Genomic DNA, 66,815 nt, shown 5'->3' with positions numbered 1-66,815 from the left:
GAGGGGAGGGGAGGGGTGGGGAGAGTGTGGTGGGGAGGGCAGGGCAGGACCTTGGTGGCTAAATCTCTGGATGTCTGAATATGTCAGCACAAGCAGACAGGGTGGGGGAAGACACCTGAACTGAGAGCAGGAGGGGGACCCATATCCTGGTGGGGAGAGTTGCTGGAGCTGCTCGAGAGGATTTAAACTCATCTGGCAGGGGTGTGGGACCCCAAACAGTCGTAAGGTCAGAAAGAAATTTGAGGTTGGTACAGATGTTCAAGAGAGCAATATAAATAGACAAGGCAGGCAAGAACATAGCAGACAATGAGGGAAAATTGATGGATTAAACTGTATTTATTTCAATGAAAAGTCCCGGACAGATAAGGCAGCTGAACCAAGAGCATGGATGGGAACATGGGACTGGGATGTTGTAGGTATTACAGAAACACAGCTGAGGGAGCGACAGGACCAACAGCTCAATGTTCCAGGGGACAGATGCTGCAGGAAGGATAGAACAGGAGGCAGAACAGGAGGAGAGCTGGTGGTTTTGATTGGGGGGAAAATCCCCGCAGTACCTAGAGGGAGTATTCATGCAGGATCGCCCAGTTAAGCGATATTAGTGAAACTGAGAAATAGAAATTGGTCATCAGTTTGCTACGGTCGTACTACAGCAATAGGCAATGGGAGATGAAGGAGCAAATATGTCAGGAGATCTCAGATACCTGTTAGAATAATAGGGTTGTAATGATAGGGGACCTTAACCTTTCCAAACCTGGACTGGGATTGCTACTGCATTAAGCATTTGGATGGAAGGAATTTGTTAAGTGTGTTCCAGAAACTCCCAGTCATTATGTAAATGGCCCAACTGGAGAATGGGGCTAAACCTGACCTCCCCTTGGGAAACAAGGTCGGGAACGGGACTGAGCTGTTAGTGGGGGAGCACTTTGGAAAGTTACCACAATTGTATTAGTTGAAAATAGCGATGGAAAAGGACAGGCCTGGTTCACAAGTTCAAGTTATACAATTGAGCAAGATAGGATTAGACAGGAATATTTAAAGTAGATCTGGGGAGGCTATTTGCAGGTAAAATGAAGTCTGGCAAGTAGGAATATCTTAAAACCGAGATAAAAGGAGCGTTCGGCGACAGCATGTTCCTGTTAGTGTGCAGCTCAATGCTGACAGAATTAGGTAACTCTGGCTGAGTTTCGAGGCTCTGGTCAGGAAAAAGGGGGCACATGTCAGATATAACTGGCTGACTCGAGGGAATCTCTTCAGGAGCATCGGGGCTGTAGAAATACACTTAGGATGGAAATCAGGAATGCAAAAATGCGACATGAGATAACTTTTTCTGCCAAAGTTAAGGAGAATTGAAAGAGATTCTACAAGTGTATTAAGAGCAAAAGAAGAGCAAGGGACAAAATCAGTATCCTCAATGATCAATGAAGCCAACGATGTGTGAAATTATAAGATTCTAAACAAATATTTCACTTTGGAACTTACTTTGGATAAATACTGGGGAGCTCAGGGAACTAAACAGTGTTTGGTCCGATTACTATTGGAATACTGTGTGCAATTCTGGTCTCAATGCCACAGGAAGGATGTTGTGGAACATGAGAGGGATCAGAAAAAATGACCAAGGATGTTGCCAGGGTTGGAGGGTTTGCGCTACAGGGAAATGCTGAATAAGCTGGGACTGAATTCACTTGAAGGTGGGAGGCTGAGAAGTTAACTGATAAAGGTTTTAAAATCATGATGATCATTGATAGGGTCAACATCAAGATCTTTTCCCCAGGCTGAGGGTTTCCCAACCGACAGGATATAGCTTTAAAATGCGAGAGGAACTTTTTAAAGGGACCTAAAGGACAACTGGTTCCTGCAGAGTGTATGGAATAAGCTGCCCGAGGAAATAGTGGAGGGTGACAGAAATACATTTAAAAGGCATGTGGGTGGGTGTATGAATAGGAAGGGTTTAGAGGGATATTGGCAAAGTTCTGGCAAATATGACTCATGCAGGAGTTGGTCCGAAGGATCTATTTCCATGCTATACATCTCTATGAGCCAATGTCTTGAAATGAGTCCACATTATCGAAGAGGAGGTGCTGGAAGTTTTAAAACACAAAGGTAAATAAATCCCCAGGACCTGATCAAATGTAGCTCAGGACATTGTGGGAAGCTGGTGAAGACATTGTCGGGCCCCTAGCAGAGATATTTGGACCATGTGTGATAGGCAGGTAGACTGGAAGGTGGAATTGTGGACAGTGAAGAAGGTTTTCTGAGATTACAAAGGGATGCTGATGAAATGTGTGAATGGCTGAAAAACTGTAGATGGAGTTCAATCTGAATAAATGTGAGGGAATGCATTTGGTACAACAAACACGGGCAGGGCTTATACAATTAATGGTAGGACCTTCGGTAGTGTGTTGTAGAACTCAGGGTTCAGGTACATAATTCTTTGAAGTTTGCAACATGGAGAGACAGGGTGGTTAATAAAAAAACTTGCTTACCACACTTGCCACACGCTTTCATTGCTCAATCCTTTGGTCCTCTTCTGGAATGCTGTGTCCAGTTCGGGTCGCCCAGTTATAGGAAGGATGTTATTAAGCTGGAGAGGGTTCAGATGAGATTTACTGGGATGTGGCTGGTTATGGAAGGTTTCAGTTATAAAGAAAGGCTGGATAGGTTGGTATTTTTTCATTGAAACCTGAATGTTGACAGATGACCTCAAAGAAGTTTATAAAATAATGAGGGGGATAGATAGAGTTAATGGGAGTTGTCTTTTCCCATGGACAGGGGAGTTTCAAGACAAGGCACTACATTCTTATGTTTAGAGGAGAGACATTTTTAAAAAAATGTACATGGGGACACATTGTCACACAGAGGGTGGGACGCGTGTGGAATGAACTTTCCAAGGAAGGGATGAATGTGTGGACAATTACAATGTTTCAACATATTTGGATTAGTACAGGAATAGGAAAGGTTTGAAGGGATATGATCCAGGAACAGGCAGGTGGGATGAGATCAGTTTTAGAGTATGGTTAGTGTTAACCAAACAGTGCGGTCTGACTCTCTGACTAGGATTATAATGTTGTCTCATTAATTAAGAAAGGCTGCAAGAGGAAGCCAGGGAACTACAGACTGATGACCAGGCATCAGGGTGGGTCAGTTGTTGGAGGTCATTTTGCGAGGTAGGACTTGCATGCATTTGGAAAGATATGGACTTATTACGGACAGCCAGCATGGCTTTGTGCGTGGGAAATATGTCCCACAAACTTGACTGGAGTTTATTCAAGATGTGACTAAGAAGATAGATGAAGGCAGAGCAACAGATGTTGTTTCTGTCTTCAGTAACCCTTGATTAGGGTGTAGCATGATACATTGGTTAGTAAGGGTAGATCACAAGGGGTCAGGGAGAGCTAGCCAGCAATGGGATATCCAATGGGATGACAGTGGGAGACAGAGGGTGGTGGGAGAGGGTTGTTGTTTAGACTGGAGGCCTCTGACCAGCGATGTGCTGTGAGGATTGGTGCTGGGACCACTGTTGTTCATCATTTACATCAACATTTTGAGCTAAAATATAAGAGTCCCTGTTATAATGTTTGTGGATACAAAGTTAAGTAGAAGAGTGGGCAGGGAATATAGTTCTCGAAGGGGATGGTAATCAACTGGGCCAATGGGTCAAGGAATGAAAGATGGAGTTTAATTCAGGTGTTGAATTTAGTTCAGTCAAACCAGGAGGACTAATGCAGTTAATGGTAGGGATTTGGGCAGTGTTATTGAACAGAGAGAGACCAAGGGGTGAAATTACATTGTTCCTTGGAAGTGGCATCACAGGGGGACAGGGTGGGAAAAGCAGCATTTGGCACACTTGTCTTCATTGGTCAGAGCATTGAACACGAGTTGGAGATATTGGTAACATTGTCGTCATTATTTCTCCTGAGCAGAGGCGGCCACGGGGTGACCTTATAAAGGTTTATGAAACAATGTAGGGCCTAAGTAAAGTGAATTTCCAAGGGTAGGTGAGTCCAAAGCTAGAGGCATAAACGTGGGGTGAGAGAGCAAGGATTTAAAGAGGGAGCTGAGGGGCAACATTTTCCATGAAGGATAGTGCATAGACGGAATGGATTTCCAGAGGAAATGGTAGAAACAAATACAATTACAACATGGAAAAGGCACTTGGGCAGGTACATGGAGAGGGGAAGGTTTGAAGGGATTTGGAGAGAAAGTGAGGTCTGCAGATGCTGGAGATCAGAGCTGAAAATGTGTTGCTGGAAAAGCGCAGCAGGTCAGGCAACATCCAAGGAACAGGAAATTCGACGTTTCGGGCATAAGTCCTTCATTCCTGATGAAGGACTTATGCCCGAAACGTTGAATTTCCTGTTCCTTGGATGCTGCCTGACTTGAAGGGATTTGAGCCAAACACAACTCATTCCATTTCGGAAACCTCGGCCGAAAGGTCATGCCGCACAGAAACAGACCCGATGTTTCTAGTTATTAGAGGAGGAGACTACCGAGACAAGGCATGTTGTAGAGACTGACGCAAGTTACAGCGATATGGATGGTCATCTGGACTGGAGGTTTCAAATATGTGAAGTAATTGGTGAGAGGGAAGGAGGTGACAGAGATAGGAACTGTTATTGGTGTTAGAATGATTGAAGACACTGGTCCACAAGACAAGCCATCGATACAGTGTTGGAGAGGGAATAGGGAACAGAAAGACCCAGGAAGCATTACTACCCTCTCATGGGAGGCCTGCTTTCCCCTCTGTTGTCCTGATGTTCACCATGACAGCACAGGCCTGGATTGAAAAACTGGGAACTCCCGATGCTGTCCCAATACAACAAAACTTAAAGTAAAGGTGGTACCTGAGCCTGGGGTGTGTCAGTACTGTGCTCCTTTCCAGCATTATATCTATCTCATGTCCTGTTAGCTGATGTATCGAGCCCTCTCACTGCTCTCTGCTCTGTGCGCTGAGTGATCTTATCTGGCGGCAGAATTTATTCAAGGCTCCCGACCTCCCTGACCTTTGTTTCTCTGACTGACCAACCATCTTCCCAACCAGCAGTTGTCAAGTCTATTGAGTCAGGAACTCCCTGGGTACCTGTAGAAGACACAGAAATAGGCAGAATGGGAAATTAGACTGATGCTGTGAGGGTTACACATGTAGAATGGCACTGAGCCCACAGAGATCTGGAAAATCCCAGTCTCCAATCCTGGCCTGTGCTGCCTCATCTCTCTAGAGTGGAGAATTCTGTTGGCTCAGGATTTGGAGTAGCTACAAGAGTGAGAGATGGTGACAGGGGCAGCAATTAGAACCATACAATGAGGGATACCACATAGAGTCATAGAGATGTACAGCATGGAAACTGACCCTTCCAACCCGTCCATGCCGACCAGATATCCCAACCCAATCTAGTGCCACCTGCCAGCACCCGCCCCATATCCCTCCAATACCTTCTTATTCATATATCCATCCAAATGCCTCTTAAATGTTGCAATTGTACCAGCCTCCACCACATCATCTGGCAGCTTATTCCATACACATACCACTCTCTGTGTGAAAATGTTGCCCCTTGGGTCTCTTTTATACCTTTCCCCTCTCACCCTAAACCTATGCCCTCTAGTTCTGGACTCCCCAACCCCAGGGAAAAGACTTTGCCTATTTATCCTATCCATGCCCATGGAGCGACACGGAATGATATCACCAGAGTACAGGATCAAACACTTGTGCTGGGATGCCCAACCTGTGAGAAGGCAAAGTGATGGCCTAGTGACATTATTGTGAAACAATTTATCCAGAAACTCAGCAAATGTTCTCTGGACACAGGTTCAAATCTCACCATTGTAAATGATTGAATGTGAATTAAATGTTTCATGATTTAGTGAAGTAATCTAAGGTGGGACTGGGATATCACAGGTATTACAGAACAACAGCTGAGGGAGGGACAGGACAGGCAGCTCAATGCCCCAGGGGACAGATGCTGCAGGAAGGACAGAAGGGGAGCTGAGAGAGGAGGAGAGCTGCTGGTTCTGATTGGGTGAAACATCACAGCAGGACTGAGAGAGGAGATTCCTGCGGGACCGCCCAGTGACGCTGTGTTCATGGAATTCATCAATAACAATGGGGCTTCCCTTTCCTCTGATTGGTCTACAGGCCCCGATAGCCCCGCCCTCCTGCACCTTGACCTTCTCAAAATGGCGGCCCAGAGCGCTCCCTCTTCCCTCAAACTAATGGCGGCCGTGACCCTGGGCCGCTTCCCTGACCAGAGACCGCCACCTCCTTCCCCGGGCCTGGAGGGGCTTTTTTTACTTGTATCCTGGACTTGTGAATTCTCTCCGCTCCTTTGACCCAGCGAGGCTCCCACACCCCGGCTCTGAGCGCCGCTCTCTGAAGCCGATCGCAGCCGCTGCCGGAGAAAGCAGCTCCATGTCTCTCTCTCTCTCTCTCTCGATCAATGTGACACTGCGCATGCTCCACATAGAAACCAAACTGCGCATGCGTCTGAGGTTTATAGACAATGCCCAGCCTGGTACTTTTGTTCTTACCCAGAATAATTTTGCTAATCCTCTCTTCCACTTCCCTAGAACTCTGTGGAGGCCTATACAAAAACTCCAAGCAGTGTCACCTCTCCCCTTCTGTTTCTAACCTCAGCCCACACTACCTCAGGAGACGAGTCCTCATGAAAAGCTATCTCAGCCACCATTATACTATCCTCGACTAATATGACTTGCATGCACCCATTGCAGAGCTTCAAACTCCATGAGGCAGCTATACTCTCTATCACAGACAGACTCAGTCTGGAACCTCCTCTGTCCTTAAGACCTTATACACTGCCTGCACTCCTCCATTTCCCCTTTGCATGTTCCCTTTCCAACCTGCCCCATCTGCATCACTCCACAATTGGAAGTGTCAAGGGCAGAAGTCTGTCAAATCGTCTCCGTAACCTATTCTATCCTCCTTTAAGATTTTTTTTGAAATTTTTCTGCTTAATCAATGTTTTGATCATCCATGAAGTACCTTAGGAGATTTGCCATTGTGAAAGATTCCATACAATACGAGTAGTTGTTGTTTTTGCCATACATTAGGAGAAACAGGAATGATGCATTCAAAATTCTACCAAGAAAGTCACTGATAGGTGCAGTGTATAGGCCACCAAATAATAACATCATATTGGGATGGGCAATAAACAAAGAAATAATTAATGCCTGTAAAAATGGTACGGTTATTATCATGGGTGATTTTAATGTACATGTATTTTGGTCAAACCAGCTTAGTCAGGATAGCTATGAGGAGTTCATTAAGTGTATCTGTGATATTTTACTTGAACAGTATGAAGTGGATCTACAAGGAAGCAAGCTATCCAAGATCTGACCCTCTGCAATGAGACAAGAATAATTAGTGACCTCAGAGTTAGGGATCCTCTCGGAAGAAGTGATCATCGTATGGTTGAATTTAATACATATGGAGAGTGTGAAGATAAAATATAATTTCTGGGTCCTGTGCTTGGACATGAGGAACTACAATAGAATGAGGGAGAACCTTGATAACGTAGACTGGAAACAAAGATTTTATGGTGGGACAGTTGATGAGCAGTGGAAGATTTTCAAAGACATTTTCCAAAGTCCTCAGCAAAGGTATATTCCAATTGATATGGTTAATGTAATTTCTGCAGTTTCACACACACACACATATTTCTTTATTCACACATATACACACACACACACCCAATTCACGCACACACACACACACACACAAAGACACACTAAGACCCACACACACATGCACACTAGACCCACACTACCTTCACACACACACACATATACATTCACACACCACACACATATTACACACACACACACACACACTCTTGGTATAAGTGGGGTAATTTCTATACTAAAACAGAAATTTAATGAATAAAAGTTGAAATTGTAAGACTAATAATTTACTAAGGCCACAAAGAAGCATGAACTGTAAGTCACCTCTGTAAAGCCAGGAACATGGTAACCTTGGGCAAGAAACCAAGGAATGCTTCAGTTAGACACAGAGGGCAAAATACAATGAAAGCTCTTTTCATGACATACACAAAAATCAATAAATGTTATAACTAGTAGAACATGAAGATAAGGGAATGTGCCAAATAGCAGAAATTGTAAAATAATATAACATTTTAATTAAAGAAATTGGCAGAGAAAAGCGTGAAATGCTTTAATCAATGGAATTGTCATTAATGATTTTTAATGTAAGAAAATCCATAGCGTGAGATGTTTAAACCAATGAAATTATCACCAATGTATTTGAATGGAAAAATAATGTATAAGTATTAGTGCTGTAAAATCTCCCGTTGCGATTTCCGAAGTCTTTTTTGGAAACTCGCCCAATCTTCAAAGATTGAATAAACATCTGTTGCTCCGTTTGTGTGTGTCTCGCATTATTTCGATTTGCCACGGGAGAAGTGATAGCCGGTGGGTATAAGGACTGATACCAGTCAACTTGGAGTTCGCCTTTTTGAACTTAACCTTGCGGACAGTCTCCCTTGATACAAGGGTTAAAGGACAGTCCGCGGTTGGCAGAGTTCGGAGGCAGGACCCGGTTGTTCTGAATCAGATCCCTAGAGTTAGAATAGTTAGCCAAGTGTCAGGAACTATTCTCCGGAGATTCAGAAAGCATAGACAGAAATCACTTATAACAAATTTGGGGGCTCGTGTCCGGGATCCTAAACAGAACTCCCACGGGAGGCTCTAAATGATTCTGGGACACTGTGACACACACAGATGTTTGAGCAAACGATGTGAATAGGTGGCGCTCGCAATAAAGTAAAAAGGTTGAAGCTTCGAAAAAGTAAAAAGGTGATTTTTTACTTTGAGTCGGACAACTCCGTGCACATGATCAAGGTAAGAACCTTCTCTGGTATTTGGGGTTTTCGCAGAATTGAGAAGGGTACACTGCCTTGTCGACTCGGTGGTTGTGACAGGTAACCGGGATACAAGGGCTAATTGAGTAACCAGAGTGTAGGTTAGCCTGAAGACCAACCATGGGTGGCCGAGGTTCCAGGTCTAAAAAGGAACGGGAAGACGAAACCCCAAAAATTCCCCTTGATAGTCCGCTGGGACGAAAATTGGGGAATTGGAGTCCCTATGAAAGTCGGGGCTTAAAGAAAAAGGAAATGATAAAATACTGTTGTTTTGTTTGGGCAAAAGAACCCATCCGTCCGCCATCAGTGATCTGGCCAAAATTTGGCTCAGACGAGGATTGGGTTTGTCAAATTTTAAATGATTATGTAAAGAATAAACAGTATCCAGGTTTAAAGGAGAGCGAGTATGCTGCATGTTGGGTAGGGAACCTGACAGCAACTGCTCCAACCCCAGTACCCTTATATCCTTTAACCACTGAATGAGAGTAAGTGGGAAGTGTTAGAGAACTTACCCCCGCCTGTGGCACCCCCGCCATATGCTCTTCAGGAGGAACAACGGCAGCGGCCGTTGGAGAATCGGGAGCGGGATCCAGGGGATCTGGCGAAGGGGACGTGGAAGCCACAGCAGCAGGGGCTGAGGGGGTAAGGAGATCTGCACGACTAAAGGAGAGAGAGATGAGGAGAAAAGGTGATAAAGAAGTAGTGAGACTGTGTCCCCTACGGGAGGTCCCGTTTGGGGAACGGACCACAGGATTTGTTGTAGCCCCATTAAACTCAAATGATATAAGACAACTGAAGTTTATTTTTTTTTTACCAGCAGCTTGCAGTAAGACCGACAGAGAGGGAGAGAGTGCGAGAACTGCTCGCAAAACATTTAACCCTCTGTGATTCGGTTTGAATGCACATTTGTTTGTTGGTGATTGAATGAGGAAGTTTTATTCACTGGAGCTTGAGTTCCAGGATTGTTTTAAATGTGATTTTTATGTAAACTTAACATGATTTATTTTCAATATGTGAAGGACAGTTGTAGTTTCAGTTCAACAGTAGACTGTCGGGAAAAAAGACGATAACTTCCATGGTTATTATCTGAGACCTTGGATTCGGCCATTAGAATTTTTTTAAACTTGAATTGACAAATTATTGTAAGACAGCTCTGATTATTTTATGACCTAAAGTATTGTAATTGAGAAATAATTGGTCAGGAGTACATAAGAAAACTAATTTTGGATCTAAATTAGGGTACTAAATCTGGGTGATTACAGTGGATTTTAAAATTGGGAACTGTATGCATTTTACATTTTAAATATTAAATACTGAATAAATGAACGTAAATATATAAATATGTTTACAAGTTAGGAACAGGCTTTAAAGTTAGTCAAGCATGAATTAATAAATTGGGGTTTGAGGATATGAGAAGCTAGGAACATTGCAATATTTCTTAAAAAAAGGAAGAACGTATCGACTAAAGTGCCGATAGGGGACAAGGAGATTGGGTTTGTGTGTGACCCCCTCACCAGTGGGGAGGTCGGAACATTTAAAAGGAAATGACGATCCTGGTTGAGAATCCGATAGGATTGTCAGAACAAATTAATTTATTTTTGAGGCCCAGTCTGTATATGTGGGCTGAGTTAATGTCTATTTTTGAATATACTATTTACTGGGGGAGAAAGGAGACTTATATGGGGATACTGGATAGGGAAAGTGTTAATTGAGATTAAAAAAAACTAGTAGCAGTGCCGGTATTAAGCTTGCCGGACAATTTGGCATGAGAGGGGGATGGTTAGGGGTGAAGACAAATATCCCCTTCAGAACCCTAACTGGGACCACCACAATATAGAAGGGTGGAATAATATGTTAGACATGCAAAATTTGATAATCCAAGGGATACAAACTTGCATCCCCAAACAACAAAATTTAGCCAAGGTTTTCGACCTGAGGCAGGGAAAGGACGAGTCTCCCTGTGCATTCTTACACAGATTAAGGGAGTCGGTTAGGAAATGTTCGGGTATAGACCCAGATGGGGAAATAGGATGACGGATGGTAAAGGTTCACTTTGTGACAAAGGCATGGCCTGATATCCAGAAGAAGTTACAGAAGATAGAGGATGGGAACGGTAGAAATGAGTCGGAGTTGTTACAGGAGGTTCAGAAAGTATTTGTATAGAGAGACATAATGGCGGAGGAACGGAAGGCTAAGATAATGGTAGCAGTAGTAAGGGAGGACTGTATGAAAGACAAAAGGAGTCGGATAAATAAGGTGGTTATCTAAATCTGAATATTTATGTCTTTGTGGGCCGGCCCCCAATAGGAATTTTGTGTTGGTGAAGATTTATGTGTGTCTTTGTGTGTGTAAATTTGATTGTAAAAAAAAGTCTCTGTGGATGTGAGAATTTGTGTTTGTGTATGGATTTTTTTTAAAAAAGGCTTCTCAGCTAACAAGCAGTTTAACACTTTGTGCTCTGGCTTGAATTCATCTGTTTGTTAATGGTTTTATGTGTGAAACTTGTTGTTTGTCATTTGATTCAGTGTGCTATTTTTGATTGTAATTTTATGAATGCTCAACGTTATTTTTTTTTCTCTCATGATATGATTTTATTAGAACTTAAGGAGGACCCTGATACTGGGAGAAAACAGCAGTATAGGTGGACTGTCTTAGCTGAAGGTTTTACCAAGTCACCAAACTTGTTTGGACAGATCCTAGAACAAGTTCTTGAGGGCTTGACTTTAAGGCCAACTTTAAAGTTAATTCAGTATGTGGACGACCTCCTGTTGTCTGGTCCCACCCAAACTGACACACAGCAGGGAACCAATGATTTATTAAACTACCTTGCAGTGAAGGGATTGTGAGTTAGTCAGAACAAACTACAGTATGTGGAACGGGAAGTAAGATATTTAGGATATCTAATCAGTCAGGGACAGAAGAGAATAAGCCCTGAAAGAGTAAAGGGAATTGTAGAATTAGGACTACCCCGAACTAAGAGGGAACTCCGAAAGTCCCTGGGTTTGCTGGGTTATTGCAGACTCTGGATAGATAATTATGCTACTCTTACGAAAAGGCTATACCTGCAGCTAACAGAGGAGGCTCCGGACAGGGTTAATGGGACCCAGAAGGAAAAATGCTGATTGAAGCTTTAAAAGAAAAAAAAATTAGTTACAGCACCGGTTTTGAGCTTGCCAGATTTTAATAAAGATTTTAGACTCTTTGTTAATGCCAAACACGGGACAGCTTTTGGGGTCTTGACTCAGGAATGGGGTGGACATAGAAAACCTGTAGCTTTCCTCTCCAGAATACTAGACCCCGTTTCACGGGGTTGGCCCGAATGTGTACCAGCAGTAGCAGCCACTGCTAAGCTAGTGGAAGAAAGCCAGAAACTGACGTTTGGAGCACCACTGACTGTGGTTACTCCTCACCAAGTCCACACTATTCTGAATCAAAAAGCGGGACGATGGCTCACAGACTCCCGAATCCTGAAATATGAGGCAGTGCTCTTAGATAGAGAGGACCTTAAGATAGAGGTGGGTGCATGTTCAAATCCGGCTGACTTCTTATGGAAAGGAGGACCATTCATGAGATTGAGTGCAAGGTAGTAATAAGTCAGAACAATTCCAAATTCACACGACATGAGGGGTGGTATCCACCTTCAGGAAAATGAGGCAGGGGAGCAGTGGCTCCGGAATAGATGTACAAAGAAATAGGCTGCTGATAAGGCAGGGGAGAACAGAAACTCTGAGGGGAGATGCGAATTAATATGGGTAACTTGAGAGTGAGTTTCAGGACGTTGAGACAGTAAGTAGACTGTATTGCGCTGAGATTGTTCGTGGGGGCTATACGGCGCGTAGGGCTGCATTGAAAAACGGTAGGTAGGGAGCGGGAGCTCCGGGAGCGGATGCGCCCAGACACAGGGAAAACATTACATTTGACAACTGCGATGTGCTTGAAAGAATTAAAATGTTACTGACAACCGACCCTGAACAGTTCCATATGTAGAGCAGTGACCTCCGGGAAAAAGGGGGGGAAGATCTGCCACATGAGGACTGCCCAGCAGTACTGGAGACTGCGAGTGGAGATAGTTGGGGAAAAGAATTAGCACCTGAAGACCTGGTGGTCGAGGGGAGGTCGCTATGAGCTCCGATGCGCAGACACAGGAGACAGTGGCAGGCAGACATAGACAGAGAGACCAACACCGTATGAGAGAGACAGAGAGAGAGAGAGACAGAGAGAGAGAGATTGGCTGTGTGTGAGGACCTACAGAGAGAGAACGGAAGCTATTACATTTTGTTGTGTTTCTGGCTGAAAGTCATCTGTTCGTTAGTGCATGAATGTTTGAGTGTTTATCACCTAGAGCTTGAGTCATGAGATATGTGTATCTGTAAATATGTTGAGACCCTGGGCTTCGCTGTTTCTTGTTTACTCCACCAGGGATTCCTGACTCAGACACCACCTCTGGATTTCGCTGTGCACACTATTGAACCCGGTGAAGGGGTTTTGATCAAACATTGACAACAGCAAACTGTCAAACTTGTGTGGGACGGCCCGTTCCTAGTACTCCTCACCATTGAACGGCGGAGAAAGGCTGGCAAATGGCCAGTCACCTCTCCAGTTAAGAAAGGAGTCTGGACAGCTGAATCAACACGTGACCCACTATAACTCAGACTGAACAGACTTTGATTAACTGACTATACTATGGCGACGTGAGTGCGGGGACTGTTTCCTCAGAATTGTATGTTAACCTTGTTTTGTGCTTTGATATATTGTTTAAGTTCTTAGCACTAGTCAGAATTATGCTGCTATTCCTGTTACTTCTGAGTTTTGCTCATATATCTTTTTCAGATGTTGTGTTAATGATTTCTGTTTCGGAATTTCCACAAGTTATAAAAATTGATGCTTGCAGCCTAAGTAGAATGCCCAGATGTAGAGTTTCAAAGGGAATATCTTTCCTCCAAGATATTTCTTCACACCCTACCGAACCGCAAAAGCCACCGCCTAGCATCACTATCCATAGAGCCCCCTTTAGCCCAGCCCTAAACTGTTTTGACAGGAAGTGTCATCCTATATATCTCACCATTAAAAATGCTTCCTCTGAAGACTCATTTCCCCATAAAAATGTGTCCCAACTCCTTAGTAAGGATTTAAAGATAGAGATGACAGTGTATGGGAAGCGTTTTGTGGACTGCTGTTTTTGAATTGGCGTCGGATGGGGACAGCCTTTGGGATTCCTTGATTCTAAACTGCAACCTTTAACCCCTTACACTGATCCAAAGTCACTGCAGATTATAGAGGTTAAAGACCTGAGACAGACTCTTGAAATAGAAACAGGATATGGATAAACAAATGCCTGGATTGAATGGGTTAAATATACTGTAAAAAGCCTGAACAAAAGCAATTGCTATGCATGTGCCTCCGGTAGGACAGTGTCTCAGGTAGTTCCTTTTCCGCTCGGGTGAGAGCGAAACAAACAGGGCATGGAATGCATGATAGCCCTATATCAAGATGAGACTGCATGGAAAAATCCGAATTGTGCCTCTTTGTCTTTGATGTTCTCTTCCTTAAAAGGACATAAGAGGCAAGCTCCCCCTGTGTTTTCTGCCGCTGTTGGGAATCATACATCGTGTGTTTATAGACAGGGTGGATCTATTGATTTGGGGGAGCTGAGATTGTGTTCGGTGATTAAAAATGTTACTGAAGCAGTGGAAGGAAGAAATTACTCATCTTTAAACGTTCCCCGAGCGGATCTGTGGTGGTATTGTGGAGGGAATATACTGAGACCCACCCTGCCCCCTGATTGGAAGGGGATATGTGCAATTGTACAATTGGCAATACCATTCACCCTGGCATTTGAAAGAGAACAGTTAGTTGGGAAAAAAGGAAGAGATAAGAGATCACTGCTATCCACTTCTTTTGATAAAGGGATTTATCTTGATTCAATAGGGGTCCCTAGGGGAGTGCCTGATGAGTTTAAAGCTCGTAACCAGATTTCAGCAGGCTTTGAATCATCCCTATTCTGGTGGGTAACGATTAATAAGAATGTGGATTGGATAAATTACATTTATTATAACCAGGCACGATTTATTAACCACACTAAAGAGGCAGTAAAGGGTTTGGCTGAACAAATGGATGCAACCAGTCGTATGGCTTGGGAAAATAGGCTAGCCTTGGACATGCTCTTAGCTGAAAAAGGGGGCGTTTGTACTATGATAGGTCCTCAATGTTGTACTTTCATTCCAAATAATACGGCCCCTGATGGCTCAGTGACCCGTGCCCTGGAGGGTCTCCAGGCTCTGGCTGATGAAATTGCTGAGAATTCAGGTGTAAATACTAATTGGACTGGCTGGCTAGAGCAGTGGTTCGGTAAATGGAAGGGTGTGATGGTTTCAGTGGTGATTACGCTTCTGTTAGTAATCGGTGTTTTAATTGCTTTGGGCTGTTGTATTATTCCCTGTCTGCGTGGTCTAATTACCCGCCTTGTTGAGACTGCATTGATGAAAAGTGACCCTAATTCAGTAGTGGGCATTCACCTACAAGCAGATGCAAACGATACTGAAGCTGATTGGAATAGACAAGCTATTATCATGTTGCAAAAATTACAGACTGAATAAAAAGACAGGGGGAATTGATATGGTTAATGTAATTTCTGCAGTTTCACACACACACACATATTTCTTTATTCACACATATACACACACATACACCCAATTCACGCGCATACACACACACACACACACACACACATACACAGATACACACTAGACCCACACACACACAAAGACACACTAAGACCCACACACATATACACACTAGACCCACACTACCTTCACACACACACACACACATATACATTCACACACCACACACATATTACACACACACACACACCCAATTCACACACACACACACACACACACACACACTCTTGGTATAAGTGGGGTAATTTCTATACTAAAACAGAAATTTAATGAATAAAAGTTGAAATTGTAAGACTAATAATTTACTAAGGCCATAAAGAAGCATGAACTGTAAGTCACCTCTGTAAAGCCAGGAACGTGGTAACCTTGGGCAAGAAACCAAGGAATGCTTCAGTTAGACACAGAGGGCAAAATACAATGAAAGCTCTTTTCATGACATACACAAAAATCAATAAATGTTATAACTAGTAGAACATGAAGATAAGGGAATGTGCCAAATAGCAGAAATTGTAAAATAATATAACATTTTAATTAAAGAAATTGGCAGAGAAAAGCATGAAATGCTTTAACCAATGGAATTGTCATTAATGATTTTTAATGTAAGAAAATCCATAGCGTGAGATGTTTAAACCAATGAAATTATCACCAATGTATTTGAATGGAAAAATAATGTATAAGTATTAGTGCTGTAAAATCTCCCGTTGCGATTTCCGAAGTCTTTTTTGGAAACTCGCCCAATCTTCGAAGATTGAATAAACATCTGTTGCTCCGTTTGTGTGTGTCTCGCAGTATTTTGATTTGCCACGGGAGAAGTGATAGCCGGTGGGTATAAGGACTGATACCAGTCAACTTGGAGTTCGCCTTTTTGAACTTAACCTTGCGGACAGTCTCCCTTGATATAAGGGTTAAAGGACAGTCCGCGGTTGGCAGAGTTCGGATGCAGGACCCGGTTGTTCTGAATCAGATCCCTAGAGTTAGAATAGTTAGCCAAGTGTCAGGAACTATTCTCCGGAGATTCAGAAAGCCTAGACAGAAATCACTTATAACACAGTGAAATGGAAGGACTGTAAGAAAAGGTGTTCTCTACGATGGGTATCTAAGGAAAGTGATCAAATTGAAAGGCATACAAAGTGGCCAAAACCAGCATGAAAGTAGAACTGGGAAAACTTTAAAGGTCAACAGAAAGCCACAGAAGAGCTACAAAGAAATGTAAGCTCGAACATGAGAAAAATAAACTAGCACAGACTATAAAGACAGATAGCAAATGTTTCTATAAACATAAATAATGAGAAAAGAGTGGCAAAAGTAAACGTTGGTCTTTTGGAAAAAGAGAAGGAGCATTTAGTTACGGGACATCACAGTGGAGGATACTAATATCTTGCCAGTAATTAACAAAGACACAAAGGTAGGTGAGGATATGGAAGCTATCATTATTACAGAACAGCTAGTTTTGGACTGTTGGAGGTAATTGAGCTAATAATAGAAAATTCTCTTTTCCCTGACAGAATGTATCCCAGGAGAAATAGCAAATGCACTGACAGTAATTTTCCAAAATTCACTGGACTTCATGGCAGTCTCAGCAGTTTGGAAAGCAGCAAAAGTGACGCCACTGTTTTAAAAAGGAGGTGGACAAAAGATGGGTAATTATACCCCAGACAGCTTCTTCTCTATAGTGGGAATGATGCTTTGATCTAGTATCAAGGAAGAAATAGCAGGGACTTGATAGAAATTGTCCCATTGGACAGATACAGCATGGGTTCATGAAGGGCAGGTCATGCTTGAAAAATCTTTTGGAATTCTATGAAGACATTTCAAGCAAGTTGAACAATGTGGACCCAGTGGATACAGTGTACCTGGATTTCAAAAAGGTGCTGTGCAAGAGGCTGTTGCATAATATAAAGGTATATGGCATTAGGGGTATAGTATTAGCATGGATAGAAGATTGGTTGACTAACAGGAAGCAAAGTGTGGGGATAAATGCATATTATCCTGGCTGGCAATCAGTGACTAGTTGTGTGCCTCAGGGATCAGTGTTGGGACTGCGATTATTTAGAATTGATACAGATGATTTGGAGTTGGGGACCACATTTAGGGTGTTAAAGTTTGCTTATGACACGATGATGAGTAGCAGGACAAAGTGTGCGCAGGACTGTGGAACTTTGCAGAGGAACATAGATACATTGAGTGAGTGGGCAATGGTCGGTCATATGGAATATAATGTTCATAAGTGTAATGTCATACTGTTTGGTTGGAGTAACATTAAAAAGAGATTATTAATTGAATTTTAAAAAGTTGCATTTTTGCTAAGCAGAGGCACCTGAGTATCCTACTGCATGAGGGTTGGTCACCAGGTATAACAATCAATTCTGAAGGCAAATGCAATTTTGTCCTTCTATGCTGAAGGGATTGTGCTTAAAAGCAGATGTTATGTTCCAGCTGTAATGGGTGCTGGTGAGGCCACACCTGGAGTACTCCATGTAGTTTTTATCTCCTTAGTTGAGAAAGGATGTACTGGCACGAGAGGCTGCTGCTGCATCAGGTGGTTGTGTGTTTTTAACTTTGTCCCTCACTCTGGGCGGCACGGTGGCACAGTGGTTAGCACTGCTGCCTACAGCGCCTGTAGACCCGGGTTCAATTCCCGACTCGGGCAACTGGCTGTGTGGAGTTTGCACGTTCTCCCCGTGTCTGCGTGGGTTTCCTCCGGGTGCTCCGGTTTCCTCCCACGGTCACAAAGATGTGCGGGTCAGGTGAATTGGCCAAGCTAAATTGCCCATAGTGTTAGGTAAGGGGTAAATGTGGGGGTATGGGTGGGTTGCGCTTCGGCGGGTCGGTGTGGACTTGTTGGGCCGAAGGGCCTGTTTCCACACTGTAAATCTAATCTAAGTCTAATCTAATCTAATCTTGCAATTTATGCAGAGCAACAAAAGCCAGGAAGCAGTGCGCATGCTCCAGCCAACAATAGTCCCCGGATGATTGATGTCAGCGGTGGACCAATGGAAGTACAGGGGCGGGACTGGAGGACCTGGCGAGGCGGTTGGCCCTCCGACCAATCAGAGTGAATGAGAGGCGGGACTTGATTATACCACGTGATCATCCTCGCGGACCGCGCGGCTGTGCGGGCGGGAGCTGTCGGTAAGGAAAGAAATAAACAGCAGCAAGCGGGAGGGAAATGGTGTCGGTCTGGGCTGAGAGGTTTTGCGAACATTTGGTGCACATCGGAAAAGACAAATTTGAAATTTACAGTCTCGTTTTTGCAGTAAACCGGAAAATGCCTCATTTCGCGATTGACTCGAGTCAGTGCCGCCATCTTTAATTGGGGCAACGATTCACTGGACACGTGCAGCCGCCATCTTTGTAGGGGGCAAAGTTCAGAGGGGAGTATGTGCAGCTCTCCCTGATAGAGAGTCATGGGGCAGGATTTACACAGAGCACATTCACACCCAGGGAAATGGATTTTTTTTCTCTGGATTTGTTTCGTCATTCGTTTAAATGATTTGGATGTGAATAGAGGCGGTACCGTTAGTAAGATTGCTGGTGACACCAAAATTGTTGGGATTGTGGTCAGTGATAAAGGTTGTCTCAGAATACAATGGGATATTGATCAGATGGGCCAATGGGCTGGGGAGTGGCAGATAGGGTTTAATTTAGATAAATGTGAGGTGTTGTATTTTAGAAAAGCAAATCCGAGCAGGACTCACACACTGAATTGTAAGGTCTTGGAGAGTCTTGCTGAACAAAGAGACCTTGGAATGCAGGTTCACAGTTCCTTGAAAGTAGAGTCACAGGTCGATAAGACAGTGAAGAAGGCATTTGGTATGCTTCCCTTTGTTGGTCAGAGCGTTGAGTACAGGAGCTGGACAGGACATTGGTTAGGCCACTTTTGGAATATTGTGTGCAATTCTGGTCTCCCTATTATCAGAAGGAGGCACTTAAACTTGAAAGGTTTGAGAATTGATTTTCAACGATGTTGCCAGGGTTGGAGGATTTGAGTTGCAGGGAGAGGCATAATAGCGGGGGCGATTTTCCCTGGAGTGTCATAGGCTGAGGTGTAATTTTGAAGAGATTTATATGATCGTGAGGGGCATGGATAGCGTAAATATACAAGGTGTTTACCCTGGGGTGGTGGAGCCCAGAACTAGAGGATATAGGTTAAGGGTGAGAGGGGAAAATTCAACAGGGACCTAAAGGGCAACAAAAATTGTAACATTTCAAAGGCAGTTGAATAGGAAGGGTTCAGAGGGATGCCGGCCAAGTGCTGGCAAATGGGAATAGATTAGGTTCGAATATTTGGCTGGCATAGATGGGTTGTACTGAAGAGTCTGTTTTGGTGCTAGACATCTTTGACTGTGGGATCATAAAACTGCTCCGATTTGCCTCTGAGCACCTTGATGTCCACTTGTTCACTATCTAGCTTCCTCAGTCTCTGAGTGTATTTTTGCTCTGTTTAGTATTTTACTGTTATGTTCACAGACCTTTCAGTAAATGAATTGTCCACTGCTGCCCGGCTCCTGGCCATATTACAGAGGAGGTAGTACTGGATGTGTTGAATCGTATCGAGGTGGATAAATCCCTGGGACCTGTTAAGGTGTATCCCAGACATTTGTGGAAAGCTAGGAATGTGATAGCAGTGCCCCTCCCTGAGATGTTTATATTGTCATTGGTGACAGGTGAGGTGCTGGAAGGCATGTGCCATTATTTAAAAAGGTGGTAAGGAAAGGCCAGGGAACAAGAGAACAGTGAGCCTGAGGTCAGTGGCAGGCAAGTTGTTGGAAGGGATTCTGAGGGACAGGATTTACATGTATTTGGAAAGACGAGGAATGATTAGGGATAGATAGCATGGCTTTGTGTGTGGGAAATTCTCTCTCTAACTTGATTTTTTTTTTGAAGATGTGACAAAGATGATTGATGAAGGCAGATTGTGGACGTTGTCTATATGGACACTGAACGATGTTCCACAAAGCAGACTGGTTAGCAAGGTAAGATAACATGAAATGTTGAGAGAACTAGCCATTTGGATACAAAACTGGCTTGAAGGTAGGAGGCAGAGGGTGGTGCAGAGGGTTGATTTGTGGACTGGAGGCCTGTGAGCAGCAGCGTGTTGCAGGAATGGATATTGGGTCCTTAAATAATTGACTTGGATGTGAATATGAGATATGGTCAGTAGGTTTACAGAAGACACCAAAATTGGAGGTGTAGTGGACAATGAAGAAGGTTAGTTCAGAATACAACAGGATCTTGACCAGATGGGCCATTGGGGCGAGGAATGGCAGACTGGGTTCAATTTAGACAAATGTAAGCTGTTGGATTTTGGAAAGGCAAATCAGGGCAGGACTTATACACTTAATGGTAAAGTCCTTGGGAATGTTGCTGAACATAGAGATCATGGAGTGCAGGTTCATTGTTTCTTGAAAGTACAGTCATAGATAGGCAGACTAGTGAAGGTGGGGTTTGGTATGCTTATATTTATTGGTCAATGCATTGAGTACAGAAGCTGGGGCGTCAAATTGTGGCTGGACAGGACATTGATTAAGCCATTTCAGGAATTATGTTTTAAGTTCGAAATCCCCTGTTCTGGGAAGGATGTTGTGAATCTTGAAAGAGTTCAGACAAGATTTACAAAGACTTTGCTAGGATTGGAGGATTTGGGCTACAGGGAGAGGCTGAATAGGCCAGGGTTAATTTCCCTGGAGAGTCAAAGACTGAGAGGTGACTTCATGGGGATTTATAAAATCATGAGGGGCATGGATACGGTGAACAGCCAGGGTCTTTTCCCCCCAGTTAGGTGGGTTCAAAACAATCGCATGGGCTTAAGTTGAGATGGCAAAGATTTAAAACGGATCTAAGGGGCAAAGTTTTCAAGCTGTGTGTGGTGTGTGTGTGGAATGAGCTGCCAGATGAAGTAGTGGAGGCTGATACAATTACAACATTTGAAAGGCATCTGATTGGGTACATGGACAGGAAGGGTTTCAAGTGATACAGACCAATCGCTGGCAAATGGGCTCCAGTTGTTGAGGATTCCTAGTTGGCGTGGACAAATTGGACCAAAGGTCTGTTTCTGTGCTGTACATCTCTATGACACTAATAAATGAAAATAAGATGTGTTCCTCTTTTGTGGAGAGCTAGCAGAAGCACAGATAATTGTTCTTGGAGCTGAGAAGGTTAAGCAGTGATTTTGATCAGCTGCAAATTTGTTTCTAAGATATTTAATTTGCAGAGAGAGGGGAATTGTTAACAATGTCACAACTTTAGTAACTATTTTCAGGTAATTGGCAAATAATAAGTGAATATGTGAACATTATGTTCTTCAGTACGTTCTGAGCATCTGGAATAGTCTGAACGGCAGCTGGACAGACTCAGCAATTATTCATAAACAGATTGGAATTTTACATTTTAAGGGAAGATTTGGGAGGCTATGGGCAAATGGGAAGGGAATTGGGACAGATTTGCAGCATCTCCAGAGGGAGAGAGTACAGCCCCAATGGGCTGAATAGCCCCCAGCCCCTGTGCTCTGTGATACTGCCCCATTCACTGTGAATGATGAAGTTCATCCCAGGGCAGAGAGAGGGAGGATCCCACCACTCCCCTCACACAGGCCTCGGATGATTGATGTCAGCGCAGGCCAATAGGGGGCAGAGGGCAGTACTGGAGGACCAGGTCGTACCAGTTTGTCCTCCAACCAATCGGAGTGAATGAGGGCATCCTCAAGGCTGGAACTAAAGAAAGGCACATATCGCAGAGATTTGAGAAACTGGAGGACGTGAGATAGGGAGCGTTCTGTGGCTAGTGAGGAATTATATAAATAAGGAAGAGTTGTGAGGATGGTTTAGGTGACATTGATCAGACGAGTTGAGGATGGAGGAATTTAGGGATCGTGAGGATTAGAGTCATAATGTTATACAGCAAGGAAACTTTCACCTGGCCCCTCCAGCCTGCTCTACCATTCAATAAGATCAGGGCTGATCTTTTCATGGCCTCAGCTCCACGTTCCCGATCTCCCACCATAACCCTTAATTCCTTTCCTGTTCACAAATCTACATTTTGCCTGAAAGGCATTCAAATGCTGCAGTCAGCAGGGAACGCCACAGATTCACAACCCTTTAGCTGAAGAAGCTCCTCCTGATCTCAGTCCTAAATCTGCTCCCCCTTATTTTGAGGCTCTGGAGTTGGACCCGTCCCCAGTGGAAATAGCCTCCCTGCTTCTGTCTTATCTCCTCCCCTCATAATTTTATTTGTTTCCTATCCAACATCCCATTCTTCTAAATTACAATGAGTCTAGAACATGTTTTCTCAATCTCTCCACATACACCAACCCTCTCGACTCCCAACTCAAACTAGTGACCCTCCTCTGCACTCCCTCTAGTGCCAGTACATCCTTGCTAATGTAAGGGGATCAAACCTGTACACAGTACTCCAGGTGTGGCCTCCCCAGCCCCCAGTACAGCTGCAGCATAACCATCCCTCTAGCAATGAAGGACAATATTCCCTTCACTGCCTTAATTACCTGCTGTACCTGCAAACCAGCTTCCTGTGATTCATGCACAAGGACACCCAGCTCCCTCTGTACAGCCGCCTGCTGCAATATTTCACCATTTCATCATCCAGTTTGCTGTTAGTCCGACCCAAATGGATGACCTCACATTTCCCAACATTGAACTCCATTTGCCAGATCCTTACCCACTCACTTAATTGATCTGTATCCCTGTGCAGACTTGCAATGGACTCTGCAGACATTGCTTTACTCATCTTTGTATCAAATGTGAACTCTGACACCGTACGCTTGGTCCTCAATTCCAAAACATTTGTGTAAATTGCAAACAGTTGTAGTGTCAACACTAATCCAAACACCCGTTTATCCCCATTCTTTATTATGTTGGTGAACCGATCTCGTATCAATGATAATTACCCATAATGCTGTGCATCTTTACCTTATACAGCAGCCTTTTGTGTGGCAACGTATCGAATACCTTCTGGAAATCCAGGTACACCACATCCACCGGTTCCCCCTTGTCCAACGCGCTCATTGTATCCTCAAATAATTCCAGTAAATCCATTAAACGTGACCTGCCTTTCATGAATCCATGCTGTGTCTGCGAAATGAGACAATTTCTACCCAGATATCTCACCACTACTTCCTTGAGAGATTCAAGCATTTTCTCCACTGCAGAAGTTAAGCTAACAGGTCCTTTTTGAAAAATAGTGGCACCAATTTGCAGCTTCCAGTCTGTCAAAACCATCCCAGAATCCAACAAATTTTAGTGAATTATCACGAGTTTGTTATTCTTCCCCCCCACCCCCGCGCCCACCCCCACCCCCATCTCCTTTAGTCCCTTGAATGCATTCCATCAGGGCCAGGAGACCCAGCTACCTTGAGGCTGTTATCTTTCCCAACATTACCTCTTTACTGGGAGTGATTGTTTCTCTGTCCTCATCTGCTATTGCCTCCACAGGCTTGCCAGAATGAGAGTATATAGACAGTATGTTCCTGTTAAGGCCAAGGCTGGTAGGTGTAGGGAATGCTGCCTGTCGAAAGAAATTGAGGGCCTGGTCAGGAAAATGAAGGAGGCATTTGGCAGGGACGGAGAGCTGTGTTTGTGAGAATCCCTAGAGGAGTATAGGGGCAGTAGGAGTATACTCGAGGTAAACCAGGAGGGCAAAAAGGGGATATGAGATAGCTTTCGGAAATAGGTTTAAGGAGAATCCAAAGTGATTGTACAAACACACTAAGGACACACTAAGGACAGGCAGAGAATAGGTACCTGCAAAATTCAAGGCTGTCTGTGGAACCGCAGGAGGTGAGAGAGGTTCTGTGTGAGTGGAGAGGTTTTACAAACACAATGTGCGCATCGGAAAACACATATTTTGTAACGTCCCAGTCTTGTGTTTTCAGTAAATGGGGAATTGCCTCAGTGTGGCTGCAGGTATGTGTACGCGTCACCATCTTTATTCGGGGCAAGAATTCACTGGATACATGCGGAACTGCCAGCTTTGTAGGGGGCAAGGTGCTGCCAGGCGCATGTGCAGCCTTTCTGTGGTACAGAGTCATTGGGCAGGATTTACAGAGCACATTCAAACTCAGAGAAATGGATGTTTATTTCTGGATTTGTTTTGTCATTCATTTAAATGATTTGGTATCGGAAATGAGTTTGCAGGTCATACAAAATTGGAGGTATTGTGGATAATGAAGAAGGTTACCTCAGATTACAATGAGATATTGATCAGATGGGGTTTAATTTAGATAAATGTGAGGTGCTGCATTTTGGAAAAGCAAATCAGTGCAGGACTTATACACTGAATGGCCAGGCCCTGGAGATGTTTGCGGAACAAAGAGACCTTGGACTGCAGGTTCATAGTTTCTTGCAAGTCAAGTGGCAGGCAGATAGGATGGTGAAGAAGGTGTTCAGTTTATATTCCTTTATTGGTTCGAGCATTGAGTACAGGATGTGGGAGGTCATGTTGCTGTACAGGGCATTCGTTAGGCCACGTTTGGAATATTGTGTGCAGTTCTGGCCTGCCTCCTATCAGAAGGGTGCTGTGAAATTGAAAGGTTTCAAAAAAGACTTCCAAGAATGTTGTTAGTGTTGGAGGATTTGAGGTTGGAGGCTGGGCTGTTTTCCCTGGAGTGCAATAGGCTGAGCTGTGATGTTATGGAGGTTTATACTATCAAGAGGGGCATGAATGGAGTAAATGAACAAGGTGTTTTCCTTGGAGTGATGGTGTCCAGAAGTAGAGGCATTGCTTTAGGATGAACGGATAAAATTTCAAAGGGGCCTAAAGGACAACTCTCATGCAGTGGGTGGAATGAGCTGCCAGGGGAAGTGGTGGAGGCTAGTACAGATAAAACTTGTTAAAGGCGTCTAAATAGACACATGATATGATGAGTAAGCGTTTACAGGGATATGGGCCAAGTGCTGGCAAATGGGAATAGATTAGGTTTGGATACCTGGTTGTCATGGATGAGTTAGACCGAAGAGTCTGTGTCGGCGCTATACATCTCTATGACTGTGGGATCATAACAGCTTATACTGTTCTGCTTCATCTCTGGGCTTCCTCATGACCACTTTGTTAATGTCTAGCTTCCTCAGTCTCGAACAATGGGTGTATTTTACTATTACTTTTACAGACATTTTTATACGTTAATTTTTCACTGCCGCCCAGCCCCTGACCGTGTGCTGCTTATTAATTTTTTTTCTGGAAAATTTTTGACAGTCAAGAATTCTTTTTTTCCAGTGAGCAAGTGTATTTTCCTTCCGTTTCTGACTATAAATTCTGCATCATTTTCGTTCCCTGTAATCTGTTTTGCACTCCCTGAAACATCAACTGTGTTTCTCCTTCCACAGATCCCAGTGATTAATGCCAAAGCCCTGTTGCCTGTGGAGGGGGTGATGTTTGACTTTCTTGTACAGCTGCAGTTTGTGTGGTGAAGGTGCTCCCACAATGTGGTTGGGTAAGAGACATTACAGATTATTCATTACAGCAACAGTGATGATTTGAAGATAATGTCCAAATCAGGAACAGTTTGTAGTTTTATTATCATGCTTATAATTTCACAAAAATATTATTGGAAACTTTAGACAAGGCCAGAGAAGTAGGTTTTGAGGAATGTCTTAAAGGAGGAAAGCAGACCTGTGAGGTTTTGGCTGTGAATTTCAGACCTTGTTGCTTTGGCAACTGTAAAAGCAGCCACACAGGTGAGGTAATGAATTAACAGATCATTGGGAGTCTCGAACAGAATGGGTTGTCGAGGTCTCAAAGGGTGTGTGATGCAGCGAGCTAGGGATGATCACAACCAGGAATTATATCAAGGGTGAGAATTTTAAATTGAGGGATGTGGGCCGGATGCTGGCAGGTGAGACTAGATTGGGTTGGGATATCTGTTCGGCATGGACAGGTTGGGTCGAAAGGTCTGTTTCCATGCTGTACATCTCTGTGGCTCTATGTTGTTGATTATGAATAGCAGCCTTTTGATGGATCAACAAGTTTTGGTACGAGGAAGTACTTGGGCAGAGATTTAGTTTTTCTTGAGATAACAGGGAGGTTGAATGTGGGAAGTTGGCCAGGAGTGTGTTTGTATAAGGAAGTCTGGAGATAACACAAGCTGGATGAGAGTATATGAGCTAATACAATGTTAGAATCAGCTCGAAATAGTGGTCTTGTCCCCCTCACCTCACCACACCTCTGGGATTCAGCTGGTTGTCAGGTTGTGAATCAGGCGGTAACACAATCGGGAGCTGAGTGGCCCTGGTGGAGCCTGAAATGAGTGTCACTCAGCTGGCTGTTGCTGAGCAGCTGCTGCTTGGTAGCCCTGTTGGTGACATCTTCCATCACTTTACTGCTGATCGAGTGTCGACTGACGGAGGGAAATTGGCTTGGTTGGATTGCCCTGTGTTTTCTGTTGAACATGCCGGGGCAATGTTCCACAATGTCAGTAGATGCCACTGCTGGAGCGGTACTTGGCTTGGCGGGTGGCAAGTTCTGGAGCACAAGCCATTAGTATTATTGCCAGGATATTGGCAGGGCCCGTAGCCTTTGCACTACTTAACCACTTCTTAATGTTATTCAAACTGAATGAAACTGGCTTAAAACTCACATCTGTGATGTTGGAAACCACTGGAGAAGGCTGAGATGGAGCATCCCACTTCTGGCTGCAAATGCTGTTGACTTATCTGGTGCATGGATGTGTGAGGCCCCTCCATCAGTAAGGGTGGGGATATCTGTGATGCTTCCTGCAGTGAGTTGTTTTATTGTCCATCACCGTTTACAACTGGGTGTGGCAGTACTGCAGAGCTCTGATCTGACCCATTGGTTGTGGGATCACTTAGCTCTGTTGCTTGGTGCTGATGCTGTTTGATATGCAGATGGTTCTGTTTGGTAGCTTCACCAGGTTGGCACTTCATTTTTAGTTATGCCTGGTGCTGCTCTGGGCATGCCCTCCTTTCCTGTCCTTTGTGATGGGTGAGAGCAGGATTTACAAACCCATGAGATTACAGATTGTGCTGGAGTACAGTTCTGCTGTTGTTGATGTCCCACAGTGCCTCAGGGAGATCCAATTTACGTTCCTACATCTCATCAAAGTCTGTCCCATTTAGAACGGTGATAGTGTCACTCAACACAATGGAAGTTTTTCTCAACTTTAAGCCAAGACTTGTGTCTCCAAAAAGAATGTGCAATGGTCGCTCGTACCGATACTGTCATGGACAGATGTATCTGTAGCTGGTCAGTTCATAACAATGAGATCAAGTATGTTTTTCCCTGTTGTTGGTTCCCTCACCACCTGCTGCAGACTCAGTTGAGCAGCTATATCCTTTAGGACCTGACCAGCTCAGTCAGTAATTCTGTTGCAGAGCTAGTCTCGATTGTGGACATTGAAATCCTGTACCCAGAGTACATTTGACACCATTTTACTTCCTCAGTGCTTCCTCCAAATGGTGTTCAACATGAAGGAGAAGTGATTCATCAGCCAAGGGAGGACGGAGCGTGGTAATCAGCAGGAGCCATGAGACTTCCTGGTGTCCGAGTCAATGCTGAGTACTCAGAGGGCAAATCCTCCCTGTCTGTGCCACCACCTCTGCCTGGTCTGTCCTGCTGGTGGGACAGGACATATCCAGAGATTTCAGGAGAAAGTGAAGACTGCAAATGCTGGAGATCAGAGTCGAGAGTGTGGTGCTGGAAAAGCACAGCAGGTCAGGCTGATGAAGGGCTTAGGCTCGAAACGTCGATTCTCCTGCTCCTCGGATGCTGCCTGACCTGTTGTGCTTTTCCAGCACCACACTCTCGATATCTAGGGACGGTGATGGTGGTATCTGGTCATTGTCTGTAAAAGGGCTCCTGAAGAAGGGCTCATGCCCGAAACGTCGATTCTCCTCCTCCTTTGATGCTGTCTGACCTGCTGCGCTTTTCCAGCAACACATTTTCAGCATTGTCTGTAAGGGTTGATTTCATGAGTATGAGTATGTCAGGCTGTTCCTTGATTGGTCTGTGAGACAGCTCTGCACATTTTGACACCAAACTCCAGATGTTAGTCTGGAGGACGTTGCACCATCGAGAGGGCTGATTCTGTGGTTGTATTTTCTGCTGCCTTGTCAGATGCTGAGTGGTCCATCCAGTTTCATTCCTGTGTTGAGACTTTGCAGTGATTAATACAGTGAGTAGCTGGCTGGGCCACTGTCGGGTTGGCAGGATATTTTTCCACCATTGACAATGGTTCCATGGAGATCAGGAGATTCCTAATTCCAGTTATTTTTTCTTGAATTCAGATTCCACCATCTGCCAAGTTGGGATTCGAACCAGGATTTCTGTCATTGGTTTTAATATTTTGGGTAAAAGTTAAATACATTAGGTTTGTTCACTCACTTTAAATATCACTTACCCAGGTTTTGTTTCTTTGTGAAACACTGTCCATCATCCTGTCTCCTCCATCCTTCTCTCCAACAACAAGAGTTTGGAGCACATGGAGTTTCTCTGTCACTAAGACTGAGATGATCCGATCTGCTGCTTCCCTCCCTCCCACTGAGTCAAACTGCCTCACGTGGTGTTCCCGGATTTTGTCCAAACTTTCTCCAGTCCCGGTCAAGCCTTATCAGAGCTCATCTTGACCCTTTTACCCTCATCTCAGTTAAACCATAGAGTTTCCAACTCTCTTTTCTCCCCCTCCTCATCAGTCTCCGTCACCGATTCACAGATATTGTTCCTTGTTCTGTCTTTTCTGGTTATGTCCTTCTCTCCCATTCTGTGAAAAACTAATATTTGACCTCATGGTTGTTGAAAAATCCTGCTCCATCTCCACTCTCCCTTTCCTTTCTGAATTCCTTGCATTTGGTGTACCTCCAGGATCTATCCTTGGCCTCTCCTGTTTCTCACCTACATACTGCCAGGAGGTGACATCGTCCAAAAGCACCGTGTTAGGTTTCACATGTACACTGACACTGCCCAGCTCACCCTCCCCATCATCCCTCTCCATTACTCCACTGTTACTCCGTTATCAAGCTGCTAACCACATTCCCACTACTCGATTAGGTGCAGTTTCCTCCAATGAAACATTGTCATGGTTAAACCCGTTGCCTGACCAATTCCTTTCCCTTACTGCTGAGCCCCTCCCTCTCACTGAGAACTATACAGCAGAACTACACTCTTCACAATATTGCAGTTGTTTCTGACGCGAAGCTGACCTTCTGATTAGACGTTTACACAATCCCAAACACCAGGAATTCCAATCTCTTAAACGTTGATTGTCCCCTCCTCACTCCAGCTCCATTGCTACTGAAACCCCTTACCCGTGTCTGTGTTGCCTTAAACGTGATGAATCCGAAACAGAACCCTTGATTCTGTGACTGGCTCAGAATCTGGTTTCAGACTGACCTCTCAGTATTTACCCTCCGACACATCAGTATTTATTCTGTCAAACCCCTTCAGAATCTGGTGGTGCGGTCTGATTGTAGCTTGTGGGAATGGCAGAAGCTGATGTGTTGTATCTGGGTGGAAGGTAAGGACTTGGGGTGGGTGGGGGGAGCTTGCGGGGTGTTCTATCCTTGTTGCAGTTGGAGGTGTGGGTTTCAAAGGCAGAGGTGCAGGAAGTGGAGGAGATATAGTGGATGGTATTGACCACATGGGAGGGGAAATTGCAGTCCTTGAAATATTTGGTATTTTGGTATGTTCTGGCTTCACTGGAACACTGCAGTAAGCATGAGACAGAGGTGTTGGCCAGGTGTGTTATAGTGACAGGCAGCTGGAAGCTCGGGGTCTGTTTTTGCAGCAGAACGTCGATCATCAGTCGCCATTTCCGCCACCTCCACTGAGATGCTGCCAGACACAGGTTCCTGTCCTCTCCATTAACAGCTATGCACCCTCCCAGCCAGATCGTAATCCACTCCTTTATCTTTCCAAATGTTCTGGTCTCTCTTTGGGTTCTGTACCTGCCCATTATTTACTCTTTGACCCCTATCTCCTGCAGTATAAAGATCTGCAGGTTAGTTGAATTGGCCAAGCTAAATTTCCCATAATGGTCAGGGATGTGTAGGTTAGGTGCATTAGTCAGGAGAAATATACAGTAATAGGGTGGGGGAATGGGTCTGGGTGGGATACCATTCGGAGGGACGCTGTGGACATTTGGGCCGAATGGCCTGTTTCCACACTGTCAGGATTCTAATTTTCCCAGCTCCCATCGGTTCTGAGGAAGGGCCACTGGACAGGTTTCTGTTCCCAGATGCTGCCAGACCTGCTGAGCTTTCCCAGCACCTCCTGCTTGTTGTTCCTGATTGACCCCATCCATCCACCTTCCGGGTTTGATTCAGACAGGGGGAGGATCCTACCACTGACCTCACAATGGGGTCCAGCTGATTGGTGGCAGCTTTCCACCAATAGGAAAAGGAGGTGGGACTGGTGGACCAAGTGGAACCAGCTGGTCATCCAAACAATGGGAGTGAATGAGGGGCGTGGCCAGTGGGATGACACGTCACCAGTAACTCCGCCTGTGCAGTGTCACGTGACTCGGCCTTTGGTGAATGTGGGAGAGGCAAACAGGGAAGGGGAGAGTGGCCTCCGAGACAGAGGTAATGAGTCACTTCAGACTGGGAAGTTTTAATTACACTCTGTACGGGTCGTTAGTCTGAATTAGAAACTCTTAATCCCGCGTTTGCAGCAGATGGGAAAATGGCTGCGGCCCTCAGGCGGTGATAGGTCCTGGGATATGGCCGCCATCTTTATTGGGGGCAAGATACACTGAGGGGCATGGACATGTCCTCTTTCTGGGATGGGGGAGGGGGAGGGGGGGCATGTGATTTTAGGAGAGGCATTTACACATCAAGCACAAACCAAGAGAAAGGTATGTCTTTATATTCTGTTTTGTTTTGTCAATTTATTTCATAGGATAGTAAATCAGAATAATTGAGGTTGGGATCTCAAAAGTAAGTTTTTACAGTCAATGGAGTCATCAGGATCTGAATATCATTGGCATTTAACTGTGGAAGGAGAAAGGTTTGTCAGTTCTGTTTGTGGGAAAATATATCCAATATTTTTGTTAAGCAGAAAGATGTACAAATTCGTGGTTGGAACACCCTTTGGGTGTGTGCTCTGTTCTGGGCCATGCAGCTGAGGAAGGAGATATTGGCCTGAGAGGGAGCACAGATTTATCCAAATTACACCTCGTCTCTTTGTAAGAACGCTCAGATTTAGACGTAATCACCCACTTCGTGATGTTAACCTGTAAACTTGATATTTTCAATTACCTGCAAACTTCCCATTAAAACTCCTTTTAGACTCAAATTCCAGTACCTTTTCAGGTGGGATGTTCCAGCTTCTGACAACTGCCTGTTCATTCAGAAACTGCTGAGGTCCATGTTGACTCTGGGGTTACAAAGGGCTGAACGGAAAGATGAGATGCTGTCCCTGAGCTCCCATTGAGATACACTGGAACAGTACAGGAGACTGAGGGCAGTGTAGGTGTGAGCAGGCAATGAAAATGACAGGGCTGCACTGAGAGGGCTGCTTGGCTCAATGAGAGTGTTCTGGAGTTGGGTGTAAACAGAGTGAGGGGAGACAGGGAGAAGGTGAAGCTGAAACTCCGTTTTAGTTCAGGCCGTTCAGAAATTCACATGGTCCCATTGGGAACAGCCAGTTTTTAAGTGATACCTGCGGGGTATTTGTTAACAGTTTTTAATGTATTTTTCCTGAGGGCAGTTGAGAGTTAACCACGTTGCTGTGGGTCTGGAGTCACATGTAGGCCAGACCAGGTGAGGATGACAGTTTCCTACCCGACAGGACATGAGTGAACCAGATGGGTTTTCTAACAATTGACAATAGTTTCATGGTCATCATTCGCCTTTTCATTCTCAATTGTATTGGATTCCGATGCTGCCATCAGCCGTGTTGGGATTCTATCCCTAATCCTCGGAACACTGTACATTTCAATCATCTGGCAGGAATACCATTAAGCCATTGCCTTCCTTTTTTAGCAATATTTAAAAGCAAGTTCCATCATTCTACGTGTACAATGTGAGATAAAATACTGCGGTGTCCATGTGTCGGCCTCTCCAAAAGGTCAATCAACAGAAATTTGTTTGGGGGTGAAATATGTCACTTTTTTATGGAGGGGGGAGGTGGTTTATTAAACAAAAACGAATCCAAATAAAAATCTTATGCCACGGAAATGTAATTTCTGAAGCTGGAGGGGGGATTACAGAGACAGGGAGGGTGGTGAAGCCGGAGGGGGATTATAGAGACAGGGAGGGTTGTGGGGCCAAAGGGGGACTGTTGTCCAAACATCACTGTGGTGTACATGGACTGCAGCATTTCAGGGAGGCGGTTAACCACCACTTTCTCCAAGACAAGTAAAGGTGGCCAATAAATACTGGTCTGGGCAGCAAAGGCACCCTCCAGTGAATAAACCCAAGCAGTGACCTCTCTGAGCTGACTTGCTGTGAAGTTAAAAACCTCTCTGGAAATGGAGCGGGCAGAGAAGAGAAACAGTGACATTTCCCAGCTGCCCTCAGAGAGACCTCACCCTTGGAAGTACTCAGAGCCAGGGATCAGCTCAGTGAGTTTCAGTCTCTTCAAACATCAATCTTAGTCAGTTTTATTTTATTAAATCTACAATCATGAGTCAGGTGAGGATTTCTTTTTAATGTCTTACGGTCTCTTGATTGAAAGTTTAAGATATAAAACGTAAGCAATAAGTTATTCTCAGGCAGTATTTTTCGAGCAGTAAGACTGTGTCTTTGTCTTGGTCTGTAGGTTGTTAAGGCGGAGAGATGGCCTGTTGTAGAGTGGCGTGCTGTTCCTGTCGGGTGCGGAAGATTAGGGAGAGTTTCAATGAACCTGATGATTTGTCTGCAAGAAGTGTGATTGCAAATCCTATTGGATCACATGGATTGGTGGCGGAGTGATTAAAGGCAGTGAGGAATTGACAGGAGCCGGGGAGTGTGATAGGCGGCAGTCTCAGGATACTGCAGATACAGTCAGGTAGGTGGGTTACCTCCAGAAAAGCTAGGAGGGGTAGGTAGGTACTGCAGGAGTCTCCTGTGGCTATCCCCATCTCAGACAAGTGTACTGTTTTGGAAAATGTAGGTGGTAATAGACTTTCAGGGGAAAGTAGCACTGACAGCCAAGTTACTGGTACTGAGACTGGCTTCTAACATAATGTGAGGTGTATCCAGTTCCACACGATCGATGGTGATAGGGGACTCTCTCGTCAGGGGCACAGTCTGCCGTTTCTGCAGCTGACAGTGAGAGATCAGAATGGGGTGATGCTGCCCTGGTGCCAGTGTCAAGGATTTCTCTCAGAGGGAGCAGAACATTCTCAAAGGGGAAAATAACCAGTGGGAGGACATTGTACATTGGTACCAATGACATAGGAAGGGGAAAGCATGGGGTCCTGAGGAGCAGGGAGATTTGCTAGTGCCACTCGGGAGGCATTAAACCAGTGAGGGAGTCGGGGTAATCCTAAAGAGATAGTGAGAAAAGAGGTGAGTCTGAGGCTGGTACTGTTCACCAGATCAGACTGTCAAGGCAGGCAAGAGCAAGCTACAGAATGAGGTGGGACAGACCAGTTACTCTGCATTTATTTCAGTGCAAGAGACCTGACAGGTCAGGCAGGTGGGCTCAGGGTATGGTTTTGAACATGTGACTGGGATATTACAGCAATTACAGAGGCAGCACTCAGGGATGGATAGGACTAGCAGCTTAATGTTCCAGGGTATAGATGCTATAGCAAGGGGACAACAGAGCAGGGGGAGAGGTGTTTTTGATTAGGGATAACATTATGGCTGGGCTTCGGGAGGATATTCCTAGGAGTACATCCAGGCAAGTTATTTGGGTGGTACTGAGAAATAAGAAAGGGATGACCATCTTACTGGGATTGTATTATAGACTCTCTCCCAATAGTCAGCGGGGAATTGAGACACCATTTTACCGGCAGACCTCAGTTATCTGTAAAAATATAGTTGCAATGATAAGGGGTTTTAACTTTACCAACATGGCCTCGGAGTGCTGTCGTGTTAAGGGCTTGGATGGAAAGGTATTTGTTCAGTGTGTATGAGAACATTTCTGATTGAGTTTGTAGGATGTACCTACTAGAGAAGGAACAAAACCTGACCTGTTTCCTTTATTCATTCACAGGATGAGGCTATCACTGGCTCGGCCAGCATTTATTGCTGCGTTTACCCAGTGGGCAGTTAAGAATCAACCACGTTGCTATAGGTCTGGAGTCCCATGCAGACCAGACCAGGTAAGGATGGCATTTTCCTTCCCTAAAGGTCATGAGTGAACCACATGGGTTTTTTCAACAATTGACAATGGATTCCTTGTCGTCACTCGATTATTTTTTCCAGATATTTATTGAATTCACTTTCCAAAATCTGCCGTGATGGGATTCAAACCCAGGTCCCCAGAACGTTATCTGGGTCTCTGGATTAACTGTCTCGTGATAATTTCACTCCATCATCACTGCCTCTTAGGAAATGAGGCAGAGTGAGTGACTGAGGTATCAGTGGGGCAGCACATCAGCACCAAAGATCCCACAGTATTGTGGCTCAGTGGTTAGCGCTGCTTCCTCAGCAACAGAGACCTGGGTTTGATACCAGCCTCAGGCAACTGTCTGTGTTGGAGTTGGCACATTCTCCCCAGTGTTTGTGAGGGTTTCCTTCGGATATTCAAATTTACTCCTACAGTCCAAAGATGTGTAGGTTAGTTGGATGAACCATGTTAAATTTCCCATAGTGTCCAGATGCAATATGAGGTTTTGGGATGTGCAGGCAAATCTCTGCCTGATGTGAAAAGATCGTTTTGAGGTCCTGGACAGAGCTCAGTGAGGTGTGGCTGAACGTTTTACATTTTCCGTGGCGGTAAGGGAAGGTCAAAGGTGTGGAGCATGTGTTGGTGGGAGGGTGTGGACCTAACAAGGGAGGTGCAGAGGGAATGGTCTCTGTGGAACGCAGATAGCGGTGGGGAAGGAAATATGTCTATGGTGGGGTCTGACTTTAGGTAGCAGAAATAAGAGGTTAATGCGCTGTAGTGGGGTGGAAGATGAAGACTGCAGGGCTGTATTCTTTATTGTGGCTGGAGGGGTGGGGTAAAGGTGGAGGTGCGGGAAGTGGAGGGTATGTGTTGGAGGGCATTGTTGATCAAGTCGGAGGAAAGTTACGGTCCTTGAAGTAGGCCTTTCTGGGATGTCCTGGAATAGAATCCAAAGAGATTAAACGAATATATCACAGACAAAAGATTAACTGGACCAGAGAATAGGACCGCTTAAAGGTCAACAAGGCTGTCTATGGAATCACAGAGGGTGTGAAATATATGCAAATATTTCACGTCATTTTTACTGGAGAAGTATATGGAAGCTCGAGAGTTTGGAGAAATAAACAGTGATAACTTGAAAAGTGTCCATGTTACAGAGGAGGTGGGACTGGATGTCTTAAATCACATCACGGTGGATAAAGCCCTGGAACCTGATCAGGTGTATCCTGGAACTTTCTGGAAATCTAGGGAAGTGATTGTTGGGCCTCTCCTGTGATATTTGTATCGTTGACAGTGACAGGTGAGGTGCCATTATTTTAAAAAAGGTGGTAAGGAGGGGCCATGGAACAAGAGAACAGTGAGCCTGAAGTCAGGCAGGCAAGTTGTTCGAATGGACAGGATATCCATCTATTTGGAAAGGTAAGGAATGATCAGGGAGAGTCACTGTGGCTTTGTACATGCACAATTGTGTTTCACTAACTTGAGTGAGTGTTTTGAAGTGACAAAGAAAATTGATTAAGCCAGGCGGTGAATGTTGTTTATATGGACATTCAACAAGGTTCCACAAAGCAGACTGGTTAGCAGGGTTAGATCACATGGAATGCAGGGAGAGCAAGCCATTACAAAACTACCTTGAATGTAGGAGACAGAGGATGATGATTGAGGGTTGCTTTGCGGACTGGAGGCCTGTGAGCAGCAGTGTGCTGCAGGGATGGATATTGGGCCCTTAAATAAATGACTTGGATGTGAATATATGAGATATGGTCAGTAGGTTTACAGAAGACACCAAAATTGGAGGTGTAGTGGACAGTGAAGAAGGTTAGTTCAGAATACAACAGGATCTTGATCAGATGGGCCATTGGAGCAAGGAATTGCAGACTGAGTTCAAATTAGATAAATGTGAGCTGTTATATTTTGGAAAGGCAAATCAGGGCAGGACTTATGCACTTAATGGTAAAGTCCTGGGGAACATTGCTGAACAATGGGACCTTGGAGTGCAGGTTCATAATTCCCTGAAAGTAGAGTCACAGGTAGGCAGGGGAGTGAATGCAGCATTTGGTACGCTCCCCGTTATTGGTCAATGCATTGAATGCAGCTGTTGTGATGTCATATTGTGGCTGGACAGGGCACTGATGAAGGCCCTTCTGGAATTCTGTTTTCAGTTCCAATCTCCCTGTTCTTGGAATAATGTTGAGAAACTTGAAAGGGTTCAGAAAACATTTGCAAGGACTTTCCTGGGGTTGGACGATTTGAACTATTGGGAAAGGCTGAATAGGCTGGGACTATTTTCCCTGGAGATTTGGAGGCTGAGAGGTGATCTTATAAAGTCATGCATGGATAAGGTGAGCAGTCAGGGACTTTTTCCCAAGTTCGGTGGCTCCAGAACGAGAGGGTACAGGCTTAAGGTGAGAGGGAAAAGATTTAAAGGGGATTTAAGGGGCATCGTGTTCATGTTGAGGGCATTGCAAGTATGGAATGAGCTGCCAGAGGAAGGGGTGGAGGCTAGTACAATTGCAGCATTTAAAAGGTGTCTGACTGGGTACTTGAAGAGGGAGGTTTTAGAGGGATAAGGGTGAACCGCTGGCAAATGGGACTCCATTAACGCTCTCCGTTAATGGTCAATGCATTGAATACAGAAGCTGGGACGCCATATTGTGGCTGGACAGGACGTTGATTAAGCCACTTCTGGAATTTTGTTTTCAGTTTGAATTTCCCTGTTCTGGGAAGGATGTTGTGAAATTTGAAAAGGTTTGGACAAGATTTACAAAAACGTTACCAGGATTGGAGGATTTGGGCTACAGGGAGAGGCTGAATAGGCTGGGGCTATTTTCTCTGGAGAGTCAAAGACTGAGAGGTGACTTCATTGAGATTTATAAAATCACGAGGCGCGTGGATAAGGTGAGCAGCTGGCATCCTTTTTCCTCAGGTTAGGTGGGTCCAAAACTAGAGCACATGGGTTTAAATTGAGAGGGCAAAGATTTAAAAGGGATCGAACTGGCAACATTTTCAAGCTGAGTGTGGTGTGTGTATGGGAGCGGCTACCAGATGAAGTAGTGGAGGCTGAAAAATCACAACATTTAAAAGGCTTCCAATTGGGTACATGAATAGGAAGGGTTTTGATGGATACAGGCCAATAGATGGTAAATGGGAATTTGTTAGTTTAGAATTCCTTGTTGGCACAGACGAATTGGACCGGAGGTCTGTTTCTTTGATCTTAATAAATTAAGATGCATTCCTCTCTTTTGTGCAGAGCGAGCTGAAGCACAGATAATTATCCTTGGAGCTGAGAAGGTGAAGCAGTGATTTTGACCTGGTGCAGATTTGGTTCCAAGGTCTTGAATTTGCAAAGAGAGAGAGGAATTGTTAACCCTGTCACAATTTTTAGTAACTACGTTCAAGTAATTGGCAAATAATACAAGGTGAAAATGTGAACACTATTTTACTCAGTAAGTTCTGAGCATCTGGAACAGTCTGAACGACACAGATTCAGCAGGTATTTTGAAACAGACTTGGAATTTTACTTTTTAAGGAAAGATTTGGGGGTAGTTGGGACAGATTTGCACCATCTACAGAGGGAGAGAGGACAGCTCCAATGGGCTGAATAGCCCCCAGCCCCAGTGCTCTGTGATACTGCCCTATTCACTGTGAATGATGAAGCTCATCCCAGGGCAGAGAGAGGGAGGAGCTCACCTCTCAATCGGCGCCGGCTTGATTAACGGCAGCTCCAGACCAATAGGAGGAGAGTCTGTGTGGTCCTGCAGCCAATGGGAGTGAATGAGGGGTGTGGCCAGCAAGACAACACCTGTCCATGAGCTGTGCAGGTGCAGTGTCACTGGGTGGGGGGTGGGAGAGAGACAGCAGAGACTGGGACAGAGGCTGTTGGACCTGAATTACAAACTCCCGGTGAATTAAAACCAAAAGAACTGCAGATGCTGTAAATCAGAAACAACAACCAGGAGGTTCTGGAGAAGCTCAGCAGGTCTGGCAGCATCTGTGAAGAGAAATCAGAGTTAACGTTTCGGATCCGGTGTCCCTTCCACAGAACAGATGTTACTGAGAAAAAAAAAGTCAGTTTATGTGCAGAAGATAGTGTGGGGGGATGGGGGCAAGATAAAAGGAGTAAAGGTGGGGATAGAGTGAGAAGAGCGGTTGGATAAAGGAGTGGATAACGATCTGACTGGGGGAGGCTGATTAGCTGTTAATGGAGACTATTAGTGGCTAACCATAGGTAGTGTGTAATGGCAGGCTGTGACATGAGGTGACTACGACATGAGGTTGTTAACCTGTGGTTAGCCACGAACTGTCTCCATTGTAAGCTGTTGCCCACTTATATCACTGCACGATTGGAGCTGCTGAGGACACAAACCTTTGGAATATCCTCCCTCACCCCCTCTGTCCGCCTTAAAGATGTATCTAAAAATCGTTCTCTTTAATCAACGTTTCCATCATCCGTGAAGCATTTTAGGAGATTTGTCAATGTGAAAGGCTCCCTACAATGCAGGTAGTTGTTGTTATTGTCTGACATCAGGAGAAACAGGGATGAGCCCTCTCTCTCTCTCATACCTGATGAACAACAGCAAAAGCAGGAAGCACTGAGCATACTCCAGTCCACAATGGGCCTCGGATTATTGATGTCAGCGCAGGACCAATAAGAGTCGGGGGAACGAGGCTGGAGGACCAGGATGTGCCAGTTGGTCCTTCAACCAATCGGAGTGAATGAGGGGTGGGACAATACTCAACTACGTGATAAACTTCACTGGCAGCACAGTGTTGTTTTGACCAAGGCATTGGAAATGTGTGAAGGTGCAGGGCAGGGGAAAGGAAAGACATAGACCAGAAAGAGAAGGAAATTTTCATGGTATGGCATGAGAGGTTTTACAGAACTTAGTGCACATTGTGAATCACAAATTTGAAAATCCCAAATTCTGCCCCATTTTCCCTCTCTATAATGCATTTTGCACTCCCTGAAATAGCAACTGTGTTTCTCCCTCCACAGATCCCAGTGATCAGTGCCAAAGCCTCATTGCCTGTGGAGAGGGTGATGTTTGATTTCCCTGTCCAGCTGCAGTTCATGTGGTGAAGGTGCTCCCACAATGTGGTTGGGTAAGTGCTGTTATAGATTATTCACTCAGCAATATTGAAGAGTTGACAATGTATGTGCAAATCAGCAACAGTTTGTTTTTTTTAATCATGTTTATAATTTCACAGAAATACTATTGAAAAATTCTGGCATAAGGCCACAGATTGAGATACTAGGTCAAGTGATCAAAAGCAATACCAAATGAGCAGGTTTTCGAGAACACCTTAAAAGAGGAAAGCAGGTCTGAGAGGGTTCAGGTGGGAATTCCAGACAGTGTTGCCTTGGCAACAGTAGAAACAGCCAGACAGGTGAAGCAATGAATAAACACAAATGAGTTGTCAAGGTCTTGCAGGGTGTGTGGTGCAGGGAGCAGGGATGTTCACAGGGTGAGAATTTTAAATTGTTGCCTGTAAATAGGAGCCTTTCGATGGATCAACTAGTTTTGGTACAAGTGAGCACTTGGGCAGGAGGGTTTAAGATACTCTTGAGATTACATGTAAGTTGAATGTGGGAGGCTGGCCAAGAGTGTTTGGATAATTAAGTCTGGAGATAAATACTCGTCCATCCCTGCATTCAGTAAATGAGCTGAGACTAGGGTGGAGTTGGGTGATGTCACCAATGAAGAAAGTGTGTTTTTGGAGTTGGGCTCTTCCTCCACATCACCCCCACCTCCCTCCCCTCACCAAATCACAGGTATTGTTCCTTGTTCTGTCTGTCTGTCTTTTCTGGTTATGTCCTTCTCTCCCATTCTGCTACGAAGTAATATTTGACCTCACCGTTGTTGGAAAAACCTACTCCATCCCCACTCTCCCATTCCTTTCTAAATTCCTTGTATGTGGTGTCCCTCAAGGATCGATTCTTGGTCCCTCCTGTTTCTCACCCACATACTGTCAGGAGGTGACATCGTCCAAAAGCACCGTCTGAGGGTTCACATGTACACTGACAGTGCCTAGCTCTCCCTCCCCATCATCCCTCTCCATTACTCAGTTATCAAACTGCTCATCACACTCCCACTACGCAATTGGCCGCAATTTCCTGCAACGGAACATTGAAATGGTTAAACCCATTGCCTTCAGTTGCTATTACAAATTCCTTTCCCTTACTGCTGAGCCCCTCCCTCTCCCTGGGAACTGTCTGAGGCAGAACTACACTCTTCACAATATTGCTCTCATATCTGTAACCCCAAGGTGACCTTCTGATCAGGTATCTACACAATCACAAACACCAGGAATTCCAATCTCTAAAACGTTGCTCCCCCCCCCACCCCTTCACCCCAGCTCCATTGCTACTGAAACCCCTGACCCGTGTTGATGTTGCCTTAAACTTGACGAATCTAAAACAGAACCCTTGATTCCGTGACTATCCGAGTATCTGATTCCAGATCCCTCATGATGGGAAACATCCTCTCAGTATTTACCCTGTCAAACTCCTTAAGAATCCTGCATGTTACAATGAGATCACCTCTCATTCTTCCCAAATCCATTGAGTAGAGTCCCAACATTTTCAGCCTTTTCTTAAAAGATAATCCCTACAAGCCAGGGATCATCCCATTTAATCTTTTCTGAAATGCCTCGGATGAAATTATGTATTCCCTTAAATAAAAGGACCAAAACTTCTGTCATTACTCCAGATGTGGTCTCACTCGCACTTTGTAAAGTTACACTCAGGTATATACTCCAAACACTTACACTGAAAACTCCTTGTAATAAGAAACAACGTTCCATTCCCCATCCTGATTCCCTGTTATAACTGTGTTTCCTACGCAATTACCCCTGGTCCCTTTGTGGTGCAGCTTTCGACAGTTTCCACCATTTACATAGCACTCTGTTCTTTTATTATCTCCTCCAAAATGAGCAACTTCACAATTTCCCAAATTATGCTCCATTTGCTAACTTGGTGCCCACTTCTCCAATGAATCCCTCTCTGTAAACTGTTTATAATCCTTTTGGAACTTTACCGTTCTGCCTTTTCTCAGAGATTTCCCCGCTCATTCTTCTAAACATTTCCTGGGAGCACTGGGCAGTGGGAAGCAGTTGTTACCTTTTCAGAGAGACTCTTTGGAATGACTGGGAGGAGCTTGCTGCTCATGGGTCAGAATGGAGACAACTTGCCCATCGAGCTGCATGAGCCTTTCACCCCCCCCCCCCATGTCTAATTGATGAGGCACAGCAGTAGCACGGAAGGAAAGAAAAGGAAGCACATCCTGCTCTCCACATCGCACTGACTCTTGAAACATTGTGTCCCATGTGTCAAAGATCTGCCCTGTTCAGTCACATGAAGACCCAGTGTGGAAACTCACAGAAACCCATACAGATTTCCCCCTGAACTAACTGCTGACCCCCACAAGGGGTAATGTGTCCAGTCATCCTGGGCCAGGAGGAGGGGGTGGTGAGAGTTTCTTAAATGAACTGACCGTGACAGTTTTATAAACGTGTATTACAGGTGGACATTCAGATGGTAATCTCAGTAATTGTAACGCCAAACTGTGACAAAATTACTCAATTCATCAGGAGCTGGATATTCACATTGTGTGTGAGTATTGTATTCCAGCTCATTCCCATTTGCTGCATAAATGTCCTCTTTTGAATCACCCCACACTCTCAGTAGATCTCCCCCAAGTCTTCAATATGTGTCCTGTAATCCTTTTCTGATGAACTCATGAGTGTAAGGTGGATTATTCTAAATCTGTAAACCCCTCTGTCACAGGGCACCCGCAATTTCCTCTGCTACAAGGAGAACAATCTGTTTCCCCAAACCCCTGATTCCCCAATGTCTGTTTGCTCCCTATAAGGCGCACATCAGGATTGTGTTGGAACATTCTCCACTTGCCTGCATCAGTGCAGCCCCCAACAATATTAAAGTGAACATCCTCCAGGACAAAGCACTGTGCCTGAGTGGTGTCCCATCCACCACCTTCAGCGTTCCCTCTCCCCATCCCCAGGGTACAGTGGCATCACTGTGTAAAAGGTAGTCAGCATTGTCCATGGGTAACCAATGTGTTGGTTCTAAGGAGGGGGAAGGGAAGAAAGGAGAAAATGAGAATCTAAAAATTCCCCCCGATAGCCCCTGGAGATGGAAGTTAGAAAACTGGGACCCCTATAGACCACGAGGTTTAGAAAAGAAAAATATGATAAAATATTGTTGTTTCATTTGGACCAAGGAGCCCATACGCCCCCCTTCAGTAATCTGGCCCAAATTTGGGTCAGACGAAGATTGGGTTTTCCAAATTTTAAACATCTACGTAACTAGTAAACAAAATCCAGGGCCAAAGGAAAGAGAATCCGCTGCGTGTTGGCTGGGGGCTCAGACGTCAGCATCGGGCCCACCCTCGGTGGCCTTGTACCCCTTAGTGCCTCGGGAAGAAAAGGGGGATCAATGGGAAGTTTTGGACGCGTTACCCCCGCCTAGAGCACCCCCACCGTATGAGGCCCAGGGGCCGAATCAAGAACAAGACCAAGGGGCTCCAAGTAAAGGGGCAGCCGGGGAGGATCAAGGAGGGGGAGATACAGCGGGAGACGGGATAAGACGGTCCTCTCGTTTGAGGGAAAAAGAGGAGGCTCAGGATAAAAATAAGAAACAAGAGACCGTCCATATGAATCTCCTGCGGGAGGTGCCATTTGGGCCAGGGGAGACGGGTTTCGTTGTGGCTCCATTAAACTCAAATGACATCAGACAGCTTAAGAAGGAGATGCCCTCTCTTATGGAAGACCCAACTGCTGTCTCAACCCAGTTAGACCAGTTCCTAGGACCCAATGTGTACACCTGGCAGGAATTGCAGGCGATTATGAACATACTGTTCAACCATGATGAGAAAAATACAATCCGAAAGCGGGCGATGGGAATATGGGACCGGGAACATCAAGGGGGGACTAGGGGTGAGGAAAAATATCCCCTCCAGGATCCTAATTGGAATCATCACAACCAGAAGGGGTGAACTCACATGTCAGATTTGCGAAGTTTAATTATTAGAGAAATACAAACTTGTGTACCCAAACAACAAAATTTAGCCAAGGCCTTTGACCTAAGGCAGGGTAAGGATGAGGCTCCCTGTGCGTTCCTAGACAGGCTAAGGAAGTCGGTTCGGAAATATTCGGGGATAGACCCAGACGGGGAAATAGGACGTGGAATGATAGAAGTGCACTTTGTGACAAAGGCATGGCCCGATATCCAGAAGAAGCTACAGAAAATAGAGGGCTGGAGTGAGAAGGATGTGTCTGAGTTGTTACAGGAGGCCCAGCGGGTCTTTGTGCAGAGGGAAGTAGTAGCGGAGAAACAGAAGGCTAAGATAATGGTGGCAGCAGTAAGGGAGGTCTGTAAGTCCTCGGGAATGACGAGTGAAGGGAACAAAGGAGGTCACGGAAGGGGCGGAGGAAGTTGGCAGATGGGCAGTGAGGAGAAGTGGAATGTTCGAGATAGGGGCTATGGACAAGGGAGGTTGAAACCTGCAGGGTGTTATCACTGTGGGAAAATAGGTCATTTCAAACGAGAATGCCCAGAGTTAAGAAGGGAAAGGGGGGGCATTTATGAGATGGAATGTGAATAGGGGAGTCAGGGGCGAGTCGAAAGACAGGCCTACCAGGAAGCCCTGAAACCTTTAAAGGTAGGCCTAGACGAACAACTAGTTACATTTTTGGTGGACACAGGGGCAGGTAGATCTTCTGTTCCAATCCATCCAAAAGGAGGGATTTTTCAAACTAAGACTTTAGGAATATCGGGGGTAAAAAGGGGAATTTTCCAGGCAAAAGTCTTTGGGGAAGTGCCAGTGAAAAAGGATCACGAAGTGGTGCTGGCAGAACTCTTATACCTTCCTCACCTGCCCTATGGGTTACTGGGGAGGGATATTATTATAAAATTTGGACTACACATAGAAGCGGGGCAAGATGAGCAGCTAATAGTAATGGTTCTCCTAGACGAAGAAAGCCTGACAGAAATTGACCCCCGGGTATGGACGGCCAAGGGAAATAGGGGGCGACTGGACATACGCCCGGTCCAAGTGGAACTGAAACCCGGAAGTCCCGCGATACACATTAGACAGTACCCCATATCTTGGGAGGCAAGGCAAGGCCTGAAACTAGTCATGAGGGACCTGACCGCTGACGGGTTGGTAGAACCTTGCGTGTCCCGATATAACTCCCCCATACTTCCCGTCAGAAAATCGGATGGTACATATCGGATGGTACAGGACTTGAGGGAGGTAAATGAGATTGTACAAGCCCGGCATCCGGTGGTACCGAAACCTTACACCATTTTGGGAAGAGACCCCCCGATCATGTTTGGTTTAGTGTAGTAGATCTAAAGGACGCTTTTTGGGCGTGCCCCCTCCACCCCTCCAGCAGGGATTTGTTCGCCTTTGAGTGGGAGGACCCTGACACCGGGAGGAACCAGCAGTATAGGTGGACCGTCCTGCCCCAGGGATTTACTGAATCGCCAAATTTGTTTGGACAAATCCTAGAACAAGTACTTGAGGAGTTGACTCTGTCACCCCTGTTAAAGTTGATTCAGTACGTGGATGACATCCTGTTGTCCGGCCCCACTGAAATAGAGACAAAGCAAGGAACCAACGATCTGCTAAACTATCGGGCAATAAAGGGGTTGCGAGTAAGTCGAAAGAAACTGCAATATGTGGAACGGGAGGTTAGATATTTGGGACACCTCATTAGTCAAGGGCAGAAGTATTGTGGAGGAAAACTGTTGAGGCCCACCCTACCCTCAGATTGGAAAGGGATACGTGCAATTGTATAATTGGCGATTCCATTTACCCTGGCATTTGAGAAGGTAAAGATAGTAGGGAAACAGGGAAGAGAGAAAAGATCACTATTAGACACTTCTTTCGATGACAGGGTTTATCTCGATTCGATAGGAGTCCCTATGGGGATACCTGATGAGTTCAAGGCTCGTAACCAGATTGTAGCAGGCTTTGAGTCGTCCCTCTTCTGGTAGGTCACCGTAAACAAGAATGTAGATTGGATAAACTACATTTATTACAACCCACAGCGATTTATCAGCTATACCAGGGACGCAGTCAAGGGACTAGCGGAGCAACTGGATGCCACCAGTAGGATGGCATGGGAGAATAGGCTAGCCTTGGACATGATCTTGGCTGAAAAAGGAGGCGTCTGTGCTATGATTGGTACTCAATGTTGTACCTTCATACCCAACAATTCGGCTCCCGACGGCTCGGTCACTCGTGCCTTGGAGGGTCTCACGGCACTGGCGCAGTAGTTAACGGAAAATTCGGGTGTCAATACTGATTGGACCGGCTAGCTAGAGCAGTGGTTCGGGAAATGGAAGGGGGTGATGGTCTCACTAGTAGTTTTGTTCCTGGTGGTAACAGGGGTCTTAGTCGCTCTGGGCTGTTGTATAATTCCATGTGTGCGGGGTTTAATTACCCGCCTCATTGAGACGGTCCTGACGAAGGGTGACCCTCATGCAGTGGTGGGCATCCACCTCCAAACGGAGGAAAGACAGAGTCTTTTGGTACCGCACGATTTGGAGAAGGATTGGGATAAAAAGGCCAGCATGATGCTTGAGAAATTACAAAACGTATAAAAAGACAGGGGGGATCGATATGGGCAATGTAATTTCTGCAGTAGGGTAAGGGTTAACTGTTAGAACTGGGTATGGGCTGAATTGTAGTTGGATCTGCAAAACATAACCGTGAGACACGGGGGTTGCAGATGCATGAGCCAATGAAACTGTTATACCGAGAGGAGCGTGCGGGTATGACTCAGAGGCGAGGAAAGAAATGTATAAAAGTTACGACTGTAAACAACTCGGTGTGTGCGCCTGCTGGACCGCACCCGATCTTGCAAGATTGAATAAACTTCGCTGAGATCCTCATCTGGGTGTCTCGACCGTTTCGATCTGCCACGGTAAGAGCTAGACGGAGGGTATAAGGGCTGTTCTCAGGAGTGTCTCCCAGGGCTCTGGGATCGGGTCAGTTGCTCGGACGGACGGCATACAAACTGACTGGCTCCAGAAGAGGCCACGCCCATAAAATAGAGGGCTTCAGTTGTAACAGATTCCCACGTAATTTCTTCAACAGATGCCGAAGGGAAAGACAACCAAACGAGGACATGCCACAACCCAAAGGACTAGCCACACTACCATATGTCAAGAGCATTTCCGAACTGACAGACTGCTGCAACCACTAGGATTCATAACAGCACACAACCCAACAGCCACCCTCAGACAGCAACTCACCAGAACGAAGGACCCGATACCCAGCATGAACAAAACCAACGCAGTGTTCAAAATCTCATGCAAGGACTGCACAAAACACTACAGAGGACAAGCAGGAACACAGCTAACGATCCGCATGATTCGCCCATGATTCTGTGCATTTATGAATATTCACTATAAACTCACCAACAACCTCAGACGCATGCGCAGTTTGGTTTCTATGTGGAGCATGCGCAGTGTCACATTGATCGAGAGAGAGAGAGAGACATGGAGCTGCTTTCTCCGGCAGCGGCTGCGATCGGCTTCAGAGAGCGGCGCTCAGAGCCGGGGTGTGGGAGCCTCGCTGGGTCAAAGGAGCGGAGAGAATTCACAAGTCCAGGATACAAGTAAAAAAACCCCGAAAAAGCCCCTCCAGGCCCGGGGAAGGAGGTGGCGGTCTCTGGTCAGGGAAGCGGCCCAGGGTCACGGCCGCCATTAGTTTGAGGGAAGAGGGAGCGCTCTGGGCCGCCATTTTGAGAAGGTCAAGGTGCAGGAGGGCGGGGCTATCGGGGCCTGTAGACCAATCAGAGGAAAGGGAAGCCCCATTGTTATTGATGAATTCCATGAACACAGCGTCACTGGGCGGTCCCGCAGGAATCTCCTCTCTCAGTCCCTGCTGTGATGTTTCACCCAATCAGAACCAGCAGCTCTCCTCCTCTCTCAGCTCCCCTTCTGTCCTTCCTGCAGCATCTGTCCCCTGGGGCATTGAGCTGCCTGTCCTGTCCCTCCCTCAGCTGTTGTTCTGTAATACCTGTGATATCCCAGTCCCACCTTAGATTACTTCACTAAAGACATCAATGCACCCGATGGATTTCTCTTAACTTAAGCAATTATTTAATACTCATTTGTAGGTTTTTAATTGCATCTTTTTTGAAGAGTTCAATTCACATTAATTCATTCGCAATGGTTTCTGGATAAATTGCCTCACATTAATGGCACTAGGCCATCGCTTCGTCTGCTGACAGGTTGAGCATCCCATTGTAGCATGAATCAAAACCAATTTTTCCTGCACAATGTTTGATCCTGTGCTGTGGTAATATCACTCAGTATCTCTCCATGTGGTATCCCTCACTATGAGGGTCTAATTGCTGCCTCTGTCAGTGTCCCTCTCTGTTGCAGCTACTCCAGCTCCTGAGCCTACAGAATTCTCCGAAGAGATGAGGAAACACAGGCCAGGAATAGAGACTGGGATTTTCCAGATCTCTGTGGGCTCAGTGCCATTCTATATGTGTCACCCTCACAGCATCAGTCTAATTTCCCATTCTGCCTATTTCTGTGTCTTCTACAGGTACTCGGGGAGTTCCTGACTCCATAGACTTGCCAGCTGCTGGTTGGGACGATGGTTGGTCAGCCAGAGAGACAAAGGTCAGGGAGGTCAGGAGTCTTCAATAAATCCTGCCGCCAGATAAGATCACTCAGCGCACAGAGCAGAGAGCAATGAGAGGGCTCCAAACATCAGCTAACAGGACATGACATAGATATAGTGCTGGAGGGGGAGCACAGTACAGACTCCCCTCAGGCTCAATCACCACCCCTACTTTAAGTTTTATTGTACTGAAACAGCATCAGGAGTTCCCAGTTTTCAATCCAGGCGTGTGCTGTCTTGGTGAGCACCAGGATAATTCAGGGGAAAGCAGGCCTGCAATGAGATGGTGTAATGCTGCCTGGGATCTTTCTGTTCCCTATTCCTTCTCCAACACTGTATCTATGACATGTCTTTTGGACCAGTGTCTTCAATCATTCTAATTCCTATAACAGTTCCTATCTCGGTCATCTTCTCCCTCTCACCAATTACTTCACATATTTGATACCTTCAGTCCAGATGACCATCCATATCGCTGTAACTTGCTTCAGTCTCTCCAACATGTCTTGTCTCGGTAGTCTTCTTCTCCTCCAACAACTGGAGACATAAGGTCTGTTTCTGTGCTGCATGACTCTTTGGCTGAGGTTTCCGAAATGGAATGAGTCGCATTTGCCTGAGTTTGGCTCAAATCCCTTCAAACCTTCTTCTCTCCGTGTACCTGCCCAAGTGTCTTTTCCATGTTGTAATTGTACTTGTTTTCACCACTTCCCCTGGCAGTCCATTCCGTCTATGCACCATCCTCTGTGGATAATGTTGCCCCCCAGCTCCCTCTTTAAATTCTTGCCCTCTCACATCACTTTTATGCCTCTAGCTTTGGACTCACCACACTTGGCTGTTCACTTTACTTAGGCCCTACATTGTTTCATAAACCTTTATCACGTCACCCCGTGACCTCCTCTGCCCAGGAGAAATATTGATGACAATGTTACCAATATCTCCAACTCATGTACTCAATGCTCTGACCAATGAAGACAAGTGTGCCCAAATGCCACTTTCCCCTTCCTGTCCCCCTGTGATGCCAGTCCAAGAAACAATGTAACTGCACCCCTTGGTCTCTCTCTGTCCAGGACCTGACCATTAACTGTATTAGTCCTCCATGGTTTGTCTGAAATAAATCCAACACCTGAATGCAACTCCATCTTTCATTCCTTAGCCCTCTGGTCCTGTTGATTAACATTCCCTTCAATAACTATATTCCCTGCCCATTCTTCCACTAATCTTGGTTTTCGCAAACATACTCCTATATTTTCACTCAAATTGTTTAGGTAAATGGTGCACAGCAGTGGTCCCAGCACCAATCTTTACAGCACACCGCTGGTCAGCAGTCTAAACAACAACCCTCTCCCACCACCCTCTGTCTCCCACTGTCATCCCATTGTATTGCCCATTGCTGGCTAGCTCTCCCTGACCCCTTGTGATCTATGAGGAGAAAGTGAGGACTGCAGATGCTGGAGATCAGAGCTGAAAATGTGTTGCTGGAAAAGCGCAGCAGGTCAGGCAACATCCAAGGAACAGGAAATTCGACGTTTCGGGCATAAGCCCTTCTTCAGGAAGGGCTTATTCCTGAAGAAGGGCTTATGCCCGAAATGTCGAATCTCCTATTCCTTGGATGCTGCCTGACTTGCTGCGCTTTTCAAGTAACACATTTTCAGCCCTTGTGATCTACACTTACTAACCAATGTATCATGCTACACCCTGACCAAGGGTTTGCTGAAGCCAGAAACAACGTCTGTTGCTCTGCCTTCATCTATCTTCTAGGTTACATCCTGAGCAAACCCCAGTCAAGTTTGTGAGACATGATTTCCCACGCACAAAGCCATGCTGACTGTTCGTAATCAGTCCTTATCTTTCCAAATGCATGTAAGTCCTACCTCTCAGAATGACCTTCAACAACTGACCCTCCTAGCAGAGCGCTTTAGGGAACATCTCCGGGACACCCACACCAATCAACCACAGCGCTCCGTGGCCCAACATTTCAACTCCCCTTCCCACTCTGCCGAGGACATGGAGGTCCTGGGCCTCCACCGCCGCTCCCTCACCACCGCCTGGAGGAAGAACGCCTCATCTTCTGCCTCGGAACACTTCAACCCCAGGGCATCACTGTGGACTTTAACAGTTTCCTCATTTCCCTTCCCCACACTTCACCCCAATTCCAAACTTCCAGCTCAGCACTGTCCCCATGACTTGTCCGACCTGCCTATCTTCTTTTCCACCTATCCACTCCACCTCCTCCGACCTGTCACCTTCATCCCCTCCCCACTCACCTATTGTACTCTATGCTACTTTCTCCTCACCCCCACCCTCAGGCTCTCTGCCTGTATTCCTGATGAAGTGCTTTGGCCTGAAACGTCGATTTCGCTGCACTTTGGATGCTGCCTGAACTGCTGTGTTCTTCCAGCACCACTACTCCAGAATCTGGTTTCCAACATCTGCAGTCATTGTTTTTACCCTGTTTTTACCAACAACTGACCCACCCTGATGTCTGGCTCATCGGTCTGTAGTTCCCTGGCTTTCTCTTGCAACCTTTGTTAATTAATGAGATCACATTATGATCCTAGTCAGAGAGTCATACCGCACTGTTTGGTAAACGCTAACCATATTCTTAAAACTGATCTCGTCCCACCTGCCTGTTCCTTGATCATATCCCTTCAAACCTTTCCTATTCCTGTACTAATCCTAGTGTCTTTTAAACATTGTAATTGTCCGCACATTCACCCCTTCCCTGGAAAGTTCATTCAAACACAACCCACCCTCTATGTAACAACATGCCTCTCATGTCTTATTTGTTAACTTTGTGTTTTAAAACCTCCAGCACCTCCTTTTCTATAATGTGGACTCATTTCAAGATATTGAGTCATAGAGATGTACAGCACGGAAACAGGCCCTTCGGACCAACTCCAGTCACATTTGCCAGGATTTTGCCAATATCCCTCTAAACGCTTCCTATTCATACACCCATCCACATGCCTTTTAAATATATTTCTATTAGCCTTCACTATTTCTGCTGGCAGCTTATTCCATACACTCTGCTGGAACCAATTGTTCTTTAGGTCCCAATGAAAGTTCCCCTCGCACTTTAAAGCTATGCCCTCTCGGTTTGGAATCCCCCAGCCTGGGGAAAAGACCTTGTTGATTGACCCTATCGATGACCATCATGATTTTAAACACCTTTATCGGGTAACTCCTCAACCTCCCATGTTAAAGTGAAAACAGCCCCAGCTTATTCAGCTTTTCCCTGTAGCGCAAATCCTCCAAATCTGCCAACATCCTTGTTCATTTCTTCTGAACCTTTTCAAGTTCCTTCCGATGACATTGAGACCAGAATTGCACACAGTATTCCAATAGTAATCGGGCCAAACACTGTTTAGTTCCCTGAGCTCCCCAGTATTTATCCACAGTAAGGTCCAAAGTGAAATATTTGTTTAGAATCTTATAATTTCACACATCGTTGGCTTCATTGACCATTGAGGATATTGTTTTTGTCCCTTGCTCTTCGTTTGCTCTTGATACACTTGTAGAACCTCTTTCAATTCTCCTTAACTTTCTCTGCCAAAGTTATCTCATGTTCCCTTTTTGCATTCCTGATTTCCATCCTAAGTGTATTTCTATAGCCCCGATGCTCCTGAGGGGATTCCCTTGAGTCAGCCAGTTATATCTGACATGTGCCCCCTTTATTCTTCTCCAGAGCCTCGAAACTCAGCCAATGTTTCCTAATTCTGTCAGCACTGAGCTGCACACTAACAGGAACATGCTGGCGCTGAACGCTCCTTTTATCTCAGTTTTAAGATATTCCTCCTTGCCAGACTTCCCTTTACCTGCAAACAGCCTCCCCATATCAACTTTAAAAATTCCTGTCTAATACTATCTTGCTCCATTGTATAACTTGAACTTGTGGACCAGGCCTGTCCTTTTCCATCACAATTTTCCATCGCAATGACTGGGAATTTCTGGAACAGGCTTAACAAATTCCTTCCATCCAAGTGCTCAATTCTGTGGCAGTCCCAGTCCAGGTTTGGAAAGGTTAAAATCTCCGACTGCTACAAACCGAATCATCTAACAGGTATCTGAGATCTCCTGACATATTTGCTCTTTCATCTCCGATTGCCTATCGCTGTAAACTGATAGCCAATTTTTATTTCTCAGTTCCAATATTGCTTAATGGGCGATCCTGCATGAATACTCCCCCTAGGTACTGCTGTGATGTTTCCCCCAATCAAAACCACCAGCTCTCCTCCTGTTTTGCCTCCTGTTCTATCCTTCCTGTAGCATCTGTCCCCTGGAATATTGAGCTGCTGGTCCTGTTGCTCCCTCCGCTGTGTTTCCGTAATATCTACAACATCCCAGTCCCATGTTCCCATCCATGATCTGGGTTCATATGCCTTATCTGTCCGGCCCTTTGCATTGAAATAAATACAGTTTAATTCATCAATTTTCCCTCATTGTCTGCTATGTTCTTGCCTGCCTTGTCTATTTATATTGCTCTCTTGAACATCTGTATCAACCTCAAATTTCTTTCTGGCCTTACGACTGTTTGGGGTCCCACACACCTGTCAGATAAGTTTAAATCCTCTCGAGCAGCTCCAGCAACTCTCCCCACCAGGATATGGGTCCCCCTCCTGCTCTCAGTTCAGGGGTCTTCCCCCACCCTGTCTGCTTGTGCTGACACAATCAGACATTCAGACATCCAGGCACTTGTCCACCAAGGTGCATGTGTTCCTCAGTATTACAGGAGGACCTACAATTCATGATGGATATCGTTCACTTATTAAACTTCCAACAGTGATCAGAAGTAAACTCCATCTGCCAATACTCTGCTCAGTTTATCATCTGATTGATATCAGACTACAGCCTGAGACCATGCTCCTCACTGTGAACAACACCCTCACCTTTCATGTCATCTGCAAACCTATGAATGATTCCTTCTCCTTTCACATCTGAGATATTAATGTACATAATAACCAGCAATGGTTTCTGTACAGATCACTGTGGTACACCCGCTGGGCAAAGGCTTCCAATCGTGAAAAACACCCTCCACCAATTGTGGATCCAATTTTCCAACTTGCCTTGGATCCCATGGGCTCTTTCCTTTTGGACCAGCCTTCCATGTGGGGCCTTGTCAAAGACCTTAATAAACTCCAAGTAACCCACATCATCTGCACTGCCCTCATCAATATCAGAGGACAGTCCTCTACCAAATCCATACAGACAATCCCTAATGTATTCCTGTCCTTTGGAATGTTGATTCATCGTGTCCCTCAAAATTGTGCCCAATAATTTCCCCTCCCTGCTGTCAGACTATCTGCTCTGTAATTACCTGGCCTCTCCCTGCTGCTGTTGAGCAAAGGAACCACATTCACGATCCTTCAGTCATTCGGCACTTCACCTGTGGCCAGCAAAGTATTAAATATATCCGCCAGGGCCCCAGCAATCTGCTCCCTTACCTCCCATTACAGCCTGGGATATACTTTATTGTTACTGGGAATTTCTCCACCTTTTTGCCTGTGAATACATTTAACGCCTCCTTCTCATTGATCTTAATATGTTCCAGAACCTCAGCATCCCAACTGAAAGCCCCGGCTGCAATTCCTTGCTCCTGTGTGAATACAGATGGGAAGTATTCATTGAAGACCTCACCTACTTCTTGGCTCCATGCACTGATTGTCCTTTTGGTTTCTGATAGGCCCTACTGCTTAGTTGGGGATCCTCTGACTCTAACTGTACTTATTAAGTATCTTGTGCCTTATTCTTAACATTATCTGCTCAGGATATTTTGTGACCATTGTTTGCCTGTTCATATTTAAGGAACCCCCCCCGCTTTCTCTCTAATGCCTTTGATACTCATTATTGTTAGCGTTGTCCATTTTGCCTGAGTTTCCACAAGGTTGTGAACCATTGAATATTTATGTTCCACATTTTGTTCACCCTGTAACCACATCTGTCTGGTGTCTAAATCTCTTTCATCTGTATCACAAATCCAGCGAACTTATTGAAGAGAGTTTGTCTATGCGGAAAAATGATTCTATACTCTTTCCCACAATTTCCTATCAGAAACCAATTCGCTAATGTAGAGTTTTAGTGAAACCCTATTCCATCCCGTTCCTTTCTGCTTGACTTCAGCCACATCCCCATGCTGTTCCAATGCATCATCTTTTTCGATTTGGATTTGGATTTGGAAAACACTTTGCTGTGGGGATGTCGTGCAGACCACGTGAGGATGGGCAGATGTCCTTCTCGAAAGGACAAGTGTTTGGGCTTTTTGTATGTCACCAATGGTCTCATGCATATTTATGAATTGTTAATTATAATATTTGAATTTATTGATTTCAATTTCTGCCATTTCAGACGGTGAGATTCAAACCTGTCTCCCCTGAACATATAGCTGAGGTTTTGGATACATGCTCTAGCAATAACACCACTAGGCCATCATTTCGCCTGCTCACAGGTTGCTTACTCCTGACCAGTTATAGCAGTGCATCATGAAGCAAAACCTATTCTTCTGTCACAATTGTTTGATCCTGTTACCTTCCTGCACTCTGATGATATCACTCAGTATCTCTACATGTGGTATCCCTCACTGTGTGGGTCTAATTGCTGCCTCTGTCAGTGTCTCTCACTCTTTCAGCTACTCCAGATCCTGACCCAGCAGAATTCTCCACTCCAGAGAGACGCATCAGCACAGGACAGGGATGGAGACTAGGATTTTCCAGATCCCTGTGGGACTCAGTGCCATTCTACATAAGTAACATGCAGTACATCAGTATAATTTTCCATTCTGTCTTATTTGTCTGTCTCCTGTAGGTACTCAGGGAGATCCTGACTCAATAGACTTCCCAACTGCTGGGTGTTTCGTCCATCACCACATTGAAGATGGTTGGTCAGCCAGAGAGACAAAGGGCAGGGAGATCTGGAGCCTTCAATAAATCCTGCAGTGAGGTAAGATCACTCACAGTGCACAGAGCAGACAGCAATAAGAGGGCTCCAAACATCAGCTAACAAGACATGACACATACAGTGCTGAAAGGGGAGCACAGGACAGATACACCTCTATCTCAATCACCACGCCTACTTTAACTTGCGTTACACTGAGACAGCATAGAGTTCACAGTTATCAATCAAGACCTGTGCTCTCTTAGTGAGCATCAGTACAACAGTGGGGAAAGCAGGCCTCCCATGAGAGATTGGGAATGCTGCCTGGGATCTTTCTGTTCTGTGTTCTCTCTCCAACACTGTACCTATGGTATGTCTTGTGGATCAGTGTCTTAAATAATTTTTAACTCCTAAAGTATTCCCTATGTCTGTAACTTCCTTATTTCCATATAGGCCTCCGCATATTTGAAATGTTCCGCATTCCAGGCTACCATCCCTATGGCTATAGCTTGGTTCAGTGTCTACAACATGCCTTATCTCCGTATTCTCCTCCTCCTTAACCGGGTACAGAGTCATACAGCAGGAAAACAGAACCTTCAGTCCAAGTCATCAATGCTGACCATTTTTCCAAAACTGAACGAGTTGCATTTGCCTGTGTTTGGCCCATACCCCTTCAGACCTTCCCCTCTCCATGTACCTGCCTAAATATTGTTTCCATGTTGCAATTGTTCTTGTTTCGTCCATGTGCCCCTGGCAGTGCATTCCGTCAATGCACCATCCTCTGTGGATAATGTTGCTCCTCAGCTCCCTCTTTAAATCTTTGCTCTCTCACGTCACGTTTATACCCTCTAGTTTTAGACTCATTTATCATTGGCTATTCACCATTCTTACTCCCTGCATGGTTTAATAAACCTTTATAAGGTCACCCCTTATAAGCCTCCTGTGTTCAAGAGAAATATTGAAGACAATGTTACAAATATCTCCAACTCATGTATCAAAGCGCTGGCCAATGATGGTAAGTGTACCAAATGCTGCTTTCCCCACCCTGTCCACCTATGATGCCACTTCCCAGGAACAATGTAACTGCACCCCTTGGTCTGTCTCTGTTCGACAACACTACCCAGGCCTGTATCATTAACGGTGTTAGTCCAAAACTCAATACCTGAATTAAAGTCCATATTTCATGCCTTGGTCCACTGACCCAGTTGGTCGATATCCCCTTTGATAACCGTATTCACTGCCCACTACGCGATTAACTTGATCATCCACAAAATTACTAACAATGACTTCTGTATTTTCAGCCAAATCGTTTATGTAGATGATGTACACCAGTGGACCCAGCACCGATCCTTGTAGCACAGCGCTGGGCCTCCAGTCTGAACAACAACCCTCTCCCACCACCCTCTGTCTCCTACTGTCAAGCCAATTTTGTATCCAGTTGACTAGCTGTCCCTGATCACGTGATCTAATCTTATGAACTTGTATATCATGCTAAATCCTGTCAAAGGGCCTGCTGTACGGTCACCACTTCAACAAAAGCAATCAAGTTAGTGAGACCTGACTTTGTACGCACAAAGCCGTGCTGACTATCTTTCATCAATCCTTGCCTTTCCAAACACACACAACTCCTGTCTGGCACAATCACTTCCACATCTTACCTAATACTGACATTGGGCGACTTGATCTTTAGTTCCTGGGTTTCCATCGCAGTCATTCTTAAATAATGGAACAAAACCATATTGTTGTCAGAGCTGGACAGCACGGAAACTGACCCTTCAGTTGATATCAACCATAATCTCAAACTAAACTCATCCCAGCTGCCTGTTGCTGGCCCATATCCCTCCAACCCTTTCCTATCCATGTACTTAACTAAATGTCTTTCAAACGTTGTAATTGCACCGTCCTCTACCTCAGGAAGTTCATTCTATACCAAAACCACCCTCTGTAACAATTTGCCCCTTTTTTTTAACATCTCTCTCTTCTTTCCTGAAAAATGTGGCCCCTCCCCTTGAGACTCCCTCATCCTAAGGAAAAGGTAATGACCATTAACTCTCTCAATATTCCAACTTTTTTTCTTAAACTTCTATAAGGTCACCTCTCAACCTCTAGGCTCCAGTGAAAAAAAACTCTATGTATCCAGCCATTTTTCAAACTCAAGCATTTCATACCCAACAATGTCCTGATAAATCTCTTCTGAGCACCCTTCAGGTTAAGAATATCCTCCCTATAACTGGGCGACCTGAACTGGAGAGTATTGCAGAAGAGTCCTCAACAATGTCCATACAATATCATAATCACGTCCCAAATCCTCCACTCAATGGACTGAGCAATAGTCAGGCATGCCAAGCACTGTCTTATCCATCCTGTGATGCAAACTTCAAGAATTATATATCTGAATCCAGATGTCCCTCTGCTCTAGAACACTAACCGAGGCCTGAACATTAATTGTATAAACTCTACCCTTGTTTGTCTTACCAAATGCATTACCTCGCATTTATTCAGATTGAATTCCATCTGCAGTTTTTCAGCTCATTCACCCATTTCATCAAGATCCCTTTGTAACATTAGAAAACCTCCTTCACTGCCCACTATGTCACCCTCCAGCCTTCCAGCCCATCACACATGGCTGTCAATGATACAAATACCCTTGCTAGTAGCTCCTCGATTTCTTCCCTAGCATCCCACAATGCCCTGTGATACACTTAAGCAGGTCCTGGGGCTTTCCATACCTTCGTGTTTTAAAACCACAAGCACCATCTCTTCTATAACATGCCCTCTTTTCAAGTCATAGAGATGTACAGCATGGAAACAGACCCTTCGGTCCAACTCATCCATGCTGACTAGAAGATTTAAATACATTTTTCCTATTTACCAGCATTTGGCCCATGTACCTCTGAACCCTTACTCATATACCCATCCAGATACCTTTTAAATGTTGTAATTGTATCAGTCTCCGTTACTCTTTCTCTCAGCTCATTCCATACACACATCACCGTGTGCATGAAAAGGCTGTCCCTTCGATCCCTTTTTAAACCTTTCCCCTCTAACCTTAAACCTATGCCCTCTCGATTTGGACTTCCCAATCCCTGGGGAAAGACCTTGAATGTTTACCCAATTCATGCCCCTCATGTTTATATAAACCTCTTTAAGGTCTCTGATGCTCCAGGGAAAATAGCACCAGCTTATTCAGCAACAACCCTGGCAACATCTTGGAAATCTTTTCTGAGCCCTTTCAAGTTTCACAACATCCTTCCTATAGCAGGGAGACTGGAATTGCAGAGAACTCCAATTGTGGTCGAACGTATTACTCTTGTTCCCTGAGTTCCCCGGTCTTTGTCCACAGTAAGTTCTGGAGTGAAAACTTTGTTTAGGGTCTTAGCCATATCTGCTAATGAAAGCCAACACACCGTATGCCTTTTTAACACCCTCTCAAATTGGGTGGTAACTTCAGGGACACCGGATCCCTCTGATTGTGTACACTGCTGAGAGTCCTGCCTTTACCCATGTAAGGTTTTTCTGCAGAATCTTCCAATCTGAAACCATCCCAATCTTTGTAACTTCCCACAGTCCCTACAACACTCATAAATTGTGAAACCTCCTCAAGTCCCTATATTCCTAATCCCTGCAAAATCCTCCAGTCCCAATATCCCTCCTTAACTCTTGTAAATGCCACCGGCCTCCAGTGCCCTTATGGGGAACATTGCAGAGGAGGGAAGAGTTGTCGAGACTGGGTCATGTTACAGAGGTAGGAAGGGCTGCAGAACCTGGAGGATGGTACTAATGTAAGAAGGGATGTCGATCCTGCAGGAAGTTAGAGGGACCGGGATTGCTAGAACCTGCAGGATGGGACCAAGAATGGGATGTGGAACAAGACGGATGTTATGATTTGAACCACAGATCATTTTTGATTGAACCATTCAGCCGTTCTTAGAGTCAAAGAGATTTACAGCATGGAAACAGACCGTTCGGTCCAACCCGTCCATGCTGACCAGATATCCCAACCAAATCTCGTCCCACCTACCAGCATCTGGCCTATATTCTTACAAACCCTTCCTATTCATATACGCATCCAGATGTCTTTGTATCAGCCTCCACCACTTCCTCTGGCAGCTCATTCCATACATGTAACACCCTCTGCATGAAAAGAAAATTGCCTCTTAAGCCTCTTATACCTTCCCCTCTAACCATAAACCTATTCAATCCAGTTCTGGACTCCAACACCCTACGGTAAAGACTTTGTCTCTTTCTCCTCTCCATGCCCCTCATGATTTTATAAACCTCTATAAGGTCACCCCTCAGCCTTCCATGCTCCAGGGAAAACAGCCCCAGTCTATTCAAGCTCTCTCTTTAACTCAAACCCTCCAACCCTGGCAACATCCTTGTAAATTCTTTCTGAACCCTTTCAAGTTTCACAACATCCTTCCAATAGGAAGGTGACCAGAATTGCACACAATATTCCTAAAGTAACCTAACCAATGTCCTGTACAGCAACATCATGACCTGCCAACTCCTGTACTCAATACTCTGACCAATAAAAGAAAGTATACCAAATGCCTCCTTCACTATCCTACCTACCTGCGACTCTGCTTTCAAGGAGCAATGAACTGCATTCCAATATCTCTATATTCAGCAACACTCCGTCAGACCTTACCATTAAGTGTATAAGTCCAGCAAAGATTTGCTTTCGCAAAATGCAGCACCTCACATTTATCTGAATTAAACTCCATCTGCCACTTCTCAGCCCATTGCCCATCTCATCAAGATTCTATTGTAATTGGAAGTAACCTCTTTCGCTGGCCACTACACCTCCAATTTTGTTGTCATCTGCAAACTTACTAACTATACCTCTTATGTGCTCACAACCAAATCATTTATGTAAACAATGCAAAATAATTGACCCAGCACTGATCCTTGTGGCACTCCACTGGTCACAGGCCTCCAGTTTGAAAACCAACCCTCCCCCACCACATTTTGTCTTCTATCTTTGAGCCAGTTCTGTACCAATTGGCTAGTTCTCCCCGTATTCCGTGAGATTTAACCTCGCTAACCAGTCTCCAATGGGAAACTTTGTTGAACGCCTGACTGAAATCCATATAGATCACATCCACCACTCTGCCCTCATCAATCCTCTATGTTACTTCTTCAAAAAAAATCAATCAAGTTTGTGAGACATGATTTCCCACTCTCAAAGCAATGTTGACTATCCCTAATCAGTCCTTGCATTTCCTTGACCCTGACTCATGCATGTACATCCTGTCCCTCACGATTCCCTCCAACAACGTGCCCACCGATGTCAGGCTCACCAGTCTGAAGCTCCTTGGCTTTTCTTTACTGCCTTCCTTAAATAGGAGCAACAAGATAGCCAACCTCCAGTCTTCTAGCTCTGATGTACTGTTTCTCGAGACTTTACCGGAATGGCTGTGCACAGCTTCAGGTTCCCAGGCTGGGAGGTGGGAGTTCAGATGTGAATCTATTTGCCCATTCTCTCTGTGTGCCTGAGATTGACCTGGGGGTGCTCTGGTAGCAAGCACTCTCAGTATATCCGGTAACATCCAGATCTACAGGACTGACCACAGCTCACCTCCTCAAAGCCTTCATTTAGAATGGTCTTTATTTTAATATTTTTAAATGGCAGCTTTGTGAGATGCAGGAATTGAAGAGTTGTCATTTTTGAAAGAATGAAACTTTTATCATTGACCCTGACCCATGCAATGGGGATTCGTGGATTCTGTTCTTCTCAGCAGACTATCACTCAGAGGATTGTATGACCAGGGAATCTGAGTGCGGATAGTCTTTGCTCAGTAGAGTGTCAGCTTACCAGTTGATGTCAGCTCGGACACAGTGTTTCTGGAGAATGTGTAACTGTGTAAATACCTCACCGACAGGTTCAGGGGTGAGTGTACTGGGCCCTGAGCACCAGGAACTGGGAAACCTCATGCTGTTTGTATGTGACAAAAGTGAGAATTGCTGATGCTGCAGATCAGAGTCTAGATTAGAGTGGTGCTGGAAAAGCACAGCAGGTCAGGCAGCATCCGAGGAGCGGGAAAATCGATGTTTTGCCCGATGTCGATGTTCCCGCTCCTCGGATGCTGCCTGACCTGCTGTGCTTTTCCAGCACCACTCTAATCTAGACTCTGTTTGTACGTGGGGCTTGGCACCAGACTGGGTGAGAGCAGCTCCCTGAGTAAATGACAGGTATGGAGCTTGGGTTCCTCCTGCTGTGTTTGACCTTGTGTCATATCGTTATCTCCCTCTCATGAATGAGCGTGTCATGTTCTCCAGTCCTGACAGTGTCCATTCCCTGGAAACCCTTCCAGCTGTTGAACATGTCCCTTCTCTCTCATTCCCTCCAGCCCTTCCACCTGGCCTTGGTCTTGTATCTCCTACAATCCTAAATGACCAATGTTATCGCATTGCTTTCCTTTGAGCTGTGTGGGAACAAACCTGAAGTAGGTTTGGGCCATTGGAAGAAAAAGACAACTTCCCCTTCTCCACCTTTGTCAAACAGAGTCTGCTTGTTTGTCTCTCTCCCATAAGGGGAAGGAACCATCCTTTCAGCATCCACCCTGTCCATTCCCCTGAGGATCTGTACATTTTAATGAGGACAACTCTCCTCCTGATGACCCTCAGTGACACAACACCGAAGTGACATGTTTATGTTCCCCGATTTTCTGCAACTGCTTCCCTTTGCTCTATCCCTCTCTCATTCTGAAACCTCCCCCAGTCTGGACAGTGCTCCAAACCACTAATTACTGAGAATGCTCCAACCTCCTACCTCTGTAAACTCCTCACACTCCTACAATCCTCCTTGTCTGTGAGAACCTCTCCAGCTTCTACAGACCTTGCAAATTACTGCATCTCCTGCAGCCCTCACCATCTCTGTATGCTCCAGTCACTACATTTCTCCATGTATCTGTAAACCCCTCCAGCCCCTTCCCTTCAAATCTGCCTGTCTCTCCAAGGTCCTGCAGTTTCACAAAACATCCCTCTCCGTGGAACTTCCACCAGAGACCACGAGCCTCCTGATCTCGGTAATCCCCTGCGGTTCTCTTTATCTCTGTTCCTAGCTTCAGTCCCGATAACCCTACTTCTATATACATCATCATCAAGTCCCAGCAATCCTCCTGAACTGTGTAACCCCCAAAAGACCTTACAATTCTATCTCGATCACGAACTGCCTGCAGTGATTTGAAACTTCGGTAATTAGAGTCAGAGAATCATAGAGATGTGCAGCATGGAAACAGACCCTTCGGTCCAACTTGTCCATGCTAATCCAGTCGCACCAACCAGAACCTGGCCCATCTCCCTCTAATCCCCTCCTATTCATACACCCATCCAGATGCCTTTCAACTGTTGCAATTTACCAGCCTCCTCCACTTCCCCTCGCAGTTTGTTCCAAACGCGTACCACCCTCTGTGTGAAACATTTGCTCATTAGCTCTCTTTTATATCTTTCCCCTCTCAACCTACACCTATGCCCTATAGTTCTGGACTCACCAACCCCAGGGAAAAGATTTTGTCTATTTATCCTATCCTTGCCCCTCATAATTTTGTAAACCTCTGTAAGGTCTCCCCTCAGCTTCCGACGCTCCAGCGACTACAACCCCAGCTTGTTCAGCCTCTCCCGATAGCTCAAATCCTCCAACCTTGACAACATCCTTGTAAATCATTTCTGAACCCTTCACGTTTCACATCCTTCCAATAGGAAGTAGACCAGAATTGCACACGGTTTTCCAAACGTGGCCTAACCAATCTCATGTACAGCCGCAACACGACCTCCCAACGCTTGTACTCAATACTCTGACCAATAAAGGAATGCATACCAAGTGCCTTCTTTGCTATCCTATCGACCTGTGACTCTACTTTCAAGGACCTCTGTACTTCATTTGAAAAATTGGATAGACAGATGGAGTGGCCTGAGGTCTTGTGGGTGAAGCTAGTTCAGTCTAAGCTGTTAGGCAGAGCCAGTGAGGTATGTGCAGCTCTGTCTCCTGAGTGGTCAAGAGATTATGCACATGTCAAACAGGCTATTGTAAGTGCTTATGGATTAGTACCAGAAGTGTAACGACAGCGGTTCAGAAACATAAAGAAAGAACCAGGACAGACTTATGTGGAGTTCTATACAATTAAACATAGTAATCTTTCTGCAACATCTCCAGTCTCCATGCGTCCTTCTGTCATGGTGAGCTGCTCCAATCCCCATAACCTTTCCTGCCTGTGTACACCATCAAGTTGATACAACCTTTCTGATTTCTGTCATGTCCTGCAGACTCGTTTTTGTGAAATCTGCCGAGCACTGATACTCTCTTTATCTGTGTAAATACCTCAGTCTCTACAATCCCCATTACTTTGCAACCCCACCAGACCCATCACTATCTGTGAAAGCTCCTTCAGGTCTATATCATCCACCTTGCTGAATCCCACTCTCACCATTGCAAACCCCATTATTTCCTAATGTTATTGAGTCTCTAAAACCGACCCTATCAGTTTAATCTACTCCACTGCATACAACACTCCCAGTCTCTGTAATCTCTTCAATTTCTTCAGTTCCAATTTACGTATGTATAGGTGTGACTGCTTTGTGACCATTGTATCCTCGTTTATATCTGCAAAAGGCTCTGCTCACTGTAGCACATCCTATGCTCATAGGTGAATCTGATCTCTCACCAGCCTCTCGATGACTCTCTCCTCCAGTCTCTACAAGCTTCCCTATCCCTGTCGTACCTTGCAGCATGCACACCACTCACTCTCTCTGACGTACCTTCCAGTGCATAAAATCATCTCTCCTACTAACTTTATCCAGTCTACAACTTCCTCCCTATCCCTGCAACATTCTCCAGTCTATATCATCTTTCATGGGCTTGCAACATTCTCCAGTCCATACCACCTTCCCTTTCCATGTAATATTCTCCAGTCCATACCATCCTCCCTATCACTGTGATATTCTCCAGATCCCACAAGTGTTGTTAAATATTTGACATCCTGGAATCATGTGAATGTTTCTACACCCTGATCAACAAAGACCATGTAATGATCCACAGCCCTACACTCATCCCTATCTCTGAAGTCTTATCAAAGACGCTTTATCTCTCTAACTTCCTCCAAACAATAAAATGTTTTCTCCTGCGAACATTCTGTAGCAACTGTAATTATGTTTAACCCTGCAACATTGTCACTCCCCCAAACATCGCTCCCACTGTGTGACCTCTATCCATCCCTCCAAGTCCCTCTCTCAGTGACACGACCCATGCATTTGCAACAAGGCAGATGGAATGACAGCATTAACTGAAGAGAACAGATATGATCGAACTGTTATTATGGAGGTGTGGCTGCAGAATGACCATGACAGCAATGTGATTATTGAGGGGTTGTAGGGATTGAGGCAGGATCAGCAAAAAACCAAACAAGGTCCCGTTTGTTGTGAAGAAAGGATGCAGTCAGTGCTTTAGTGTGACAGCCAATTTAATCTGGGAATCAAAATATAGAGTCATTTTGAATGGACAGCCTCCAAATAGCAAGGGGGATCTGGAAGATCAAATCACAATCCATGCTCGTTGGTAAGTTGGATACAATACTTTCTTGGTGATAGTAGACAGAGGCATGTGGAGTAGTGAGTTTCTGATTGGACGTCTGTGGCCAATGCTGTTTCACAAGGATCAGTGCTGTGATGTCTGTGTGTAATTTATATCTGTGATTCAGATGAAAAGGTCAGCAGTTTGCTTAGTATTTTGCAGACGACATTTGGAAAGGCATGTAATGATCAGGGATAGTTAGGGGAATTGTGGATAGTGAGGAGGAGTGTTAAAGGTTGCAGCAGTGTGTAGATCAGCTGGAACGCTGTGCAGAGAAATGGCAAATCAAATTTCATCGGGACAAGTGTGAAGTGATACATTTATGAAGTCAAATGGAAGAGAGAAGTACACTAATTGACTAATTGAAAACATTGATAAACAGATGACCTTGGATGCAAATCCGTAGCTCCCTCAAAATAACAACACAGTAGGATGTGGTGGTAAAGGAGGAGTATGGTATTCTTACCTTCATTGGTCACAGTATTGAGTACAGACGTTTGCATGTCATGTTGTGACTGAATGAAACTTCATTCGGCCATGTTTGGAAGGTTGTGTGTCATTCTCATCACCACGCTGCAGGAAGGATGTGGAGGCTTTGGGGAGGGTGTAATAGAGGGTTGGCAGAATGTTGCCTGGATGAGAATGTGTTTACTGTCAGGAGGTTGGACGCAATGGGATTGTTTTGTGAGAATATCGGAGACTGAGGGGTGACCTGGTACAGGTATATAGCGTTAGGAGAGGCGTGAATAGTGTGGATAGTCGGAATCTTTCTTCCAATGTCGAAATATCAAATACTAGGGCGCCTCGGTTGAAGGTGAGAGTGAGAAGTTTTAAGTGAGATGAATGAGGCCAGTTTTCTTTACCGAGAGGGTGGAAGCTGCTCAGGAGGTGGGAGAGGTGGCAATGAGAGCAAAGTTTTGAAGTGGCATTTAGACAGAAACATGAACAGGCAGAGAATAGAGGGATATCGCCCATGTGCAGGCAGATGGGATTAGTTTAGAATAGCATCATGGTCAGCACAGCCATGGTGGGCCGAAGGGCCAATTACTGTTCTATTTTCTAACTTAATGGCATCTAACCTGTCAAAGTCCCTCAGAATCCTGGATGTTTCATTCAATTTCTCTCCCATTCTTCAAAACCCCAATGGGTTCAAGGTCAATCTACCCCACCTCTTCTCATTGGAAAATCCTGCCATCTCCAGGATCAGCCAACTGAACCTTCCCTGACCTGCCTCTAATACAAGAATGTATTTCCTTACGGCACGCATACTGTTCATTATAATCTAGGTGTGGTCTGACTTGTACCTTGCATCGTTTTAGCTAGCCCTCCCTATTTTTAGACTCCATTCCCTTTGTAATTAATGCCAGCATTTGATTTATATTATCTATTACCTGCTGACCCTGTAAGCTCCCTTTTTCACATTGATCCACAAGAACTCCCACAACCCTTTCTGTAGTCAGTCTGAAACCAAACGGTGTTAGCTCGACAGTAAGTCAGGAACGTGCTGGAATGTGTTATAAAGGATATGACAATAAATGATAACTGGATGCTTAGAAACAATGGGAGATGTATGATTTTATAAAAGGGATTCTATATTTTGGTGTGGCCTTAAATGGCAGAATAGATAAGGGTGGGGGAGGCTAGTTGCGGTAGAGGGATATTTGAAATTTCAGAAGCATTTTGACAAGTTTCAACAAGGGCTAAAAATGAGCTCGGGAGAGAATAGGGCCCCGGAAAGGTCAATGAGGCTCTCTGTGTGGAATCACTGCAGATGGGGGAGACACTGAACACATATTTTGCGTTAGGATTTACTTTGGAGAAAGAGCTGGAAGCTCGAGACCTTGGGAAAATACTTAGTGATATCTTGAACAGAGTTCACATTGGAGAACAGGAGGTGCTGGATGTTTAAAAATGC

At 45.1% G+C, this 66,815-nt stretch overlaps 1 long non-coding RNA gene and 1 pseudogene across 2 annotated transcripts; both read left to right on the top strand.

Moving 5' to 3' along the window:
- Window positions 1-6,497: 6,497 nt before the first annotated feature.
- On the top strand, window positions 6,498-15,517 carry LOC132826013 (syncytin-A-like; annotated as a pseudogene).
- A 4,949-nt stretch (window positions 15,518-20,466) lies between these two features.
- Window positions 20,467-42,405, top strand: LOC132825987 (uncharacterized). Of its 2 annotated transcripts, none has more exons than XR_009645839.1 (4): window positions 20,467-20,550; window positions 34,682-34,790; window positions 39,795-39,901; window positions 42,321-42,405. It is a non-coding gene; the product is annotated as an uncharacterized LOC132825987 (long non-coding RNA). The 2 variants fall into 2 exon arrangements; XR_009645838.1 differs by lacking the exon at window positions 20,467-20,550 and adding an exon at window positions 25,917-26,018.
- Window positions 42,406-66,815: the final 24,410 nt, after the last annotated feature.

This window comes from Hemiscyllium ocellatum, chromosome 21, assembly GCF_020745735.1.
Source record: "Hemiscyllium ocellatum isolate sHemOce1 chromosome 21, sHemOce1.pat.X.cur, whole genome shotgun sequence".
Lineage (NCBI taxonomy): Eukaryota > Metazoa > Chordata > Chondrichthyes > Orectolobiformes > Hemiscylliidae > Hemiscyllium > Hemiscyllium ocellatum.
This window is presented reverse-complemented; position numbering and strand designations above follow the sequence as displayed.